The sequence below is a fragment of the Spermophilus citellus genome (assembly GCF_964194105.1).
Source record: "Spermophilus citellus genome assembly, chromosome: 5".
Taxonomy (NCBI): domain Eukaryota; kingdom Metazoa; phylum Chordata; class Mammalia; order Rodentia; family Sciuridae; genus Spermophilus; species Spermophilus citellus.
In genome coordinates this window covers 44,464,630-44,525,577 of record NC_138186.1, presented here as the reverse complement: position 1 = coordinate 44,525,577, position 60,948 = coordinate 44,464,630, and the positions used below count along the sequence as shown (strand labels likewise).

At 48.3% G+C, this 60,948-nt stretch overlaps 4 protein-coding genes and 1 long non-coding RNA gene across 11 annotated transcripts; 2 read left to right on the top strand and 3 right to left on the bottom strand.

The window, feature by feature from the left end:
- Positions 1–433: 433 nt before the first annotated feature.
- Positions 434–1,033, top strand: SFTA2 (surfactant associated 2; the record flags this gene model as incomplete). The annotated part of the gene is made up of 3 exons (XM_081294955.1): positions 434–494; positions 718–806; positions 947–1,033. The coding sequence occupies 3 exons, from the start codon at positions 434–436 to the stop codon at positions 1,031–1,033; spliced, it is 237 nt and encodes a 78-aa protein (XP_081151081.1).
- A 3,870-nt stretch (positions 1,034–4,903) lies between these two features.
- Positions 4,904–17,534, bottom strand: VARS2 (valyl-tRNA synthetase 2, mitochondrial; the record flags this gene model as incomplete). 2 transcript variants are annotated; one of them, XM_081293848.1, is made up of 29 exons in its annotated part: positions 4,904–5,478; positions 5,571–5,699; positions 5,827–6,002; positions 6,160–6,271; positions 7,164–7,370; positions 8,345–8,497; positions 8,628–8,755; positions 8,878–8,956; positions 9,060–9,128; positions 9,277–9,381; positions 9,566–9,691; positions 9,795–9,865; positions 10,066–10,171; positions 10,439–10,514; positions 10,596–10,672; positions 10,990–11,071; positions 11,495–11,598; positions 11,716–11,843; positions 12,061–12,151; positions 12,955–13,043; positions 13,970–14,081; positions 14,483–14,602; positions 14,775–14,856; positions 15,718–15,815; positions 15,912–15,978; positions 16,087–16,208; positions 16,426–16,526; positions 16,647–16,728; positions 16,849–17,049. In XM_081293848.1, the coding sequence occupies 29 exons, from the start codon at positions 17,047–17,049 to the stop codon at positions 5,377–5,379; spliced, it is 3,195 nt and encodes a 1,064-aa protein (XP_081149974.1). In that variant the 3' UTR covers positions 4,904–5,376. The 2 variants fall into 2 exon arrangements, with proteins under 2 accessions (XP_081149974.1, XP_081149975.1); XM_081293849.1 differs by lacking the exons at positions 4,904–5,478; positions 5,571–5,699; positions 5,827–6,002; positions 6,160–6,271 and having other exon boundaries at positions 7,229–7,366; positions 16,849–17,534.
- Positions 17,535–17,955: 421 nt separating this feature from the next.
- Positions 17,956–24,005, bottom strand: GTF2H4 (general transcription factor IIH subunit 4; the record flags this gene model as incomplete). Of its 2 annotated transcripts, XM_081293869.1 has the most annotated exons (14): positions 23,819–24,005; positions 23,077–23,219; positions 22,693–22,797; positions 21,802–21,933; positions 21,447–21,543; positions 21,265–21,353; positions 20,802–20,913; positions 20,577–20,645; positions 20,318–20,401; positions 19,988–20,120; positions 19,660–19,790; positions 18,970–19,017; positions 18,743–18,821; positions 17,956–18,128 (listed from the first exon to the last, which is right to left on the bottom strand). In XM_081293869.1, exons 2-14 carry the CDS (start codon positions 23,214–23,216, stop codon positions 17,956–17,958), a joined length of 1,392 nt encoding a protein of 463 aa, XP_081149995.1. In that variant the 5' UTR covers positions 23,217–23,219; positions 23,819–24,005. The 2 variants fall into 2 exon arrangements, with proteins under 2 accessions (XP_081149995.1, XP_081149996.1); XM_081293870.1 differs by lacking the exon at positions 23,077–23,219 and having other exon boundaries at positions 23,819–24,001.
- Positions 24,006–24,156: 151 nt separating this feature from the next.
- LOC308648848 lies at positions 24,157–55,460 on the top strand. Its single transcript, XR_014021919.1, has 3 exons — positions 24,157–24,421; positions 29,905–30,019; positions 52,337–55,460. It is a non-coding gene; the product is annotated as an uncharacterized lncRNA (long non-coding RNA).
- Positions 31,820–47,432, bottom strand: DDR1 (discoidin domain receptor tyrosine kinase 1). Of its 5 annotated transcripts, none has more exons than XM_081293852.1 (18): positions 47,043–47,430; positions 42,525–42,657; positions 42,326–42,428; positions 41,907–42,135; positions 40,300–40,447; positions 39,941–40,040; positions 39,283–39,469; positions 38,928–39,174; positions 38,293–38,388; positions 38,038–38,189; positions 37,129–37,294; positions 36,414–36,524; positions 35,079–35,323; positions 34,803–34,930; positions 34,368–34,586; positions 33,655–33,889; positions 32,921–33,070; positions 31,820–32,795 (listed from the first exon to the last, which is right to left on the bottom strand). In XM_081293852.1, the coding sequence occupies exons 2-18, from the start codon at positions 42,613–42,615 to the stop codon at positions 32,655–32,657; spliced, it is 2,748 nt and encodes a 915-aa protein (XP_081149978.1). In that variant the 5' UTR covers positions 42,616–42,657; positions 47,043–47,430; the 3' UTR covers positions 31,820–32,654. The 5 variants fall into 5 exon arrangements, 4 of the variants coding, with proteins under 4 accessions (XP_081149978.1, XP_081149979.1, XP_081149980.1 ...); XM_081293853.1 differs by lacking the exon at positions 47,043–47,430 and adding an exon at positions 46,618–46,787; XM_081293854.1 differs by lacking the exon at positions 36,414–36,524 and having other exon boundaries at positions 47,043–47,425.
- Positions 55,461–60,948: the final 5,488 nt, after the last annotated feature.

Sequence of the window (60,948 nt, the reverse complement as noted above, 5' to 3'; positions counted from 1 at the left end):
TCCTGAGCCCTTTGGTGGCAGGAATGATGACAATTAACAGTAGTTAATAATTAATCCCTAATGAGAGGCTGGACCTGGGTGGGATCCAGACACCTGCAGGCAGGACACCTCCCTAGTTCCCTGCTTCCCTCTCCATTTCCCTCTTCCTGCCTCCCAAGCTTGAAGACATGGAGAAGGGGTGGGGCACAAGCTGCACTGCACACAAACAGATTGCACCACTGGATCTCCAAGGGGACCACTCTACTTTCCCCAAGAGCCCAGTGAATGACCCTCTCCAGGGTCCTCAAAATCTTACTGAGAGAACTGGAAAATCCAGTTGCCCAGACCCCCACCCCCTTTCTGCCAAACACAGGTGCTAAGGACTGAGGGTAAGGAGAGGCCACCTGGGACTTCAGATATCTCTTCCTTACAATAGAGTTGTAAGGTGCCTACAATGGGGTTTGCGCTGCCCCTCTTCCTCTTCCTGGCCCTTCTTGGCAGCTCATATGGAGCAGGTGAGTGCTAGAGGGTGAACACCTGGGTCCTCAGGGCAAGGAGAATCAGAAGAAGGTGAGGGGGACTTCTTAGCCTCTGGGAAAAAAAATGGAGGCATCTCAATGCTGAGCTTCTGAAAAAACAGAATGAAACCCTGCCCCAAGAGGGAAAGTGTTTCACAGGAGGGTGCCTGCCTCCTTAAAGATTCACTGCTCTGATTTCTGTGTCCTTTTGGATCCCCAGGGCCAAGTGTGACTTTGCAAATGAAGCTGAAGGCATCTTTTCTGGCAAATGTCTCCCGTGACTCCAGCTTCCCGGAGTTGCTCAAAAAGGTAGAATCTGGGGAGGGGAAAGTATGGGGCTATCTGTTTCTGTGAGTCAGTTTGGGTATCTCTGCAGGGGTCTGGCTGTCTCAAGGGTGAGAGTAAGGAGCCATCCTAAACCTCATCCTCTATCCCTTTCTGTTCCCCAGCTCTGCCTTCTTCTCCACCTCCCATCAGAGACCAACGTCACCCTCCATCATGAAGGAACCCCGCACAACTTCATCTGCAAAGCCTGAAAATAACTGAAGCCTGTGTTGGCTAAGGGAATCAGTCCCCTGGGGTGCAAGGTCATATCCTGACCCTGTCTTCCAACAGATTCTTGTCCTGTTGTGTGCCAATAAAATGCTATATCCAATGTGTTGACTTGACAAATCCATGAACACAGGGCGGCAGAAAGTGGGTGTTGGATGCCCAAGTCTCTGACCCTCCCCACTCCTGAGCAGAGTGTTCCAGGATGAACTCTCAACACCATAAAGGTCTAGAAGGAATCTGAGGAATTAATTAACTACACGAACACACATTTCCAGCAGAAGTCTTCAGAACACCTGGGAATAAAGGAAAGTAACAGTTATCAAATTATTTATTCCAATTGTTTATTCCAGGCCTCATGCTTTCCCATCTTAATGCTTGTGACAGTCTCAAATGTAACCTAATAGGTATCATATCTTATTTTACAAATGAGCAAAAAGAAGCTCAGAAAAGACAAATCACTTGCCCAAAGTTTAATAGTAATGGAGAGTTCAAGCATCAGCCAGATATCTTGGTTTAAGCAAGATTTAAATTTCATCTCCCTTGGCTTAAGCTTTTAGGGCCCAGGAATATCAGACAGGTATGTGGACAGAACACCCCCAGGACATGGTCCCCTGGCCCAGGGATCCACACAAGCCAATCAGGATGAGGACAGGGTGGGAGACAGCTAAGAGAGGATCAGGGGCTTCAGCTCCAAGAGGTTGGCCGGCCTGGCCCAAGTAGTGGGACCCATGTTAGGTGAGCTTATGCCAGATAACCACATGAATCTGTGGTCACACAGGACTCCCTGAGTCCTAAAAGGTTTTTATTTTCTATGAGCCTCCAATTCTTTACCCATAAAATGGGGACAACAAAAGTGCCTGTGCCATAGGACTGTTGTGAGGATTACATGGATAAGCTCCCTGGGGACATAACAGAGCATATCACACAACCATGCCCATGTGGGCATAGTCAGAAAGTACTGTTTTTATGCTAGAAATACCTAGTCACTTCAAGAGTTCAGAGTCCTTTACATTCTGTTTTCTTGATACAGGTATTCATATAAGTCCTCTCAAAATGATTTGGGTTTTGCCTAGAGCAACGTTATACACCAGTAATCTCAGCTACTCAGGAGGCTGAGGCAGGAAGATCTCATGTTGAAGGCCAGTCTCAGCAATTTAGCAAGACCATCTCTCAAAACAAAAAATAAAAAGGGCTGGGGATGTAGCTCACTGGTCGCTCAACTGGGTTTCTTACCACCTCTCAAGACACAAGTTTGAAGCCCAAAACTGACTCCTTATGGGTATTATGATTGCTTCCTCTCTTCCCCAGTACCTGCCTCTGCCCACCATCTCCACCCAGCCACCATCACCACCATATGAAAGGAGAGTCTGGCTTCCCTAGAAGGTGATGGGGAAGACAAGAGTTGAATAGTGAACATACCTGAATATGATGAAGCATAGAAATGGAAGAAGAAACCAAAAACAAGTTCCTCTACTGTCCTTTTCAACTGTCCTGAGACAGTTAGCCCTGAGAAGAGGTAGCCAGGGGGTCCCAAAGGAAACCAGTGTTTCATGACTTGCCCCTAGTCTGAACTAGTGAGCAGGTGACCCCTATGGTCCAGATGTGCACATCCCCAGGCAAGTTTGGGGACTGCATGTCTGAATCCCTCTCTTGGTGAAACAGATAGCAAACTATTCCCCAACCAGGTTCCTAGATCTCAGGGCCTGGAATCACCAGGGCATGGTTTCCAGATTCTTTTCTTCAAGAATTATCTTCCTAGATTGGAAAAAGAGCAGTACAATGAAGAGAATGCTTTGGATTTCACTGGAACTGGGGGTGGCAGAGATGGCTAGCCATCCCCCTAATAGTCATTCTCCTCATTTTGGACATTCACATACATCTTAGTTCGGGCACATAGCTCCTTATGTTACATTTCCCAGCCTCCCTTGCTAATAGGTATGGCCATGTGGTTAGGTTTGTCCAAGAGGATGCAAATAGAAAGGAAGTGTGTAATAAGTTGAAAGAAAAGGGCTTCCACTTCAGAGAGAAAAAAACTCAGGTTTTAAAACTGCCTACAATACAATGTTTTTTCCAACAGAACTTTTTTTTTTTTTTTTTTTTTTTGAGGAGAGCGTACCAGGAATTGAACTTAGGGGCACTCAACCACTGAGCCACATCCCCAGCCCTATTTTGTATTTTATTTAGAGACAGGGTCTCACTTGAGTTGCTTAGTGCCTCACGATTGCTGAGGCTGGCTTTGAACTTGTGATCCTCCTGCATCAGCCTCCTGATCCACTGGGATTACAGGCATGCACCACCACACTCGTCTCCAAAGAACTTTCTGTGGTGATGGAAATGTTTTATAACTATGCTGACCATGTAGTAGCCACTGGCCATCTACGGATATTAAACAACTGAAATGTGACTAGTGTGACTAAGGAACTGAATGTCTCATTTTATTTCATTTCAATTGTATTAAATAGTCAACCATTTTGGACATTACAGCCTTGAAAGATCCTGAGCCTTTCCTATTCCTCACTGCCTCCCTCAGCTGCTGACTTCACCTCCCTGAGCCTCCCTGAGCTGGCTGTGCCCCACACACTGGCCTCCTTGCTACTCTGAGCACCCTGGGTATGTCCACACAAGCTCTGGCTTTTCACATCATCTAGAACATTTTACCTGAGATATTCACTTGGCTAATTCCCACACCTGCCACAAATCTTTGCTCAAACTTCACTTTCATAAGATCAACCCTGCTCCCCTATTTAATATTACAGAGTTGCCTCCTACACAACACATTCAAGTCCCCTTACCCTATTCTACCCTTTCTTCCCCTATTAGCATTATAAATTTCAAAAAAGGCTGTATCATTTACTTATTGACCCATGTTACCTATTTCTGATAGGTACCAGCACATAGTAGGCATCAAGAAAAACTTGTCAAACCTGGGGAAAAGAAATAGGGGACTGCTCACCCCTTCTTTCTCTCTTCCCTCCAGGGAGGGACACAGACATGGTGCTAGGAGCTGGAGCAGATCTTGGACACAGTTAGAAAGCATATCAGAATGGTAGGAAAATAGGATTAAAATGGACATGGACTCCCATTATTGCAAAACTCTCCTCTACTTATGCCCAGAAAGAGAAACATCCATCTTATCTAAATCCCCATTAGGAGGTTTGATTCCAGCATCCAGAAAGGACCTGCAAGTTATAAGGTTAAATAAATTGGGTTAAATCCCCATTGATACCTTGGATAAGTTACTTTCAGTCTGAGCACATTTCTTTATCTCCAGAATGAAGCTAACGCCCACTTCATGAGGTGCTTGGTAGGATTAAATGGTATTATACCTGGAGCACCATGGAGGACCCAGCCCATGATCAACTTGCCACAAATAGCAACTTAGAGCTGCTGAATAGAATGGAATTTGGGTGCAGAAGGGCTAGTACTTCTAATTCCGCTGATATGAGACAAGGGTGTTTGGGGTGGGTAGGGTGGCTAGTTGTATATCTGCACATAACTCAGTCAGGGTTTGAGCACTGTGACTGTGGTGCTCAGGTCTCAGTTGCACAAAAGGTAGAAGGCACATAACTCCCAATGCACTCTACAGCCCTGCAGGCTGAAGGAAGTCCCTGCAGCAGCCAGGACACTGCCAGGGGTTGGGCCATGGTCATTGAGCCTGTGCCCTGCCCCACCACTGGAAAGCTTCCCTCAGCAAGACAGATGCCACCCAGCACCCATACTCCCATGCAGTCAAAAGACCCAAACTAACAGGTAGCCTTCGTCTCCAGTCCAGGCTGTCAGGGAATAATGGACAGGCAAGAAAGTCACCATTAAAGGAAAGAGGAAAAAAGGACCACAGGCAAATGTGTTTGGGATTTTATTTTATTTATTTATTTGTTTGTTTGTTTGTTTCAGTACTAGGGACTGAACCCAGGGGCACTCCATCACTGAGCTACATCTATAGCTCCTATTATTATTTTTTTTTATTTTGTGACAGGATCTTACTAAGATGCCCAGGCTGGCCATGAACTTACAATCCTCCTACCTCAGCCTCCCCAGTAACTGGGATTACAGGTATGTGCCACTGCTATCTGACCCTTGAGATTTTAAAAGTTTATCTGAATTCCTCATTCCCAAATGTCCTGGCTAACCCTGAGCAAGTGTAAGGCTCAGGGGGTAACCCGTGCATCTTGAGGATACCAGTCATGGTGACCAGGCCAGTCTGCTTCCTCATTTACAAAATGAGAAAGGTGGACCACTAGTCTGAGTTCCCATCAGACCCTAACCACTGACAGATCTGCTGTCCCCAGATACATGTCTAGGAAGAAGGACTGACAGGGCTGGTGAGTTAGAGCTCAGAGCTCCTGGGGCTAGGAGACTCATTCATCAGCTGCTGGAGGTGAGAGGCTGCCTGGTCCAGTTTTGACAATTCCAGGCGGAGGGAGGAAAGCTGTAAGAGGAGAAGGTGAGGATACAGTTCATCCTCCCAGCCCAAGCTCCCTCCAGAACTCAGGTTTCCAGGGTGGCCACCCCAAGCCTCACCCTTCGCTGCCTCTGGGTCTCTGCCTCCCCTTCTGATGGGGTCCGGGCCATGAGGCCATCAAACTGCTTTTGCAACTTATGCCTTCGGGCAGCTAGCAGAGGTAACTGGGTCTGGGGGTCCACCAGGCCCTGGGGAAGAACAGGGAAAAAAAGGCTGAGACATCTGCAGCTTGCCCAGGCCTCCACCTTCTCCACCTCTTCCTCAGTTGTTCCCTTCCACCCAGCATTCTCAATCCCTCCAGGCCCCTCTGGTCACCTGAAGCTCCATGTAGACCTGGATGGTGTCACTGAGTGGGGCCTGGGCCCAGCCAGAGGGAGCTGCTGCATCTGGTGGTAGGAGACCAACAGCCCCACAATGGCCCAGGGTGCCCAGGGGCTCCAGGAAGGCCTGGAAGAGACCCTGCTCCCCTGGCTCCGAGCTCTGCAGCAGCACTGGAGAACGAGAGAATGACACGGCTCCAACATCAGCTGCTCCTGCCTCACTTTCCATCCTGTACATCCAGACCCTGGGGTCTGACATCCAGGCTGTTCTCTTCCCCCATCAATCCCTTCTTCCTGCAGACACCCAGGTATTCAGGAGCCACCTCACCTCGAGGCCGGGCTTTGGTGAGCTGGTAGGTGGCTCGGAGAGCCCTCAGCACCTGCACAGCATCCTGTACCTTGGAGAAATGTCGCTCAATTTCGGGCTGGCGCCAGTGTTCCTGGCAAGGGGGGAACCAGCATTGGCAAAGGGGCTCCCAAGAGACTCAGCATCAACATTCCTGGCTGTATCCTCACCCCATCCATGCCCACCCATCTCCTTAGGGCAACCGATCTGTTCTCAACAGCACATAAAATGCTCCACTTCCAGGAATATGGTAGAAAGTGAGGAGCCATCTAAGGTTTGATGACTGTTTAGTTGCCCTGACTGAAGATAGCCAATAACCAAACCTAAATTAAAATTTAAAACACTATTCAAAATTCCAAATAAATACCAAAATAAACAAACTTTAAAATAATTTTTGGGTGAATCTGTAGTGCTTATCATTCTTAAGTTATGAAAGCTACTGAGATAGCCGGACGTGGTTGTGCACGCCTGTAATCCCAGTGGCTCAGGAAGTTGAGGCAGGAGGATCTCAAGTTTAAATCAGCCTCAGCAATAGTGAGGTACTAAGCAACTCAGTGAGATCCTGTCCCAAAATAAAATACAAAACAGGGCTGGGGATGTGGCTCAGTGGTCGAGTGCCCCAGAGTTCGATCCCCATTACCCAAAAAAAAAAAAGCTGCTGAAATTATGTTGATAATCTATTACTACCTCATCTAACCTTTATCACAACCAAGACATATACTATTACTATCACCAGTTTAAAGATAAGGGAAACTGAAGCACAGTCACATAGTATTAGTCTACCAAAGGGCCTGCCCTTGACCATTATGTTAACACTGCTCCTCAAGACCCTAGAGTTTTACCAGCAATCTGGCAGGAACAATCCATCCTCCCAAACACTCACAGAAAGAACACGCCACACAGCAGTAACCCCACAGTGAACCCTATAAGGCTGCTCCCAACTTTGATCAGGAGTCCCATTCCAAGGTACCATGTCTGTGACTCACCAAACTGCAGGCACTGGGGTAAGGGGCCACAGAGACACTGGGGGGAGGGGGACTGCCAACCCTGGGAGGCAGCCTCTGCCAGAGCTCTTCAGCCAGGAAGGGCATCAGTGGGGCAAGGAGGCGGAGACCAACATCTGCGCAGGAGAACAGGACCTGAGGAGGCTCTGAGGGGCGGGGTATGTGTGATAGCACTGGCTTCACAGCTTCCTAGGGAGGAAGTCAAGAGCTCAGAGGATAGGCCACATCAGAGGATAGGACACATCCTTCCCCCACAGTTGCTAGCATACCCGTGGGGAGCTCTGGGAGCCAGCAGAAACAGTTTCTTGGAGAGAGGGACACGCAGGAGCACCTAGCATGTCTGAGACCACTAGCTATCCCTAGACATATACTAGAGAACATGAAGAGGGGAAATCCAGGACAATAATTCTCACCAGTGGGCAAGAATAAGATTTTCAGGGAGATGTGTAGTTTGGGGAAGGGGGAGAATCAGTTTTTAGCTTATTCAACCTCATTGTATTTTTAAATTTTTCTTATTTACTCATTTATTTATGAGGTGCTGGGAATTGAGCTCTGAACCCTGTACAAACTAGACAAACACTCTACCACTGAGCCACATCATCAGTCTTAACCTTATTTTAATAATGTTAAGAAACAGTAAGTTACTACTTGGTCCACAGCCAGCAGCATTCCCTGGGACAAGAAATGAGCATTTTCAAGATCCAGCCTAACCCACTGAAGGAGCAATGCTGGGTGTGGACAGGAATCTGTGGTCAATAAGCCCTCTTGGTGAGGTGGGACACTGAGGCAGGATCCCTGGTCTACAACTCTCTCCTCCCAGGCCACTCACAGCACCCAACCTGCCCATAGTCTAAACAAGGCAATCATGGGGGGAAAAAAAATTCCCCTTGCCTTCCAACACTGATTTGTGAAACTTTTTTCTAGAAGTCTCCCTTCCTCCTATCTTGCCACAGCAAGTACCCGGCTTGACAGTGGCTGTGCTACACAGGTCAGTTCCAAGGAAGATGGGAGCTAGGAACCCCCTGGACCTTCCTTTCCTATCTAAGGAAAAGTAAGAATTTGTTAACTCATTTTTGGCCACTGGCCCCAATTTCAGCAGAAACTAGCAGGAGTGCCACTCACTGGAGTACTACCATTGGCCAAGCCTTGAACTGGCCACTCACCAGGTAGACATCACAGAGGTCATGGAGCCAGAAGTGGTGCAGGGTGTGAGTGACAAGTGAGAGCTCCCTCGTGAGGAAACCCCGCTCACACTCCTGGGCAGCAAGGGCCAGGCGGCTGAGCATCCAGGTGTCCATGGGAGAGGAGGGAGAGATCTGTGGGCAGAGGGAGATCAGGAGCCAGATGGATCGACCTCCCACTCCCCTACTTCCTCTCCTTGGAGGTGCTCCTTCAGCCTTTGGATATGAGACCTTCCCCACTCCAAGCACCACTCCTGTATCTCACATGCTCTGCAGGCTGAGGTACAAAGTTCTCCCCTAGGGCATTGAGGATAAAGCGCAGGGCATTCCAGATCTTGTTGCAGAAATGGCGGCAGCTTAGGACCTCAGAGACAGACAGGTGCAGGTCGCCCCCTGGAGGGAAGAGAACAAAGGAGTTTTTATATGGGCAGCAGCATGGGAAATCCTAGATCCTGCCTGCCTCTCTTGCACAGGTATCTGGCTGCCTTACGCCCAGTCCACCACCCCAGGCTCACCCAGGGCTCCATGGGAGCACAGTGCAAATCTCAGGGCATCTGTCCCACACTCAGGGATCCCATGAGGAAAGTCCTTTTTCTGCAGAGGAAAAAGATGGTGACAGATGTTACAGGGCTAGAAGTATGGGCTGCAGAGGAAACCCTTGAACTAGAGGCTCAGATGGGCAGGCGTGGCATCTTACCTGTGCTGCAGCTGCAATGGCCAGCTCTGCAGGATCCAAGTTCCCATCTCTCAGCTTCTCCTGTAGCACCTGGGGATGCATGAGGAAGCCACTGACCTAGGTCAAAAGCCTGCCCCTATTAAGACTCACACCTGCTGTCCCTCACCCCTCTTGTCCCTTCCAGCTGGCCCCTCTCCTCAGATTCCCCCAACTCCCAAGCCAGGGCATTCATTCTCACCTGTAGCTCCACCCCACAGATGATGTCCCGTGGGTCCAGAACATTCCCCAAGGACTTGCTCATTTTCCTGCCCTGCCTGTCCCGAACCATGGAATGAAGAAGTACCTAGGGGGATAGAAGAGGTCAGCAGAGGAGCTCAGATCTTTCTGGCCTCTATACTTTATGGTTAGGGTAGGCAGTGGATCAGAAAAAAAGGGAACACAGAAAATGTATCAGGAGCTAGAAGGAAGGAGAGGTTTGGGTAAACCTGGGGATCTACAACAAGGGAAGGGCATTGAAAGACTGTTACCTTGCTGAAGGGGAGCTGCCCAGTGAGCTGGGTCCCCAGCATGACCATGCGGCCCACCCAGAACAGCAGGAGATCACTGCCGGTTTCCAAAAGCGACAGTGGGTAGAAACGAGCAAGGTCTGGGGTCTAGGAGGAAGAGATAAATAGTAAGAAGCCCAAGCCCTTGCCCAGGCTCTTCTCAACTCTGTGGGGGCCCAGCTGTCCACCTTCTTCATTATCTCCACCTCACCTCTTGGGGCCAGCCCAGGGCAGAAAAAGGGAAAAGAGCTGAAGAGAACCATGTGTCCAGGACATCAGGGTCTGGGAAACAGAACAGGGTTTGGGGACAATTGGAACCTCAGCATCTAGCACCTCAAACCACTGGTGCCCACCCTTGCAGGCCAACACACCCCAGAGACCAAGGGGCTTACTTGTTACTCCATTTCCAGCTTGCCCAACCCCACCTCTCCAGCTGAAAGACCCAGCCATCCTGCCCCCCACCCTCAGGCTCAAGCACTCACCCCTCTCCAGGGTCAGCTCTGCACCTGGTTTCCCTGTCAGTTCTGCTGCTACCTCTCTGGCCTCAGCCTCTGAACGTGCAACCACCCAACAGTCCTCCCTGTCATCCTGAAAAATTAGGGGGTGGAGGAGAGCGAGGACAAATAACAATAGACAGGCATAAAATGTCTCTTAGTCTTCATGTTCTCTCCAGTGTCTTAGAATGACTGGCCCCTCTGGGCGGTGAGAGGAAGAAACTCCGGTTCAGGGAGCCTTTGCCACATGAGGCTACATGACCAAGACCATAAAACACATCAAGAGGCAGGTGCTGGGACTGGCAGTCCTCTGACTCCTGGCTATGGCTCTTTCCTCCACGCCCAGCTTCCTCCTACCAACCTTCACATGCTCCCTGATGACCAAGTAGGCTGGAATCTGATGACCCCACCACAGCTGCCGGGAAACACACCAGTCTCTGCCAAGAAGAGAGGACATCAGTGATGTTTCAGCATATGAAGAGGATCTCCATCTTCACGAGAGCTTCTCTGACCCTTACCCAATGTGGGCAAACCAATGCTGCCAGCTCTTCTGGTGGAAGGAGGGAAACAGCTCCAGGGCCCCTGACTCCACAGCCTAGAAGGGAAAAGGCCTTTAACCAATGCTCCCCTTCCTGTATGCCCACACCTCCTGGGATGATACAGGTTGCCTCTGAAGTGTTTTTAAAACTCAGAAAGGACCTCAAAAGCTTTCTGAGGAGATTCTGGGCTGGAGTGAGACTACAAGCCAGCCCTCCATGGGCCATCTTGTCTCTGTCCCACACATCACTCCCCTCAATTACCACAGCTATAGATCTTTGGGGCAGGAAGTTCTCTGGCCTCTAGTTTCTTCATCCCAATTATCAGAGAGCTCCCCATTCCCAGGGCCAGTTTTTCCTCATATTGCAGCCTCACCTTGGCAGCTCGGTCCCCCATTTCCCGGCAGCGGACAAACCACTGGCTCTTGAGTAGGTATTCTACCACGTCCCCAGAACGGCTGAAAGGTAAACAGTGATCCCATCATTCTGCAAGCCCTGCTCCTTCTCCCAGGGACTCTGCTCCATGCCAGGCCCTCAGTACTGAGGATACAGCGATGAATAAAACCAACAGAGTACCTGTTTTTTGTTTTTTTACTCCAGTACTGGTTGGGGGGGAGAGGTTCTACCACTGAGCTACATCCCCAGACCTTTCTATTTTTTATTTTGAGATAGGGTCTTACTAAGTTGCTAAGGCTGCTTTTCAACTTGCAATCATCCTGCCTCAGCCTCCTGAGTAGCTCAGTTCATAGGAGTGTGCCACCACATCCAGCTCAAAACCTGTATTCTAACATAGGGTGCAGGGCCCATCCCGTTGACACTCTTAATCTTCATCTACTCCCTTTTGGGCATGGCCCTTAGTAAAGGAGTTAAAGCAGGACTACCTGCAGATTGGCAACACCATGGGGTGTTCCTGGAGACCCCGGAACAGGCCCCGCTCCCTCAACACAGACATAATCTTTTCCCGGGCCACAAATCGGTGAAGACCCTGGGGAGAAAATGGAGACAGCAAACATTAAAGGCCTTAGAGAAACAAGAAAATGGGAAAGGAAGGCAGGGCAGAGAGTGCCCCCAGAGGATGGATTAACACCAAGATTGGTCCCACCTGCAGCCAGTCCCCACAGAGAGAAGTCATGGTCCCATCCTCCGCAATGACACTCAGGGGACTCAAGCCATGTCGGGCCCCCATCTCAGCATCAGCAGGACTATGAGCAGGAGTCACCTTCACTGCCCCTAGGGGAGCAAAACTGCAGTGAGCATTGACCCTGACTTTGGCCTTTGGTTTTCCAGATGCATCATCACCCACACCTCCCCATGCCTCCCATCTTCTGTCTACCTCCTGTTCCTTCCCCTCTACCCATTCAAATTTCACTCCTCTACTTTCTTCCTTCTCCCATTCACTCCCCTCTTCCCCAGGGCACCTCCCTCCCAACCCCTGGCCTCTGCTCACCTGTGCCCATATGTGGCTGAACAGCAGTGTCTGTGATGAGGGGAAGAAGATGTCCTGTCAAGGGATGGCGAAGCTGTCGTCCATGTAGATGCTGAAGGGAAGGGATAAAGACAGGCAATCAGGAACAGGGATAGGCACATGTTACGGGAAGGACAGGTCTGGGCATGAGAAACTTGGGAACAAGAGGGTGGAAACCAAAAGGAAAAGAACTAGAGCAAGGTCAGCCAACTTTTCTTTCAGGAGCCAGATAGTAAATATTTTAGGCTTTGGAGCCAAGAGGCAAATTTAGTCTCTGAGTATCAGTTAAAAAATTTGGAAAAAGGGGAGAAAAAAATTAGTCTCTGAAAAATTACTCCATGCTGCCAGTGTCAGTGCGGCAAAATTAAATGAAACTAAATACAATTAAATAAAATTAAATACAATAGAAGCCATAGATAATACATAAACAAATGAATGTTGCTCATACAAAAATAGGCAGCAAGCTGGGCACAGTAGTGACCTGGGAGGCCAAGACAGGAAGATCACAAGTTCAAGGCCTACCTTGACAATTTAATGAGACCATTACCAACTTAGTGAGACCTTGTCTCAAAATAAAAAATAAAAAGAACTGGGGGTGTAGCTCAATGGTGAAGTGCCCCTGGGTTCAATCCCCAGACAAAAATAGGCAGTAGCTAGATTTGGTCGATGGGCCACTATAGTCAACACTAAGAGCTGAGAAAAAGCACAACATGAGAAGGGAACAGGGTCACAGCCACTGCTGAGCTGGGATGAAAGAAAAAGTCTTACAAACAGAAGTAGGAAGAGGAGAGTAGAAGCCAGCATCTTCAGAGAAAGGAGGGTGAACCATGGGGGCAGGAGGGCTATTGTGCAGGCAGCACATTTTGTATTAATTACTGTATATCTGGAGTCCTCAGGGTGAATGGCCACAGCTACATCTCCAGGCAATGTCTCTGGCCTCGTGGTTCCTACTATGACCTCTGCATCTGAAGACAAAAACATTCAAGCACTTACAGTTGGTCATTACCCTCACTCCTCACTCCCAACACAACTAAAGCCAGGAGAACTGGAATTGGCAAGGGAAGGAAGCAGACAAGGTCAACAGGCCCCTAGAAGTAACAGAGAATTAGAAGGCATGTCTACATGGGCCCAGGTTTCCTGTAAGCACATGACCAGAGGCCTGAGCGGTATTGGTACAAAGGAATCCTCAATAACTAGACAGGAGAAGTGGGGATAGCATTAATAAAAGCAATCAGAATCCTGCTGGGCGCCCAGAGGACCCAAGGTGTCTCAGATCCTAACTGCAAATGCTGTGCCTTCTCCATGGCTAGGGCCAGACCCCCTGCAAAACACTTCCTCAGATTATTCTGCTCATCTCTCTCCCCCTTTTCTGAACTATAACTGATTCTTTGTCTCTTTCCTGAGTAGCAGACTCCTGCAAAATTACACTAAGTTCCCAAAAGGCAAGGCCAAATATGCTTTTCTTTTCTCTTTTTTTTAATTTTTTTTTTTGTAGTTGTAGATGAACAGCGTGCCTTTGTTTTATTTCATTTTTATGTGGTGCTAAGGATTGAACCCAGTGCCTTACATGCAAGTACTCTGCCACTGAACTACAGCTCCAGCCCTCTTTTTTTTTTTTATGCTTTTTAATTTTTTTTTTAGTTGAAGAACACAATATCTTTATTTTATTTATTTATTTTGATGCAGTGCTGATATAACCCAGTACCTCAAATGTGCTAGGCAACTGCTCTACCACTGAGTTATACCTCCAACCCCCACATATGCTTTTCTTAATCCCCATAGTACCTAGGTAAGTGTCCATAATGGTGCAAACTCTACTAGGGCACTACACAGCCCAACATGGGCTGGAGGAAACAGGAAAGTGGGCAACCCTTCAGAGGAGCACACTCACCAGCCTCTCCATCCACAGGGAAGGCGACAAAAACAAGGAGACCAAAAGACACAGGAGTGGGGCAGCCGGGCAGTCGGAGCTCCGTGCGGCCTGGGAGGGACCGACTCTCCACCTGCAGAGGTCAAGGCAGCCTCTCTGTAAAGCTCACACCTAGAATTCCTCTCCCCATTGATATTTATGCCCCAACCTCCCTATAATCCATTTAAATCCCTTTCAGAAGAGCCACCTCCCTTTACCCTCACCCAAATTTTGTTAGAGTAAATATTCACTGAGCACCTAAGCACAAATTCTCTTCTAAACTTTACAACAGTCCCACAAGGCAGGCATTCCATCTCTCTGATTTATAGGTTAAGGAAGTAGAGACTGAAAGAGGCTAAATAGCATGCCAAAAGTCACATAGCTGGTTGTGGCAGATTTGAATCCAAGCAGTCTGGCTCCAGAGTCTGAGCTCTTAACTACTTGCCTACCCTGCTTTGGAGCTCTCACAAACCTGCTTCTCTTCTTCTGCCTCACCTCAATATCCGAGATAGCTGATCTTAAAGCACACGACCAGTTGACAAGTTGACGGTTCCGGTACAACAATCCTGCATTGTAGAGTCGCACAAAAGCTTCGGTCACAGCCACTGAGGAGCCCTAGAATGACCTGAGTGTCCACATCTAGCAGCCCTTTCTCAGAATGTCTCCCTTCAGGGATCTGGTCACTTCTACTTCCATTTCCCAATATATTCAATAAGCCCCCTCCCACACAGATCTCTAACCACACTCCCCTCCAACATCCACAGAGACCCCAGTGTAGGACACTCACAGCATCCATGGTAAAACACTCTCGATCCCAATCCAGGGAGGCACCCAGAGCACGCAGCTGCTCATAAATCTCTCCTCCTTTCCTGCACCCAGAGAAATACCTGTCAGCAGACATTTCCCAAGCACCTTCTAGGTACCAGGCCCAGTGCTCCCTCCACCAACACCAAGTATTAGAGGAAAACAAAAGTGCGTATAACACAAATCATCTAGCCTCTAGAAGCTGATGGAAACAGACCCACAAACCAAGTGGAGGGCTTTCTAGGACATTAAAAGAAGCATAACAGAGGAGGGGAAGCCAATCTGTGGAAAATCCAAGAAAGCTGCACAGAGAAAACAGCAAGTGATAAAAGACCTAGAAGAATGAGAGAAATTTTAAGGGTCTGGAAGTTGGGAATGGGCAAGTAGGAGAGGTGATGAAATCTAAGCAAGAGAAAGTGAGAAAAGTAGACAGAATATATATATATATATATACACACACACACACACACACACACACACACACACAAACATCTATACAAATATATACACAAACACATCTTTTTTTTTTTGATACTGGGGATTGAATCCAAGGACACTTTACCACTGAATCACATCCCCTGCCCTTTTTATGAGAATGGGTCTCACTAAGTTGCTAAAGGGCTGCTAAATTGCTACAGCTGGCCTTAAACTTGCAATGCTCCTGCCTCAGCCACCTGAGTCACTGGGATTACAGGCATGCTCAGCTCAAACATATACATTCTGATGTATATAAAATACATACATATACACATACAAAGCTAAGAGACTTCACCCAATACTAAGGGGTTTCAGAGTTCCCATCTCTGAAAAGTGAGAACTGTGTTGAGATGAACTGAGGTCTACAAGTTAGGAGAGACAGTAGTGGAAAACCAGAGCTCAACCTGCCAACACTGGGTGGCCCCTTCAACCCAGATCATCATACTCACGCCTCCTTCCACTGCCACACCACCCTAAGGAAGTCTTCTCGGCTCAGCTCGTGTCTCCTCACTCCCTGCTCCTTCCACAGTTGTTTCTCCACCACAGCCTGCAGTAGGTGTAAGGCAAATGCATAACAAATCAAGTTGCTTTTGGAGAAGATACCACTTTTGCCTGAGAAAAGGAAAATGACAAAAAGACCCACTTGTGTAGCAATTCCTGCATGATCTGAGCCAGGAACCCACAGCACTTGATCTCCCCGCATCCGGTGCCTGAAACAGAAATACCCTCACTTGAGACCCTGAGTTCACATGGTTATTTTCATTCATTCCTGCACTTTTTATTTCCCCTCCAAGAACTGCAGTCCCCATTCCCCTCACCAGCGCATGAGGGCATCCTGTATGGCCACTGTGAGTGCATGGCCGATGTGCAGGGAACCAGTGACATTGGGAGGTGGGATACACATGGAAAAGGTCTCCCCTGTAGCCTGGGGCAGTTGTGCCTAGAAGAAGTCAAAGGAGAGGACTGGATATTACCTGGGGCAATAGCACCCTCTGGTGCCTCCAATGCAGAAAGAACTTCTAGGAAATAACAAGAAAATGTGAGGCAAAAAAAAGAAAGCTATGAAATATGAGCTCAATTCAGAGGCTATTGTGCCCAACCTCAAAGGCCACTCTGTCCTGGGAACCATTTAGTAACCCTCTCTTCAAGACACTAACCTGGTATTCTGGTTTGAAGAAGCCCTCTCGCACCCACCACGGGTACCAGGCAGCCTCAACATATCGGGGGCTGTAAGCAGGAGGCAGAGGCCCAGAAACATCTGTGGAAGCAGAAGGGCAAAAGAGAGTCCACTAACTATTGAACTTTCTTCCAGGCTGCATTTCAGCAGACCAAATGGGCAACAAAAATATGAGAGATGGCTTTCAGATTCCCTGGTTACCTTTCTTTTCACCAGGTTTTGTAGGGATTTCATACAATAGTATCTCTTTAGGACTCCAGGCTTTAGTGGATTCTGCAGATGACTGGTGGGATGGAACAGAAAAAAAGTTTGTAATTCCCAGTATACCTCAGCCATCTGGATCCCAGTCGTCTCCTCCAGTCCCCTTCCAAGTTTCAAACCCAAGGAGAGACTGACTTCTAACCTTGCTCTTCCCTGCAAGTCCAGCCTCCAGAGCCGCCTGCTTCTCCCGCAGACGCTTCTGTTTGGCTTCACGGTTCCTCCGGGAAAGGGAAGATCCATAGGGCTCTGACTGTGTAGAAAGGGAATGGGGCCTAGGGAGGACCCATGAGGGCCTCAGGCCCCACAGTGGTGGTCGAAAAGAGGCCAGAGGCAAATGAGGCATGAGGAGTGTTTGGGAAGAGGTCAAGATCTGTTTTGGATAGACAGAGAGCACATAAGGATTCGGGGATGCTAGAGAGTCACACCCACCAATCATACCCTTATTTCCTGCCTCCTCCTAGCAGTGCTCTCTCATTCTATCTCCTTCCACACAACTCTGCCTCCTTAAGTGCCTGCTCCTTAAGTGCCTGAGTACGTTGTATCGGGAGATACCGGACCCTGCAGTCATGGAGACTTAGGGCGCTTCTGGAGCAGGGTCGGAGAGTCTCTGCCCCTCGACCTATGCATCTGCGACACGACGCTGACCGCTGACACAAGGAACAGAGAGGTTTCAATAGTTTGAGAGGTGAGGAGCATCCGCGCGCCTAGGAGCGGGTAAGAAGCCCCGCCACAGACACTAGGCTCACCGCCTGCCCTGGAGCCACCCATAGATCCCCAGCCCCCGCGGACCAGTCCTTCCGCTAGGCCCACATTGTGCGCCAGACCCCGTTGCCCCTCCCACCTCCTGGGAGACACCCCATTGCACGCTCACCCCCACGACCCCACCGCTATCCCAGGGCGCCCCGCGGTGACAGGCGCCGGCGTACGGACCCCGGAACGTGGCCGGCAAGCCCCGCGCACTAGGAGGCGGGGCCCCGCGAGGCGCATGCGCGGAAGCTGTCCTCCCGCCACCTGCAAGACTTATGGCAGCCGGAGCCAAGGAACCGGTATAGTGCGGCAGGGGAAGCCCGCGAGGAAGCGATGCGAGCCAGCCGCAGAGCTCATTTCCACTATTTTATTAAACAAGATAAGCCCTAGCGTGTAAATTAAAAAAAACACCTGAGTTGTGAGGCCGCGCCCTCCGTCACACGGCCGTCTTGCCCGCCCAGCCCGGTCCCGCCCGCCCAGGTCCGTGGTGGATTAAGCTCTTTCAGGAGCTGTGCTTCTGCCGCTTCCAGAAGCGCTTCACGTCACTGTGCCCGGCGGGGGTCACCACCATGAGTCGTTTAGCCGAGTTCTCGAACACAAGCACGCCCAGCTCCCGTGCGTGTGCCAGCAGCAGCTCAAAGTCCACTTGCGACAGGAACTGGTTATAAAGGACACCTGGGGTCGGCAGGACAGGAGGACCGGGAAGAGAATGAGACTGGAGACCCTTTATTTAGCCCCAGGAGTCTTAAGGCAACCTCTGTGCTTGCCCCACAGCGATTTTTAAAAACAATTGTCTATCCTTGTCTGCCCAGGGCCTTAACACTAGTGTTCTCCAGCCATATTCAGAAAGTCAATATAAAACAATAAGAAAACCCGTGAAGGTCCATGAAACCCAGGAAAATGACTGAATTAAGCCCCCCACTTTCTCTCTCAGTCTAATCTACACTGCACTGATTTGGATCAATTTTTTTAAAAAATATTTATTTTTTAGTTGTAGATGGACACAATATCTTTATTTTATTTATTTATATGAGGTGCTGTGAATCGAACCCAGGGCTTTGCACATGCCAGGCAAATGCTCTACCACTGAGCCACAACCCCAGCCCCTGGGTCAATTTTTTTTATTGCTACTAATTCACCTGCCACATTCCATCCCCCAAAAAAGTGTCTTGCCAGATTTTCTCTCCCTTTCTGTGCAGTGCACAAAAAAATGAAATGCACAAAAACTCCTCTGCTCATCAAGACTGCCATTCTTTTGGCCAATGACTTAAACTCAAGAAGCCACTCACCCTCAGTGAACCGTAGTCTGTCCCTTTCTAGCTCCCACAGACGAATCTGGTCAGTGATGGTAGGGGGCAACACAGGGGTCTGCAGGAGCAAAGAGTAGGCTGTAGGGATTTTAAAAATACTGCCCCAAACAACCCCAGCCCTCTAATCATCCCCAAGATTTGGACCCTTTTTCTTTTCCATCATCTGCCAGGTGCCAGCCCCCTGGCTTATTGGTACTTGTCCATACCTGTTTGAGCATCACTGGGTGAGCCCTTGTCCTTAGGAAATGGATTATCTAGGAAAAGAGACAAAAATGAGATGAGGGCTCAAGTGAGAGGGCAGAAAAGTCATCAGAGCTCTCACCTGTCTCAGAACACTCTTAACTCTACTTAACTCTACTCAACCCATTCCTGTTCAGCTGTTATCCCAAGTTGCTGCTTCCACTGATCATGTCTGCTATTCCTTCTCTGGCACATTTGCTCTTTCCATAGTCTTATTTATTCTTTCTTTAAAATAGCAGTAGCTACTATATTTTGAGCACTTACTGCTCAACAGACTCCAAGTTAAAAGCTTTACCTCTAGTCTTCCACTGAATCCTCCCAACAACCCTGTGAGCTGAGAAATATCACTTACCATCTGAGGAGACTGAGACTCAAAGGTAAGGCAACTATGATCAGTTTACACAGCTAGAAATAATGGTGCTGAAGCACAAATCCAGAGCTATACCTTCTCCCTCCATGTATTTCTCCCTCAAGGGTCTCCCTATTCCCACAACTAAGGCCTTGATTTCTTCTTACATTCCTTGTGCTCAAACACAGACAACTTGTCACCACAACTGTGACAGACTTGAGGCTAGCCTTCCATGATGGACCACTCTATACCCCAAGGCCCACACACAGCCCATCTTCACACCTCTGTTTCCCCCAAGTGGGGATACCTGCTGGGCTGTGATGCCACTGGCAATGGCCTGCTGCACACTCTCCCGGGTCACCTGTGCCACAACCATGTTGGGGAAGCGATAGAGCATCTCAGAGAAGAGGGCAATGAGGGCAATCTGCAGCTCCGACTCTGACCCAGGGATAGGAAGAGAAGATAAGGAAGCTACCCTCATATTCGGACTCCCTTGAGCCCTTCCCTCAAACATGAGGAGAAATATCAGAAAGCTCTGTAAACCACCAGTAAATGTAAACATAAACTGCATCCCCTCCCATTTCCTTCCCCTCCCACTCCCACCCTTAATCTGCTCTCCCTCTGTCCAGTCTCACCCGTGTAGGCATATAGTCGGTAGTTGGTTTCCACGACAATGAAGCCTGGCTGATGCACAGTGCCCCCAGCCCCAGAGACACCTGATGAGAGATTGATGGCCAGGCGTGTGGGATAGTAACGTCGAGATTTCCTCTGGGAAGGACAAAGGGAAAGACAAAGGTCACCTGTCAGTTGCCCTACATCTTCCTGCTTGGGACATCAGATCCCTCCCAGTGCACGGAGCCTCAACCTTCAACTTCCTCCCCAAGTGACCCAAGTACTCAGTCCTGGCAACTGTTTCCGGCTGGTGCCAAGACCCAACTTCCCTAGAAGTATCTGGATGTTCATACCTTCCTCTGGAAAACAAGTCCAAACTCTCGCAGATGTTGCAGGAAATTCAACAGAGAATCACTCATACCCTCCACAGAGTAATCCTGGGGAAAAGGTAACACCTTTTCAAAACACATCCCTTCCTCCCTCCCTCAGTACCATAGACTCATTCCCTCCCCCCGCTTCTCTGGTCGTTCTATGTTCCTTCTTATTTTCTCACTCTACTGCCCCAACCTGACTTCCCCTTCCCATCTCCTTGTCCTCTAGCCCCTTACTTACCTTGCCCAGAGTAGAGAAGCTGAGCTGAAAGAGGAAGGAGAGAATCTCCACCAGGTCCATACCCCGGCTCTGGGAAGAAAGGGACAGAAACAAATGAGAAATGGGAGGGGGAAAATGAAGGAGAAAGACAGGGAAGAAAGAATAGAGAACAGTCTATGAGTGGTTATCTCTCAGTGGGATGTAAGAAGATCAAAGCATGCTGGCAAGGAGCCCTGGCCTCCTCACCTGGGCTGTCTGCAGATACTGTAACATAAAGTACCAGAGTTGGGCAGGTGTGTCCAGCAAGAGGAATTGGAAGCCAGCAGAGGTAATGCAGGGCGGCTCTCCAGGTTCAGTACTAGACACAGAGAGGGACAATGACAAAGATATGCATAGAAAGACTACCATCTCCACATGTCCTCTTTTTATTTTAAAAAAATATTTATTTTTTGGTTGGACACAATATCAATATCTTTATTTTATTTATTTATTTTTATGTGGTGCTGAGGATGGAACCCAGGGCCTTGGACATGCTAGGCAAGCTCTCTACTGCTAAGCCACAACCCCAACCTTCCATGTGTCCTCCTATGCTTCTTCTAGGTATCTCTGGATGTATTCAATCAATTCCCTCCAATCCTGACTCACCCTGGACACCTATTTTATCAGGGCCCCAAGGAGATGGCACAGCAGCTCCCTCAGGCTTCCTCACCTCTTCATGAGCCCAGCCTGGCTGAGGAGCTGAGCCAAATCCTGGCTGACAGCTGCACTGGGAGAGCCCACCATGAAGTGTAAGACCACCTAGAAATGGAAGACAACAGAGAGACCAAAGTATCCACAAACCACAGGAAGTAGAAACACAGTAGAAATACACTTAGATGCCCATGTCCTCACCTCCCATCGCTCCTCAGCGTACTTGTCAAGTGAGGGAACATCCCGGGCATGCTTGTCCGGTCCCAGTTGACTTGTGTCATCAGACCAGGCCTTCCCCCTATGGCCAGGATATGCCAAGAATAAGGAGGCCTATCTCTTTCCTGCTGCCCTTCAATCTTTCACACCTTCAATCTTTCACACCTTTAACCCATCCTACATCCTACATCCTACAGCCATATCTGGTCCAACTTATTCCTGAATGAGCTCCCAAAGGTCCCAGGACCCTAAGGTTCTGAGGCGGCTCCTCAGAAGTTCTCCTCCAGTATGTAATTAGCAGTTCCCCGGCCTAGTTTAGGAAGAGACAGAAGTAACATACCCACCCAGAAGGGCGATGCGGAGATTCTGGCGAAAGATGGGGTTGAGAATAAAGCCCTGAAGACCACCAGGGAGCAGCTGGGTGTGCCAGATGCGGAGGCCACTCAGCAGCCCTGTACTTTCTTCCTGAGCCCTGGAACAGAAGTAGAGAGGTGAGTAGGGTGTCTGAAGAGCAAAAAGAGAGCCATAAAGGCCTCCATTTCTGCCTTTTCTGAACTGGTGATCCTTGAAACAGTTCTACATAGTCAAATTGTGCCTTCTTTTTTTTTTAATATATATATTTTTAGTTGTTGAGGGACCTTTATTTTATTTATTTGTATGGGTGCTGAGAATCGAATCCAGTACCTCACGCATGCTAGGCAAGCACTCTTACCACTGAGCCACAACCCCAGCCCAAATTGTGCCTTCTTAAGATAAATGTCTTCACTGAAATGCCTAGCAATCTACAAGAATCTCATTATTGACATCCCAATTCTCCAAGAGGGAAAATATAGCACAGTTTCCAAAGTTTATTTAATGACAAGTTTTGCAATACACCCATTAATAAATTAATATTTCCTGGAGGGAGTGGGGGTGTAGCTCAGTGGCAGAGCACATGCTTAGTGTGCATCTCAAGGCCCTGGGTTCAATCCCCAATGCCCAAAAAATATATATATGCATATGTGTGTTTATGTGCATATGTGTATGTATGTATGTGCACATACACATATATATGTATATGTATATGTGTGTGTATATATATACATATATATATATATATATATATATATATATATATATATATATATATATGTATATATAAAACTTCTTGAAAGTGTTCCAAAGAACAGGAGTTTGGGAAATCTAGAGGTTGAGAAATTTGCGTTTAGCTGAGAATGCAGTAGAGACTCACTTGCTGAATTCCTTCTTCACCCACAGGGCTACAGCAGCTTGTGGCAAAGGCTGCTCCAGAAAGAGCATCCGCATCACCCAGTTTTTAGCTAAAGATGGGAGCTCCCTGTAGAGGGTAGAAGTCAAATATTAGTATCAGAAGCTGTCCCATAACTGAATCCCTGCTTTCAACTGCCTCTCAAACATCTCATCTCATCCCCATATCTTTACCAGTCCTGTTGCCTACATAAGCTCCATCTGTTTTGGCCTTCCACATTTGGGAGTAATCTCCAATAGCCCTCTACCATCACTAGGCCACTAAGCTGCTACCCATGATAATTATTCCAGTCTGAAAGCCCTATTACATTTCCCAACCATGATCCCTGACACAAAGAAGTCTCCTCACCTAAAGACAGCCAGACATGTGGCAGGATGCCCATACAATCGGTCCAATACCCCAGGGCTCAAGCCCCCTAAGAATTCCTGTAGATTCCTGCATTGTAGGTGTACTCGATTCAGTCCACCCCTTGCAGGGGTGCTCTCCATCACCTGAGGGATGCAAATGTTAGACATACATCCAACATGATCCATGCCAGTGTCACCCCTAATCTTTCTGTTTCCAGATCCATCAGCCCATAACCCCATCTTTTCTGAGGTTTCCTCTCCCACATCACTTATCTCTTATTTCTCTCAAACTTCACCAACCTCCAACCTCCCTGCCTTTCCTGCTTCCTTATCCCAGTTCTGCCCTAAATTCCAGTCTTCCCTCGGTTGTCCTTCTCTCAAAATTGCCGTGTGCTTGAAAAATCATTTGGTATTCGAATGACTTGTCTCATCTTTGCTAAGCAGAGACAAAGAGATTTGTGTGCACCCAGTACTATCCCCGCTTCTCTTCTACTCCTCCTAGCCAGATCACTCTACAAGCCCCAACTCTGTCAATCCTCCCCATATGGCAATAAACTGCCTCTTCCCTCCATGCTTCCCAAATCTAAATCCACCTCTATCCCCTTCCCTCTCCAAAGTCTACTTCACCCTCTCACTGAGAACCACACCGTCCAATCTCCTAATTTCTCGCCTCTCACTCAACTGTCTTCATAACCCTGGCCCTCTTGGGCCCCTTCACCACTATGTCGATCCCCCTCACGCACCCCGGGTCTTGAACAGTTGCTTAATCAGAGCCAGTGTCTCTCATTAGCTTCCAGAGAAAGAAGAAAGGATGGTGAAAAAAGCGAGAAAAAGATGCGCGAGCGGAAAAACTTCAGACAGGAGCCCAGTGTGAAGTATTCAGAAGAGAAGCGAGAGCAGGGAAGGAATGGAATGGAAGAGTGGAAAGGATGAGAATAGGGGCTGCACTTGCTCGCCGAGAGGCATTCTGGGAATTAGAGTCCTATCCTTGCCCATGCTGGAGCAGGTCTGAGGAGTGTCTGACTACAACTTCCGAAAGGCACCGCGGGAAAACGGGGAAGAGAGTGGCTGTCTTTTAATTGACAGAACCAGGAACACCAGAAGCCTGGGTACTTCGTTCCGCGGCATTCTCGACCCAGGCTGCTAACGGCCGGTCTAACCGGCCGGAGTAGGAGGACCTGAGGGTAAAAGTAGCCTGAGGGCTTCCAGTGGGAGGCGCGCTGAAGTGACCCGGTTGCTTGGACTGCAACAGCTGGGCTCCTTGAGCTTAGTTATACTATAAAATTGGTTACTGCACATGTAGAGCATTGTCACCAGTTAACGATCTAGTGCGCCTTACTTGGCAAGTAAGTACTCAATAAATCTACATTTCTGCCTCCGCCACGCTACCAACCCCTGTGTAGTTCGGGATTGATACAGGTTTTTGTTTTGTTTTTGTTTTCCCTGTACTGGTGATTGAACTCAGGAGTGTTATATAATCAGCTATATATATAGCTGGGTTTTATATTCAGCCGCCCCCTCAACCCTTTTTTGTTTTGTGCGGGGCAGGGGTGCAGGTTTCTTTGTTGAGAGGGTTTCTCTGAATTGTCGAAGCAGGTCTTGAACTTGTGGTCCTCCTGCTTCCAGCTTCCCAAGTAGATGGGATTGCAGGAGTGCGCCACCACACCAGTTTTTTGGGTTTTGTTTTGTTTTGTTTGGGGGGGGGGGGCGGTGTGTGTGTGTGTGTGTGTGTGTGTGTGTGTGTGTGTGTGTGTGTATGTGTGGTTCTGAGGATTGAACCAGAGACGCTTTGCCACTGAGCTGCATCCCCAGCCCTTTTTATTTTTTGAGACGGGGTCTCGCTAAATTGCTGAAGCTGGCCTGGAATTTGCCATCCTCCTTCCTAAACACCCCCCCCCCCTCCAGTCGCTGGTGTTATAGGCGTGTGCCACCGCGCTCAACTCGAATACAATTAATAAAAAAAAAAAAAAGGCAGTTGTTTGCTCTGATTTGATTTATGAGTTCTGCAGGAAAGTCAAAGGAAAGCCTTCAGCCTAAACCAGAACTACGTTATTTCCCCCAAAATTCCTATAAAGCAAATTCTGTTATTCTCACTTAACAGAATAGAAGGCCAGAGCCCAGCAAGGCTAAGAAATTTGCCTACAATCAGACAGCTAGAAAGTAAATCTGGGATTTGAAGTGCATTTGCCAGGGACGGTTTACCAAAATGGTAAGGGCTGTAAGACTTTGATACACTTTGTAGCACATGTGTTTTGTTATTCCCTGTTTCTTTAGCAAACAGTGTTTTAAGTTTCTCAAAGAACAGCACAAAACTGACAGTGCTTCTTTATGGCAAATACTAAGTAAGGTTATAAAACAAATTATACAGTCTGGGGAGAACTGTTTGTTAAAATAGACAAACTGCACAAAGCTCTTACAAAGCAATAAGAAAAATAAGCAGAAACATTAGCAAAAGATAAGCAGCAGAAGAAATACAAATGCCTTTTAAAGAGATTTTAAAATTGTCACTTCAGTTGTAATTAGGGAAAGGAAGTTAAAGTAACAAAAATACCAGAAACTAAAGGAGCAAAATTAAAAAAAAAAAAAAATCAAGGCTTCATATTGGCCAGGCTTAGGAACATACTCAGACACTTGAAAGCTGATAGAGACACACCCACACACTGAGATTGGACCCAGGGACACTCTAACCACTAAGCTACATCCCAGCCCTTTTTATTTTTTATTTTGAGACGGGGTCTCACTAAGTTCCCCAGGCTAGCCTGGAATTTGCCATTCTCCTGCCTCAACCTGCCTAGTAGCTGTGAACATAAGCATAAGCATGTGTCACTGACTGCACACAGCTTAGTCTCACCTTTTTTTAAGGAAAGTTTGTCCATGCAGTAGTCCCCCTGTGTTAGTCAGCTTTCCATTACTTTAACAAATGCCTTAAGTAATCAATTTATAAAAATAAAAGATTTATTTTGGCTCATGGTTTTAGAAGTTTCATTTCACGATCAATTGACCCCATTGCTTTGGGCACACGGTGGTACATTATGGAAGGATTGCAGAGTAGAGCAAAACTGCTCACCAATGATTAGGGAGTGAAAGAGAAGAGGAGAGCTGGGATCCCACTGACCCCTTTAAGGGCAAGCTCCCTGTGATCTGAAGACATCCCATTAGAACCCACATCTTTAAAAGTTTCCACAACCTTCCAATAGCACCATGCAGGACCAAGTTTTCAACATACAGAGGATATTCCAGATTATAGCTTCATTTCCTCCCCCATTTGTAGTTTTGCTTTTTTTAGGTTTCAGGTGCTTACAGTCCATTGTGGTCTGAAAACATTAAATGGAAAATTCCAAAAGTAAGCAATTCATAAATTTTAAATAAATTTTATTATAGTATATTATAATTGTTCCTTTTTATTACTATTTATTGTTAATCTCTCACTGTATCTAATTAATAAATTAAACTTTATCATACTTAGGTATATATAGGAAGAAAGAAAGTATATATAGAGTTTGGTACTATCTGGGGTTTCAGGAATCCACTGGGAGTCTTAAAATATATCTCCCAAGGATAAGGTTAAACCCTTGTTTCTACTAACAATTTTGTTTTGTTTTATTTTTTAGTTGTAGTTGGACACAATACCTTTATTTTATTCATTTTTATGTGGTGCTGAAGATCAAACCCAGGGCCTCACACCTGCCAAGCGAGTGCTCTACCGCTGAGTCACAACCCCAGCCCTCTACCAACAGTTTTTTTTTTTATTTTCTTTTCAGTTTTAGATGGACACAATACCTTTCTTTTCCTTGTTTATTTTTTGGGGGTGATGAGGATCAAACCCAGGGGCTCATGCATGTGAGGCAAGTGCTCTACCACAAGCCACAACCCCAGTCCCTCTACCAACAGTTTTAATGTGACTATCTTTTGACCTAGAAACTCCACCTTTGGGAATGTGTCATATGGAAATTCCCCCACATGGTACTGAGTTAAGCACACAAAGATGTTTACTAAGGTGCTTTTCTTGTATTAAGAGAACAGTGCAAACGGCCCAAATGACCATCCTTGTGGGTTGGTTACATAAAATGTGGGTCATTGCAACAATGTAGAATACCGGGCAGCCCTTAGAGAGGAGGTCCCTGTATGCACACTAGCCTTGAACTATCTACACCAATCACCAGGGAGAGAAGAGCAAATAAAAAGCAGCATACTGGGAAAGCTGGGAATGGAACCACCATTTGACCCAGCTATTGCCCTTCTCGGACTATTCCCTGAAGTCCTTAAAAGAGCGTACTATAGGGATACTGCTACATCGATGTTCATAGCAGCACAATTCACAATAGCTAGACTGTGGAACCAACTTAGATGCCCTTCAATAGATGAATGGGTTAAAAAATGTGGCATTTATACACAATGGAGTATTACTCAGCACTAAAAAATGACAAAATCATGGAATTTGCAGGGAAATGGATGGCATTAGAGCAGATTATGCTAAGTGAAGCTAGCCAATCCCTAAAAAACAAATGCCAAATGTCTTCTTTGATATAAGGAGAGCAACTAAAAACAGAGCAGGGAGGAAGAGCATGAGAAAAAGATGAACATTAAACAGGGACGAGAGGTGGGAGGGAAAGGGAGAGAGAAGGGAAATTGTATGGAAATGGAAGGTGACCCTCACTGTTATACAAAATTATATATAAGAGGATGTGAAGGGAAGGGGGAAAAAATCAAGGGAGAGAAATGAATTACAGTAGATGGGGTAGAGATAGAAGATGGGAGGGGAGGGGAGGGGGGATAGTAGAGGATAGGAAAGGTAGCAGAATACAACAGACACTAGTATGGCAATATGTAAAAACGTGGATGTGTAACCGATGTGATTCTGCAATCTGTATACGGGGTAAAAATGGGAATTCATAACCCACTTGAATCAAATGTATGAAATATGATATGTCAAGAGCTATGTAATGTTTTGAACAACCAATTAAAAAAATAAAAAGCAGCATACTCCATTCAATGGCATCAGTGTAACACCAAGAGAAGCCATATGCTTCATTTTAGAGGGAGCAGGCAGGAGGGACTGGACAGATCATGTCACAGTTCCCTACACTCTAAGGCTGTGTTGTCAAGTATTATAGCCACAAGCCACCTGTGGCCATTTACATTTAAATTAACTAAAATAAAAATTTAAAGCCAGTCTCTCAGTTACACTAACCCTGTTTCAAGTACTCAACAGCCGCAGGAGGCTGGTAGCAGCCCATCGGACCATAGGGATAGACCATTTCTATCCTGACAGTTCTTTGTGAGAGCACTGTCCTAATGGATATGGGCAAGCTGTCTGATGGCAGGAACTAAACTCAGCCTGAGTTTCTAGAATTGGACTTGAGGAAGAAAATCAGCTTGATAATCCAGCTAGGCCTAAGATGGGAATTTAGGAGCTAAAATTGTGCAAAGATCACAATTTCATAGCCCTGTCAAGCACAGGCTTGTCCTGCCTGTACTTGAAAGCTCCTGAGATAAAACATCTCATAACTCCTCCCCTCAAACAGCATCCTAGAGGAAAGAAACTGGAGACAGGCCCACTTCCTACCAACTTTACTATTTACTGTCTATGCTGCCTTTGGCGTAGCCTAACAGAAGTTAATACTTTTAACTAATTCATACATTGTGTTAAATAAGATATGTGTAATAGTATTATACATGGTATATAGTATGTGCTCACTAAAATATTATCATTATCTTCTATAACTTTTTTAATCCTAGTTCTCTTAAGTGCACAGAATCATGTTAGCCCTTCACATATTTAATATAATTCTTTCTTTCAACCAAGATTTATTGAGTCATGTGTTCCAGGAATTTGCCCTTGTGCAGCTTACAGTCAAGCAAAAGAAGCAGGTGTTTTTTTTAAAAAAATACACAAATACATGTAAAATCACACCTATGATAAATGCTACAAAGAAGGGATTCATGTGCTCTGAGAGTGTCATTAGGGAATTTGACCTGGTTGGGTAAGATTGCTAAAGGGCAAGCAGGAGTTAACAAGGCAGACTATATGGGGACATTGTTCCAGGTGGGGGGACAACATGCTACAAAGCCCATGTCGCCAGAATGACTGGCCTTTGGGGGAAACTAAAAACTCAGTGGTACATGGGGAGGGACAGAAGAGTGCTGGGGAGGAGTACCAGGACCAATCTTAGCCAGGAAGATTTTGTTCTTTAAACCTTGATGGAGGGCTGCGGGTGTAGCTCAGTGGTAGAATATTTGTCTAGCATCTGCAAGGCCTTGGATTTGATCCCCAGCACCACAAAATAATAATAATAATAATTTTAAAAATAAGGATGATAGAATAGACATTATGATTGCTGTATGTATATAGGTGACTCTATGACCAGTGTGATTCTGCAATCGGTACAATCAGAAAAATGAGAAATTATACCCCAATTGATTCAAATGTGTGAACTGCCAAGATCATTTAAAAAATTTTTAAAATAAGGATGAATAAGAAACCACTAAAAGGTTTGATAAAGGAGTAAAATCAGAATATACGCTGATGATGATGATGATGATGATGATGATTCTGCTGGGGACCGAACCCAGAGGCACTTAACCACAGTGTCATCTCCCCAACCCTTTTTTTTAAATTTGAAACATGATCTCACTAATTTGCTTAGGGGCTTGCTAAATTGCTGAGGCTGGTCTCAAAGTTGTGATCCTCCTGCATCTGAGATCACAGGCGTGCACCACCACACCCAGCTAGATTATGTGTTTTTAAAGATCACAGTGTTTGCAGGGTCAAAAACAAACCAGAGAGTGCTCTCCAAGAGTGAGATAACCACTTTGGGTACAATTACAGTGGTCCAGGGAAGATGGAGGAAGTATCAGGAGGGCAATCAAGATGGAAATGACAAGTTCCAAGAAGACTGGGATGGCAGAACCAAATGAGCTTTGTACTGGATTGGCCATGGCAGGTAAGGGTAAGGAAGGAGGGTTGTCAAGGATGATACCTTGTGCAGCTGAGTGGATGTGGCTGCCACTCACTGAGTCAGGATACTGTGGAGGAGGAGGTTTGAAGATGTTAAGACTGAAGTTCACATGAACTTCAGGTTGCATTATAGGTCTAGAGCTTGAGAGTCTGGGCTTGGAGATTTGGGCATTATCAGTTTACTACTTGGCCTCTATTGCTTATTATTCTGGGTTCTGGCTTCTAAACTCTTAACCTGCCAGTGCCCATCTTAAATTACAGTGCACAGTGGTCTGACCTGTGTAGGTTTTTGCAGGATTATTAGATTTGTGACCAGAACCCTGAGTCTATTAATTCAGTCTCAGAGTCTATTAATTCAGTCTATTAATTCAGTCTTATTGTTATCCTCATTAACCATTTGGCTCATTTTGTGAATATCAAGGGGCCTTATTTCACATGAACTGCTATCTAGACAGGTCTGCCTCATCCAATATCTGGAACTGATTGCTTATTTTTTAACCAAATTCAGACTCCTCATTAAATGCTTTCTTAGGACTTGTGGCTGATCTCATCCTTCTGGGCCTCAGATCATTTAGGCTTATGGTTCTGGCTTCCAACTAGACAGCTCACACTCGATCATTTGCACACTGGGTCAGCCTAATCCAGGGGTCTCACCTTCCCCAGACCCTCAGGGGAAGGGAGGGTCCTAGAATTTGAGCAAGAAAAAGAAATTAGACTTTTTATTTTTATTAACCTCAACCTCTAACTAAAAATTAGCATTTCCTTCAATTATAAATGCAAGCAAAACCCCCACTAGTATCAGTCATACCTGGGACTTGTCACTAATAGAAGTATATTTTTATATCCTACTACAGTGGTTATAAAATTCCCAAAATAGTTTGTTCATTACTAAGAGAAGCATATTTGTTACTATCATAATTTTTCAACATTTTGGCAAAGTAAGTCAATTGGTAATGCTTCAATCTTATGATCCATATTTTATGAATTTTGAAACAATCCTGGAGCTAGAAGCGGTATTGCATGTCTGTAATCCCAGTGACTCAGGAGCCTGAGGCAGGAGGATTGCAAGTTTGAGTCCAGCCTCCACAATTTAGCAAGTCCCTAAGCAATTTAGCAAGGCCCTGTCTCCAAATGCAAAAAAAAAAAAAAAAAAAAAAAAAAAATTTAAATGGGCTGGGGATGTGGATCAGTGGTTAAGCACTTGTGGATTCGATCCCCAGTACCAAAAAAAAAAAAAACAAAAAACCTATACACATAATCCTGTAGGGTGCAGTGACAAACACCTCTAATTCTAGCTACTCCTGAAGCTGAACTAGGACGATCACAAATTCAAGGCCAGCATAGGCAACTTAATGAGACCCTATCTCAAAATAAAAAGGGCTGGAAATATAACTCAGTGGTAGAGCACTTATCTAGCATGCACAAGCCCTGGGTTCAATCTCCAGTAGAAGGGAGGAAAAACAAACATAATTCTGAGGAAGGGTCAAGAGACACCTCCAGACTGCCAACAGGGTTTCTGGCACAAAATATGGCTCAGAATCCCTGGCCTGATTGAGCTCCCCCAAGACCTCCTGCAGAGCACCCCTCCTGAGTAGACAAGGTTCCTGAGTTCACATATTCATGCAGTCTCATGAGGTCTCACTGGCTAGGGCCTGGATTATGTGGAAACAGACCACTGTGCTGGACAAAGGTAGGTGGTAGGAAATAGACCAGGGAGAAAGAAGAAAGGAAGACAGGAAATAGGTTGGTAAGAGGCAGATTTTAGCCCAAGAAACTCACTCAGAGCTGTGGAAAATTCAACCTTTATTATTACCTGCCTAATGCAGGGGATTAAAGTTGTCTCAAGCTAGATCCATATATTAGTGTAAAAATCTGTGTCTCTCCCCCAAAAAATGTACAAACCCCAAGTGATTATAGAAAAACCATTTTGGCAGCTAATAGAGATGTCCAACCCCAAGGCCAAAGGCCATCACTCCCTCTTTTCCCCTAATCCCAGTTTACTCCACAGAAATGTACAGGTTTAGAGAAGTTCTAGCTACACACAGGTGGCAGGTGGGTAGTAGGGAATCCCCAGGTCCAGTGTATTGGGGATGGAGGAGGAAGCCAAAGCTGAGAACAGTTCCGGGGTAGGCTCAGGGAACAGCTTTCTTCCCTTCTTGTCCTTTCTACCCCCTAAATTCTCAGCCAGTGGGGTCCAGTGTGTGACAGGAAGAGAGAGGCTGGGGACACAGCCAACTCCCCAGGAACCAGTGTTATCCAGTGGGACCCAGGTGTTCAACAGGCCATGTCCAGTGTCTGCCCTGCATTTGTCCCCACCCTTCCCCAAAGGATGGTGAAAGAAGTCAGAGAGGATCCCATCCATAGGGCCAGCTGGGTGGGTGGCAGGAGCTTCTAAGGAGGAGATGGAAGGAGAAACAGGACGTGGACATGAGCATATGTCCACTGAAAATGGAGCTATCAGCTCCCTGGGCAGGCCCAGCCCACCTGTTGTCACACTGCCTCTCTTGGTGCTGGGCAGCTGGAAAAGGGTGAAGTGGGGATACCATAGGCTCCTCTTGTTTTAGTATCACTGGTTTCCCTTGGATTGCTCCCCAGGGAGGTGGGCAGCTGAATGTTGTGATTCACACTGTATTGAGTGCATCTTCTGCCAGGAACCGATGCAGTTGGGAAAAAGGGGGTCGCTGCTCAGGCTCCCTGCTCCAGCACTGAAGCATCAGCTCATACAGGCCCTGTGGGCAGGCAGGTGGCCGGAACAGGTACACCTGTATTGTGGCAACATGGATGAGAGGCAGGGAAGAGGTTCTTCAAGTGTCCAAGATGACATGCTTTGCCCTTCCCAGTCCTCCCCACCCCCACTGCAATCCATCTCTCCTCCCTCTGCTCTGACCTGTCGTCCCTGGTCCCGGAAGAACTCCCCAGCATTCTCGATGACTTGCTCGTCGGTGAGCTGCCCAAAGGGTTGGGCCCTACAGAGCATCAGCACCTCCCACAGAGTCACCCCAAAGGCCCACACGTCACTGGCCGTTGTGAACTTCCCCTGGCACAAGGAAAGGGCGACAAAGGCAGAGAAGGGCACCAGGCAGCTTAGCTGTGCAGAAGCCCAAATCCACCCAGCCTGACTCCTCCCAGCCTCAGGCTCTATTCTCCTCAGCTGGTCCCTTGCCCAACAAGCTGGTCTCTCTCTCTAGAGTTCTGCTTCTTCTCCCATGCTTTGGTTCTCTCTTCCTTCTACTTATCCTTTGTCTCCATCTGCCCCCCTGACCCTGAATCTTCCCCCAGGTCCTTCTGTCTCTAGTAAAAATATGGCTCAGAATTCCTGGCCTGAGTGAGCTTCCCCAAGACCTCCTGCAGAGCATCCCTCCTGAGTAGACAAGGTTCCTGAGTTCCTATATTCTTATCTCTTATCTCTCTGCTACTCTATCCTCTGTATCCACTGCTCTTGGTGCCTGAACCCATCATACTGCTGCTTCTCATTTCTCCAGTCCCTTGAGCCAGAGAGACCCTCATTTTATGGATGAGGAGACTAAAGCCCAGAGAAGCCAAGTGACTAAAGGAGCCACAGAACTGAGAATAGCAGCTGGTTTCCTCCACCACCACCCTACCTCTCTTCAGGTTGCTTACCATGAGGATGCATTCCCAGGCCATCCACCGGATGGGCAGTACTGCCCGGCCCTGCACACGATAATAATCCCCAGCATAGAGGTTTCGGCTCATGCCAAAGTCAGCAATTTTGATGGTGAAATTTTCCCCAACCAGGCAATTCCGTGTGGCCAGGTCTCGATGTACAAAGTTGAGTGTGGCCAAATAACGCATGCCTGAGGCGATCTGGGCTGCCACATGCAAGAGCATCGGGTAGCTGAGCAAGGAAGGCAATTATTGGGAGTCACTGGGAGTCATCCCCAGACTCCTCCCTTCTTCAAACATCCCTGTCCGGGAGAGGAAGGGAGCCTAGCCCCAGGACCACGTCACTTCTGCTCCCAGGGAGGAGAGGGAATACTCATGTGTAGGCCAGTGCAGGCTCCCACTCAACCTCTCTAGCTCATCCAACCCTGAGGAGCTTGTGTTTTGTTAGGCTCTGCCATCTGGACTCAGGGGTGATAAGGCTGAGGGAGGGCAGAAAGGAATTCATAGCAGCGTCTAAGTCCCTTCACCACACTCAGTAATCTCCAGCCTTTCTGGCCAAGTTTCTGGATTACTATGGTCCCAGTTCCTCCTGAAATCTCTATCTGCCTCTCTTCCCCCATGCTCCTCTCTTTCCCTCAAGACTGAAGTTGAAAGAGGAGGAGAACTGCCTGGGAGGTCTCAAGGAAGTCCTTGCCTGGGTACATGGGTACCTGATGGTGGGCCCCTGGGCAGCCTCCCCATCCCTGGAGGCCCCTTCGGCTGCCTTGTCTTCCAGCTGATGGGCACTGAGAAACTGGTTCAGGTCTCCATTCTCCATGTAATCAGTAATCATGCACAGGGGGTCATCCTGCACACACACACCCAGGAGCCGGATGATGTTTGGGTCCTTGAGTCGTGACATGATCTTCACTTCCTTCAAGAAATCATTCCTGGGGAAGCAGGAAGAAGGTGGAGGGAGCACCAAGGGGTGGCCTGCACCTTCCCTCCTGCTCATAAGGAAAAGTTGCCTCCACCCTCAGCACACAAGCAAACCTCCCACCCCAGACACCAGTCCTCTCTTGGTCCATACCATAGTTCTCTCTACATTGCTCCCTACTCTTCTGGGCCTCCCTTCCCTTCTTCCAGATACTATTCCTGATACTCACCTGGCATTCTTGGTAGCATCTGGCCGTAGGATCTTGACAGCTACCAGCAAGGGTTGTCCCTTGTGTACATTGATGGGGAAGTCAAGACTAACCAGATCTTGAGGGTTCTCTACCTCACACAGGTGCACCTAGAGAAAGAAGGTCATTTCCTAGAAGGTCACAAAATCAAATGGAGTAACATTGCACAGATGGTAAGGTTTTTGGCCAAGCAGGCATGACATCAAAGCCCCCAGTCAGGGCAGACACTATTGATGGCCAGGCAGGCATCCTCCTTACCTCCCCAAACTGGCCCTCGCCAAGCTTCTCCTTGAAGCGGAGCCGTGACCGAGGGAAATCCACTCTGGGGGGCCCATCCCCAACCGCCCCTGGGGGCAGTGCAGGCACAGCATAGGTGTTGCCCCCGGTGACGCCCTGCAGGGTAACAATGTCAGCCTCGGCATAATGGGGGACGCTGTTCTGGGGAGGTGGGGGCAGAAGCGGGGCACCTGGCTTCTCAGGCTCCATATAATCCCCATTGCAGGCTGGAGGAGTGAGGAGAAAGAAAACGGGACAAGGCATCAGGATCAACCCCTAAGTGCCACAGTTCACACCCCAGCTTCCCCAAGGCCCTCCATGTCTTCCATTTGGGTGAGAGACTGAATCCACCCTGTATCTCCCCAGTATTCCAACCACCAACCTCAAACCAAAGAAAGCACTGGGGTGAGATAAGAATTTAACTACTCTAGGGGATTTTTCAAGACAATGAAAATGGTTGATCAAAAACTATTATAAAATCTTACTGTCTAGGGATCTCCCAGCATAGCCTAAGAGACCATGAGATGAGTCTTGGATGGAAGAGGAATTCATCTACCCACCATCAAAGAAGGAGGGTTCAGCCATCCAGTCTCCTTCACTCTCCAAACCCTTGTCCCACTCACCACCAACTTCCTCTTGTTCACTTATCTGTTCTCCCACTTCTCATAGCCTGACTTTTCCCTGCCATGGTTACCCAAACTCCCCAACCCAACACACCAAGCTCAAAGACAGGCAGAGACAGGGGCACACAGAGAGGGAAAAGGGCAACGGTTCCTTACATCCCCCAAACAATTGTCTACAGACAGGGAGGGAAGCAGAGCTATCTTCTCTTGGTGCTGGGGAAGGGACCACAATGAGAAGGCAACACGGAGGAGGGGAGGAGAGACAGGAAGGGTGGAGTGTGAGCCTTCACCTCTGGGACTGCGAAGAGAGGACACATGGGGGAAGAGGGCAAGTGCCCAGGGTGAGAGGCCCTCCTTGCAGCTCTAGAGAAAGGGGAGAATAAAGGTGTTACAAGAGAACCTGGGGCGCCACAGCAACCTCCTCTCCAGCTCTGGAGAGCTGTAGAGACAGGGTATGAGAGGAGGAAGGGACAGAGCCAAGACCGATAGGACTACACCTCGGCTAGAGGGGGAGGCCTTCAAAAGGAGCAAGGAGCAATAGTGGTGAGTGAAGGGCACAAGAGCTCTGCCAGGGAGCTCAGGAGAGCAGAAGAGGCCACAGTGGAGAGGAGAGGGAGTGCAAGGTGTGAGGGCTTCTCCCTGCCCCAGTGGAGGTATGGGGAGCCTGGTGGAGCCCAGGGGCAGAGGGGCTTACCCTGGGTGTTGGTGGGTTTGGCCCAGGCGGGTGTGGGGGGGCCCGGGCCTCGAGGGGGACGGGCGTAAGTGGCCAGAAGGAGGCGGTAGGCTGGATTGGAGAGCAGCAGCGCTGTCGGGAGAAGGAGGGGGGAGACACGGGGAAGGGATGAGACTCAAGGCTAGACAGACAGGGAGACCTGGAATAGGGCAAGACCAGGGTGATGGGATTGAATGTACTAAGAGAGGATAAAACAAGGACCTGGAGAGTGGTGGAGAGCTGGTAGATTGGTGATTGATGGACAATAGATGGGGATGATAAACAGACGATTTGATGGATAGACAAATGGATATATAAATATAGATAAATGGATGGGTGGTAGTATGAATGTATAGATAGATGGAAGGAAGGATTAAACATGGTGAGTCTAGGAAAAAGAAGAGAGGGGTCAGGGAGACACAATAGAAAGTAACAGAGAATATAGAGAAATGTATGTATGATACAGAGACAGAATAGAGACCACTGGGGATTATGGATAATAGATGGGAAATCCTTCAGGAAGATTATATGGTCGAGACATGGAGTGATGAAGAAGGTGAACAGAGGCACAGAAATAAGAAAATAAATTGAAACTAGGGAAGACAGGAAAAGAAAAAATAGGAGAGAGAGAAAAGGGGATACAATAAGAAGACAGGCAGAGAGGATGGAGGTAGGACTGGAACAAAGAAGGCCTTACCAGAGCCACCGGGGACACAGGGAGCAGAGTGGGGTGGATTCCCACGAGGCCGGGGCTCCTGGTAAGGGGGTGGTTCTCGGGGACCTGGGCGATTGTTGATGAGGATGGTGTCCCCAGGAACAGAGAGATGAACTGTCAGCTCCTCTTCCAATACCCGTCGCTCAGCCTTGTTAGAGGATTGAGCAATGTTAAGTGTTGCCCCTGCGTAGCACACATTTCCTGGCACCTTGTAAGTGCTGTTCCTATGTTCTCCTCTTTAATATTCACAATAGTCCTACAGTTGTAGCTCCTACATATGCCCAATTTCACAGGTAAAGAAACTAAAGCTCAAGAGCATTTAAGTAACTTCCCATATTTATCAACCTTAATGTGTACCAGCACCTTGGACTTTCCCAAGAAGATAAGGACTTGGGAGAATCCAAGCATCTTCCATTTGCCCCTCTCACTCTACTCTCCATCTTTTCCCACCACTCCTGCCCCAACAGAATGACCAGTGTGGACTGCCACTAGCTGGTTAAGGTTGGTGAGAGAAGAACCCCAACCAGAGACTGAAGGGAGAAAATGATGTCAGGGGATTTACTCTCCCATCCTCTCCCTCGGGTCTGGACTGCCACAGCCTGCATCCCTGCTCTAAAGTCCACCCCTCAGCTCAAGGCACCCTCTCCAGACTCACTCCTCCCAGGGATTCGATACTGCAGCTTCCTCTCGCCCTAGCAGGACCAGAGGAATGGGAAAGTGACCCGCTTCTTGTAATGCCCTGCATCCAACTCACACCTTTGAAAGTGGTCTCTAGTTACACTATTAGACTTTGCCCTGCCAGCCCTGCTGGACCGTGATATACCTGTGCCTGGACAGTGAGGGGCTCTATGGGAGCAACTTCTCCACCCTCATCCCACCAGCACCACCCACCTTGCTGAGGAGCCTGCGCCAGTGCAGCCGCCAGAGCATGAGGGCAATGATAAGCAGCAGCAGCAGGATGATCGCCACCAGGCAGCCTATGAGAATGGCAGTCGGGCTCCCCTCTGCCTTGGCCACAGGCTGCTGGCCCCGGGGCTCCAGCTCTGGCAGAGGCAAAAGGGTCAGCACCCAGAAGGGAGGCCCAGGGAGGAAGGTTGGGCAGGGTCCACATCCCTGGGAGGGGGCCCCACATAAGAGCCTACTCACCCAAGCTACTGAAGTTGGTGGGAGGTGGGCCAGGAGGCCACCAGGGGGCTGGTGCAAAGGTGCCCCCCAGAACCTGAGAGGAGTCATTTACCACATCTGGGGGAAAGGAAGAGAAGAGGCAATTAGAAGGGGAGGAGGAAGGGACCCCCTAGAGGTATGTATGCATGAAACCTAGGGAATTGAATAGAAGCAGGGGTGACAATATAGGCCACCACTGGTCAGTCAGAACACCAATCAATCAGAGAACATGGTGGAACAGAGCCCCTGGCTATGGCAGATGTTAACCCCTTAGTCACTGAATGGTGAGGAAATGGAGGGCTTTCCGCCAAGTGGATGGTGATAGGTATCAGGAGGTTTAGAAAAGAGTGGACTCAACTAATACAGAAGTATTTCAGTACTGTCCAAAGGACTGAATCAGGTTCAGTCATGAGTGAAAGGGTCATAAAGAAAAGACAAACAGATACAGGGAACAAGGGAAAAAGAGATGCCAATTATTTCCACCCCAGTAGAGAAGTTTCATGGGTGTTGGGACAATATGATGCCAAGAATGGATATTCTGGGGGTACTACAGGGTTAAGAATTAAGTCAGCTAGCAATCCTAGGGGCTGGGGATTGGGTATACTCTAGGGACTTACCAGAGATGAAGGAAATTTCACTGAAGAGTAACCAGGGCCCCGCAAAGAGGAAGCGGCACTGCAGAAAGCGACCCACTCGGCCACCTAGGGGCACTGAGATAGCCCGGGCTCTGGGGTCCCCTAGGCTGCCTCCCAGGGCATGGCGCATGGGCTCCCCTTCCCAGGCCATGGCAGGGCCCCGCTTGAAGCGACACTCCACCCCGCCTGGCAGGCGGGCTCCCAGTGTGTGCATGTTGTTACAGTGTACCTGGGAAGAAGGGAGAGGGACACAGGGTCAGAGCCGGAGAGCCCTGAGGGTACCAGAGCAGCACCCACCCTGGCTTCAGAGCCTTCCCAGAGAGGCAGACTCACTTACTTGCATGGCCTGGAAGGCCCTCAACTGCTCAAACTCAAACTCCATCTCCACATAGCCACTGGGGAAGCTATGGTTACTCCATCCCACATAATCATAGCCTGGCCAAACTCGAAGTTCCTGGCTCTGCCTGAAGTCATCCAGCCCTACCACACCATCTGCCAGCTGGCCCAGACCACCATACTGCAGCCTGGAGAAGAGGGGAACACAAAGGGGAGGTTGGAAGGGAAGAGGGTGTCAACTACCCAGGTGCTTTACACACCCACCCCAGTGGCCTGGGCAGCCTTGGCTCCCATCCATTCATTCCATTCCCACACCACCAAACTTCTTGCAGCTCTCTCCTCTAACAACCCACCACACGAGGCCATCACAGATACTTTGCGATGACACACTGCACAAAGGCACCCTCTGAGGTACACTATTCAATCACTATTATGATAATTTCCATAATAAGATGATCTTAGCCAAAGGGTGCCTTCTTCTAATTTTTACTGACTTATGGGCTAATAATCATCTTGCTACCATTTATTCCATCCCACCTAACAGATCTCTCTCCCCAGTTCTTCCATTTTACTGCCCAGATTACTTACCAAAACCCCACACACACTCTGGCCTCCCACCCACCCCAGGCTCCACATCCTGCAGGGCCCATTCCTCTCACCCGCCAACAGTATATCCATCATAGGTGGAGTCGTTGAGGTGCACGGCTTCAGATAAGTACATCGTTTGCCCCACAGGGGCTGTGTAAGACAGAAGTCCATCTGGGGCAGGTGGGAGGAGGGGTATTAGAGGCACAAAGCCTCCATTCCCTATCCCTGCATCAGGCTTGGGAGATTTCAGTCCCTTTTTTGTATCCCTCCACTGGCCCACTATCATGGAGGAGGCAATGTTGACCAGTCCCCTCCACATCCAGAGGGACAGCTTCCCAATAGGAGAAAGGATCCTGGGTGCCTTTCTTTACACTCCCCACCCTCAGTCCCCAGAACTGAAAATGGATTATTTGGGGGCTGACCTACTCACCCCTCCAGAGGCAGCCATAGAGCTCCACTCGCAGACAGACGCTCATAACACGGTCAGCCCGGGGGTAGAAGCGAACCAGGCGGGCCACCATGGGGGGCCCAAGGTCCTTCAGCACCACTCCCCCAGGGTCCTCATTACCTGAGATCACCTGTGGGCCAGGAAATGGGGAGGATGGGTAGGAAGGGCCCCGAATCAAATCTAACTTCCCAGCTATCTGCTGCTCCCTGGACCAGCCACTAAAAAAACCATGAAGGGTGATACTGAGTGCACAGTACTGTGGGGTGCAGCCAGGTATTTGTAAATATGGGTCTGCAGCAGAGATCTCTGACATCATGGTCCTGGTGGTCTGACCTCCAACTCCATTCTCAGCCCCCTCTCCTTGCCTGGCTCCATTTGTCTCCAAGTACTCATGCTATTATTTCCAGATCCTAACCAATCCCTCAGAGCCCTGCACCCCACCTCAGCTTCCCCCTCTTGCTTCATCCCATTCCTTCTGTTCATTCAGCCAAAACTGGCTGAGTGCCAACTCTGTGACACTCATATCGTCAGTGGTAAACATTAGTCCTTCTCTCCACAGAACTGAGATTACAGTAGGAGAAACAGCTATGAGGAACAAAAGACAGTATATGGGGACAGAACAGTGAGGCAGGTGGTCAGCCAAGGCTCTCGAGGTAACATCTCAGAAAATGGAGCAAGGGGGAGTCTGTGGGTATCTGGGGGAGGAGCTTGCCTGGCCCAGAGAACAGCAAGTAAAAATGTCCTGTCATGTGGGAATGAGCCCTGGCTTGTTCCAGGAAGAGCAAGCAAAGCAGTGAGGCCAAGGCAGAGCAAAGCATAGGCACAGCCAGAGAGAGGTCAGGCTAAAGTCCGTGCCCACTCAAGATTAGTTTTTGTTCTGGCAGAGCGGAATACCAGTGGCAGGCCGAGAGCTGGGATGATATGTCTGATTTACATTTTTTTAAGTTCTGCTATACGTAGCATGGAGGTGGAGATTTCACTTCAGGCAGAAAGGGGCAGCAAAGCAGGCAGAACAGTTTGGAGACTGCTGCATTCATCTAGCTGTCAGGGGTGGCATTTGGCCTAGGTCAGTAGAGTGGGGAGAAGTGGTGGGATTCAAGAAATGCCAATGGAGGTAGAGCAGGCAGGCCCTGCTGATGCTTTGGAAGAAGGAGATAAGAGGAAGAGAAATAGGGAATATCATCTTAGCTCATGGTCTGGGCAACTCAGCAATTTTGTGATCTGAGAAAGCTGGGGAAGAACAAGTTGTCTTTTTTTCTTTTCCTTTTCTTTTTTGGTGGTACTAGGGATTGAACCCAGGGCCTTGTGCGTGTTAGGCAAGTGTTCTACCACTGAGCTATATCTCCAGCGAAAGAACAGGTTTAAGGTGGGAGTTCCACCTGGGAAGTAAATGATAAGTATGAGATGCTCAAACACCGACTTGGCAAGGTCCAGGATGTCCTCAGTTTGCAATACTGAGTAATGCTCAGGGGAGAAGCCGGCACTGAAGATGCTATAACTGGAGCATCATCAGTGTTCAGGTGCTATTTAAGTGTCACTGGAGGAGAGAGGAGTCAGCCTCCCTTGGGCACTGCCCCAACCAGCCTCACCTCCTGACCCCAGCGATCCTTCCAGTCCATCCAGCGGTGGCCGTCCCGGGAGTAACGCAGCCGGTAGCTGCGGGAGAACTCTTTGCCCAGGCCCCCAGCATGGCGTCCCTGGGTGCCCACCAGAGCCACGAGGTGTAGCCGCCGTAGATCCACCTGTAGGTACTCCTCCTCCTTGGGAAACACTGGCCCCGCAGGACACCATGCCCCATCCCCATCACTGCTCTCCAGCCTGGGAGGGGGAAGGAGGTCACAGGGAACATATGGCAGTAGGTCTGAATCTGTCTCTAATATTTACAACCTGCTCCCACTGGACTGCTGGGATTTCAATGGTAATGAACCTCTCAAAAGCCTCTTAGCTTGGTCAGATGGTCTGTAAGGGCAAATAAAGATCCCAGAGCAGCCCCAAATGTGCCAGATACCTGCTGTGGCGAGCAGCAGTGGAGTCTGACCAGGAGCTGGAGACAGAGATGTCACTGTCTGGAATGGTGCGGTCTTGCATGCCCAGGGCGTAGCGGCACTTGGCTGGATGAACAGAGCATGTGATGGGTCAAGGCCTTCAACTCCTTACTCCCCACCCCAAGCCCTGCCCGTCAGGGACCCAAGATTCATTCTTCTCACCAGGGTCAAAATGTCCCTTCATGTTAGCATCTCCAGTTGCTACCAAGAGCAGTAGCAGCAGCAGTAGAGATGAGAGGACCTCTGGCCCCATAGCTCCTGATCCCTCAGGCCTAAGGGGGTGGGGGCAGCATCTCTGCAGGGGACAAAATGGATAGGAGGGTAAGTTAATAAGGGGGACTGAGTCACACCAACAGCAAAGACAGGGTGGCTGTCTTGGGGATAAGAGCAGTAAAATGACAAGAATGGTCATTGTTGAATAGCACTGGCTCTATTTTTAGAATGCCTCCCATGTCCCAGACACTGGGCTAAACCTTTAAACAGAATCCATAATTTTATCTTCGGTCACTTTAAAAGGTAGATTCTGTTACTATCCATATTTAACACATGAAGAAAGTAGTCTAGAGATCCATTAAATAATATGCCTAGAGCCCCATCCCCCCTATAGAAAAAGGACAAAATACCCCATTTACAATGGCTTCGAACAAACAACAAATTTTCAAAAACATGTAGACAACATGTAGAAAAATGGTTACAGTTACAATAAACAAAGGACCCTTACAAATCAACAAGAAAAAAGTATATAAATAATACAATAGAGAAGTTGCCAAAAGAATTTGAATAGTCATTTCATAGAAGAGCAAAAAGTCCAGTTGCCAACAAACATTTGTATTTTGTTGTTTTATTTTGTTTTTTTGGTACTAGGGATTGAATTCAGGGGTATTTAACCACTGTGCCACAGCCACAGCACTTTTTACTTTTAATTTTCAGACAAGGCCTCACTAAGTTGCTTAGGGCCTCTTTAAGTTCCTGAGACTTACCCTGAACTTGCAATCCTCCTGCCTCAGCCTCCTGAGTCACTGGAATGACAGGAGTGTGCCACCAAACCCAGCCAAACATTTATCTTTAAACAGTGAAAATCACTATAGAGTCAGGGAAATATAAATCAGATATAGGGTCTGGCTATGTTGCCCAGACTGGTCTCCAACTCCTGGGCTCAAGTAATACTTTTGCCTTAACCTCCAGGAAAAAGGACTATAGTAGCACACCACTGTACCTAGCTTAACAAGATATTCTCTAAGGTTTTAATATTTATAGGTAGTGAGAGTGGTGAAAAGGGAGCCACCATGCTAGACAGTAGGAATTTAACATCATCATCTACTACTAGAAAACAATCTAGTGGTATCGTTATAATTAAAAATTCACTTCCCCTGAAATCCCAAGTTCCCCTCCTGAGGATCTAATAAAAAGGATGGGAGAAGTCTCAGAAGAATGGTTTTACAAAGATGGCATCTTTGTAAGGACCCAAATTTGTAAGCCATGTAAATGCCTACAGGGGACCAGATGAGAAAAATTAATAAGGTTCAGTGGGCTTCTGTGCAGCTATGAAAAGTAACAAAGAAGCAATAAATTTCTGACTTGGTATGATTTCCTTATGCCATGGTTGAAAATGAAAAGCAAGATACAGAAGTATAAAGGGTTATCCTACTTTCTGTAAGCAAAGAATAAACGAACTCCTGTGTTTGTACACATTTGTATGTGTAGAAAGGATACGCAACAGAACGTGAGTTAACATGAATAGGTCAAGAGTTGGGAAAGCAAACAAAAAGGGAAAAAAGATATGCTAATGATACTATTTTACTAAAACAATACTTATACATGTGTGTAAAGTCATGTGATATGTATAAAAGAATATAAAATCATTTTGAGCCAGGTACCATGGCACATGTCTATAATCCCACCTACTTGGAAGGTTGAGGTGGGAGGACCTTGAGTTTGAGGCCAGCATAGGCCAACTTAGCAAGAACACAACCTAACTCAAAGTAAAACAAAACAAAATAAAAATTATTTTAATTTCCAAAAAGCAAAGATACATCTTTTTGATAGTGTATGCCTATAATCTCAGTGGCTCAGAAGACTAAGACAGGAGGATTGCAAGTTCAAGCCAGCCTCAGCAACACAGTGAGGCCCTGGGCAACTTAGCAAGACCTTGTTTCAAAATAAAAAATAAAAAGGGTGGTTAAGCACTCCTGGGTTCAATCCTTGGCACAAAAATAAATAAATAAAAGCAAAGACGCTCTAGGAAAGGTTGAGCAACACCTTGTTAAGGATACAATAAAATTAGACATCAGATAAGCCTGGACCTGCTGACCTTGGGCCCCTCCAACCTTGAAGCCCAGAACCTAAGAGAAGTGCAGGATCCCAGCACCTTCCAATCCCATTGTCCCCTGCAGCCCTCAAAGCCCAGTGTGGACCCTAGACTAGCAGCCTCAGCATCTTCTGGGAACTTTGGGAAAAGCAGACCCTCAGGCCCCAGAGACTTTCTGCATTTTAACACCATCCCCAAGTTATCTGTGCCCACTAAAGTTTCAAAATCTCGACTTTGTTCCCCTGGAACCCAGGCAGCTTACCCTATCTCAAACCATTCCGACTGGCATCTCCTTACACACCCAGGTATCCACTGTCCCCCGCCCAGGCTTCAAGGAAAGCTATCTTAACCTATGGCTTGCCAGAGCTCTGCACATCATTCCAGGCCCTGGAATCTTGAAGGACCCTATTGACACCTCTCACACCCTACCCCACCCCCACCATCAGGTCCAAAGCATCTTGCCCCCAGCTTTCCTTGCTGGGCCTGACATTCCATCCCCTCCAGTTCCCACTTTCTAAAGGTAGCTGCTTCTGAAGGAAGAGCCCAGGGCTGAGGAAAAAGCTGAGTTGCCTTAGCGATGAGGGCGGGTCTAATGACAGGGAAGTCAGGTCACCCCAGGAGGTAAGAGGAGTGGGGGGGATAGTCCCCCATCCCTTTGTCCTCCTCCAGCTGCTCCCACAATGCTCGAGGGTAGGAATGTAAGAGGCAGCTGAGACCCCATAGCCATGAAGCAGCAGCTGAAGGGGATGACTGTGGTGGGTCACTTGGTTATCAAAGGAGAACCTGGAACCAAAAGGCACCATGAGTAGTCCCTTGGGAGTCCAGCACCCCGGTGCAGGGGAGCCATCTGCCAGAATCCCAGGATACTGGCTGGGAATTTCTGGGTGCTGCTCTCCACCCCCACCTCTCTGGGAACAGCGGAGCCCTTGTTCCCCAGAGTAACCTTCATGCCTATCCCAGATGAGTCATCAGAGTCAGACAGAGCAGAGAGGAGCCTGGGGCAGAGATACAAAGACTGGCAGAGGACAGGAGACAGGGGGAGACAGAGCAGAGACACAAAGCAAGAGGTAAATGGAACAGGCTCAGAGACTCAGGGCACAGGGCCAAGCAGAGAAACAAGGAGAAACAGCAAGGTCTGGGGCAATCTGTCCTCCAACACCACAAATCTCTATCCACTGGGTCTGGCTTGACCCCACAGTCAGACACCCAAAGTCCAGACCCAGAAGACCCACACTGCTAAGACCCACAAGCCAGGAGCCAGGATATCCTACCTCAGGGCCTTCATTCTTCTCTCCCAAACCCTGCCTCCCACCCCAATATCTATCTCTCTCTCTCTCTCTCTCTCTCTCTCTCTCTCACACACACACACACACACACACACACACACACAAACTTCTTGGAGTGGGGTGTAAACACTGGGGCTAAATGTAGCCCAGGCATACACACCTGTGGGTAGACAACCCTTCACAGGCTTTCAGAGGCAGGGCAAATACCAATACTCATGCACACATCCATCACATCCACACCTTGGCATTCTTTAAAGTCCAATCCCAGCACTTAGTGAATGGCCACCTTCAGACACCTGTAAGTACAAAATGGCAGATGCCTGCTCCTATAGAAGACAATGTAAGACACACTAAGGTCCTCAGGCACAGGAACCAAACAGAACTAGGCACACCTCTTGATCATATACATGGGTGACAAAGCCAGAAGGAAGTCAGCGGGGTGGGGGCAGGTGGAAACCTGGATGAGAAGAGTAACAGTAAGAACAAGAGCTATTTCTCCATTTCCTCATACATTCTGCTTTCACCTGTCTCAACAGTACCACTAAATTCTGGACACACCTACCATCCCTTTAGCAACAGTAATTCCCAGTGCCAGTCAGACACTGGACCTGTAAGGTGAAGGCTGGGGACGAAGGGGTGGGACTCTGAAAGTGTTACTCACTGGGTAGTGACCTCATCTCATGGCAGAACCAACCAGCCATCCAGCCGATTGTCCCTGGTAGGTTAGGTGTCAAGCCCTCTCCCTGCTGGGCTGTGGTCAGGTTGTCCAACTGGGAGTTGCCCGAGTGGTGGCTTAACAGTTAGTAGATGCCCACAGGACTGGCCGGCTGCAGATCGAGCCGCTTCTCCCGGGACGGGTGAGATGAATCAGTGGCGCCATATACGCGCACCTGTCCTCCCGGGGATCAGTTCCGCCACAACGAGTACAGAAGGGGGTCTTCCCCATGGCTGGGACACTTTCTCGGAGATCAGAGAGTGAACCAGAGCCCTGGGACCGCAGGAAGAGACGGAGTTCCCCCGCCGGCCCTCACCCTCAGGCGCCGCCCTCGCCCCCCGCCGGCGTGGTCCTCCCGCCGCTCCCCCTACCTCTCATCGCTCTTCCCAGCAGAACCGCAGAACCAGGCGTCCGAGCCCGGAGTAGGGCCTCCTTGGCGGCGGGGCGAGGGGAGGGGGAGCGGAGGGAGCCAGGAGCCGGGAGCGGGAGGCGCCGGCGGGGCTCGGGTGTCGGGAGGCGGCTCCCGCGAGCAGCTGTCGGGGGCCTGTTCCGGGGAGAGGAGCCAGAGCTGGGGCGGCTCGGGCCCAGGCGCCGCCTCCCCGCCCTCCTCCTCCCGCCCGCGCTCCCTCCCCTCGGCCTTCGTGCCGCACGCTTGGGCTCGCCGACCTCCCTTCCCCCTCCCGGGCCCAGTCGACCCCCGGCTCCCACGCCCTGCGCAGCTCTCGCGGCCCCCGCGCTCCTCTCCGCCCCGCCACGCCCACCCCACATTCCCCTGCGCGCCCGGCCTTCCCCAGGTAACCCGTCCGCCACCCCCTTCTCGGCGCGCCATCCCCTCGGTCGCCGGTCCTAGCCAGCAGCCCAGTCTCTGGCGCTGCGGACCCAGGCCCGCTCCCTGCCCATCCCCCGCCGCCCTGAGTTCCCCACAAAGAGCACCGCCAGGGGGCCTGCTGCTACCCGCTCAGGGCCCCCTACACGCAGGCCCCAGGAGGGGTTGGCGCCCCTCCCTACTCCCCCTTTTCTGGGCCTGGTTCCTGGAGAGAGGCGAGGGGGAGAGCCCTAGGGCACTGGGGAAGGAGCGGGTTCCCACAGGCCCGGCGCCCAGCCCAGCAACAAGAACCAGAAGGGGGAAGGGAACAGGGCTCACCTGTCCAGCCAGACTCGCTCTTTTCACACCACCAACCTTTGCTTCTCTCTGGCGCTTTCTGGGGCCCCGTCCTCCACAGCCCTACCTAGATTGCCCCAGATCCTGATGGAGGGCCACCCTCTTCCAGCCCCCCTCCTCTCTTTATCCCCTCCTTTCAGTTCCTCTCCCTGGCAGCCCACTCCCCAGTCTTCTCTGGATCTCTGGAGTGTAGATTATCAGACCCTGGTTCCCCTGGACTCCCTACGCAGGCTCAGAAGTCCTCCTTAGGGCAAGCTTTCCTTAGGCCCAGCCAGCTCTGGCCCTGGTGGGGACAGGAGGGTCGGATCACTGGCAAAGAGAAACTAGAAATGGAACCAGGACGAATTTGGTGGTGGGGAGGAGGAAGAAGAAGGATACTGGTAACATCTGGTGCGGGCTGATCTTTGTTTGGGGCAGTACTGGAGATTGAACCCAGGGCCTTGAGCATGCTAGGCAAGCATTCTACCACTGAGTACATTCCCAAGAGGAGGAAGAAGAGAGAGACACACTGAAAACCAGACACAGGCAACAAAGATGAAAAGATGAAAGCAGAACAGATAGACAAGAGAGAACTGCTGGGCAGTGAACAGGTGAGGTGGGGGACAGAAGAGCTTGTCATGGGGGATGTTTCAGCACCACCTGTCAGCCCCACCTCTCTCCACAGCCCCACACCTGCCAACCACCTAGACAATGTCAGATCACAGTAAGGTCTCTGGCTGTATTGCTGATCTCCACCCCATTGCACCTCACAGCTGACATAAACTCACACCCTGTGTACAGTTTCAAACAACAGTTCCATCAAAGAAACATGAAGTCCCAATCAGACAAGTACACAAAAGCATTACCAGGAAGAGGCTGACCCTTTGGAAAGGCCAAGGCATACAGGGGCATAGGTTCACAAACCCAACAACACTCCAGTTGCTAAGGGACCTGCTAACAGCCCCATGGTCACTGGGAAAAGTGCCTCTTGCCCTCCCCCCCAAACCCCCAGAGATTCCCTAGAGCACCTACCCCTGTGCGCCAGCTCTGGGAAATCTGGGGCCGGAGAGGCGTGCCCGGGGTGGAGCCAGGCTGGGGGTGGGGCCAAGGCTTCCCCAGTAACTTCACCTGGGTCTGCACTTAGCCCCTCCTCCCAAGAGCTGTTTTCTGGGGAAGCCCTGGGAAGATTGGCCAGGCCTAGCTACAGCTCCTCACATCCTAATGGGACATTCCACACCCTAGGCCCATGCTGATATGGACAGAAGTGTCCATTGGGGAGAGTAGAGGATGCCAGAGAGTCCTGAAAGCATTGCCCACTCTTCTCATTCTCCCAGATGAAATTCCTAGTCAGTGATGCCCACCTCACCCAGCCCAGGGCTGGAGGAGTTGGAGGGATATAGGGCTGGGGCCCAGTGGAATCAAGTGACAACGGAAAGGGGGCTGGAGCCGGCTGGAATGCGGGGCTTGGAGCCGAGATTCCCAGGGGCCAGAGAGGGAAATCCCAGCCATCCTGGGGCCCACAGAACAGCACCAAAAGCCGAGAGTTTCTGCCGGCCATCCATAGCTCCCAGTGCCCATCCCTCATTTCTTATACTACTCTCAACCACAGAGGCCCCATCTCCTCCAGATCCCCAAAGGACCTTCCATCCCTCCCCCAAGCATGCCCTCTCAGCCTGGGCTGCCCTTCCCTTCAAGCCTATGGCCTCCTGCTGCCCAGGAAGGAGAGGAGGGGTAACAGCTGAAAAAATGTGAGGAGAGGCACGTAGAGAAGAAAGCCCAGCTCTGGGCCTGCAGACCACCCGACCACTGCAGGAAAGCCCAGCAGGACCAGTGAGAGGGAGGATGGACCAGATGGGCCTTACAGAACACACACACAACATACACACACACACACACACACACACACACACACACACAATACTCCCTTCTCTGAGATGCAACTGCCTCTGAGGGAAGCAGGTTGGGTCAGCAGCTGGGGAGAGTGGGAAGAAACTGGTGGGGGGAGGGGGAGGGAATGCGGAAGGCCCTAAGTGTAAGTCATAACTTAATGTCACCAAGTTTAAATGGGAAATCAAAGCCTGGAGTGTGAAGGAGGAAGAAGAGATGACCTAGCTCTGGGAGAAAGATGAGACAGAGTTTAGCTGTGGATAGCCTTGGGGAGGAAGAAAGACTATGGGGACAATAGTGATGGAACTCAGAGAGAGGCAAGAGAGAAACTGAGGCCTAGGCTGGGGAAACTGAAGGTGAGAGAGGGGGAAAGGGGGGTAAGGACAGAGAGCACACACAGCAAAAGGGGGCTCAGGAGGAGACTGAAGTCTGGGGAGAAAAGGAATAGAGGAAGGGAAGAAACACAAACCTCAGAGAAGTGCCCTGGGAGGTAAGTGGACAGTGGAGACATGAATCAAGGAAAAGGGGAGAGGAGAGGTTGGAGTGAAAGTGACACAGGGGGAAGAGGTGGGAAGAAACAAGACTGAGGCCCAGAGCTTGAAACCAAGGCACACACAGGGATGAGAAGTAAGAGGATGAGGAAGGAAGGGCCACTGCGGGACAGACAGGAGGGGAGTGGGGAGATGAGGTCCAAAGATGAATCCAACCTGTTTCTAGACTACTGGACCCAGAGGCCCCTCCCCTCCCTTTGGGGACATCCAGCCCCTCAATCTATTTGCCACATGTGGCCCCCATCCATCCCTTCCTCCCCATCTCTATTCCCCGTCCTTCCCTTCCTCCCACCACACCTCTAGCCAGGCCCACCTGGTAGGTAACTCCCCACAAAGGGGGAGGGGGGCTCAGCTTCAGTGCCTACTTCTGCTTTCCCAGTTCAGCTCTGACTTTCTCCCTCTCACCTCCAGCTCAGGATTCTCCTGGATCCTAGTCTCCCCAGCCTCGGGCCTTTGGGGTCCCAGCTCTGGGGCTGCTGAGGCTGCCTGGCTTTGTCCAAGCGTCCAGGGCCCGGGGCCCAGGAGCAGCTGCCCAGGCCAGCTGCGGCTGGCTTCAATGTGACCATGGCAACCCAACCGCTCCCCTCACAGAGCCTCTCAGCCCCCGCAGAGAGAGGGAGGGGACAACCAGGCTGGGGAGAATGGGAGAGGAGGCTGAGAACTGTGAGACTGAGCCAAATGGAGACCCCAGACAAAGAGACCCCAAACAAAGGAAGGAGAATAGGCGAAAAGCAGCACTGACTAGCAGTGACTTAAGGCAGCTGCATCAGGTCCTGCAGAGAGGGAAGAGTGGAGCGGGACACTAGAGGAGGGAGAAACCAGAATTGACTAGGGTGGTCCATCCATTGGAGACCTCTTTCTGGGTCTCTGACAATGCACTTCCTCTTTGTGGGATTTTGATTTTGCATCCTGAAAAGAAGCTGAATCCCAATATATTTGGCTGCTCTCAAAGTATGGTACAGTGAGAACCATCCCCAATTGCACCATGGCTATAGAAATTATCTTAAGCCAGAAGGCATCCTCAGATTTCAGGAACACCTCCCCATTTCAAACATACAATGACCTATCACCTGTTAAATACAAGCAGCATCTTCAGACACTGCACTCCAATTCTTGGTTTGGAAACTGTGATCCTCAAAGCCAAATGCCTGATTGGACTTGGAGAGAGTGGGGCCAGAGGGAGGGAGTAATGATGCCTCTCACAGCATGTGAGAGGAAGCCAAGCATCTAATGGGGAGGGGAGAAAGCAAGGCTTTGCCAACTGAGAGGATTGAAATCACCACTCCCCATCTGGCTCCCCTTGGCTGCGTCCTATACCACAACCTTCCCTCATCAGTAGGATGGAGACCCAGGAGTCTGTCTGGGTGGTAATGACGTAACATCTGCAAAGTACAGGCCTATCTGATAAAGCAATCATTCAAACTCCACTAACATCAGCTCTCTCTGTGGCTTTCTGATGTGTCACTTGAGGCCTCTGAGTTCCACCTCCCAATTTATTCCACAGTTATTATTAAAGTGTGCATAAGGCAAGACTCTAACAGCAAGAATTATGAGAGAAAAAGGAGGAAGTACAAGAGAAGCGTGATACATTCCACCATGGGGCACTTACAGTCCAGAGGCAGAGCCAGGCATGTCAGGACTATAATGGCTGAAGACAGGATGAGCTGTAGATGGAGCTGGAAGGGACTGTGAAGCCAGAGAGGGCCAGGTCAGGTCTCATGAATGAGGTAGAAGGTGAGACTGAGAACTGGGCCTTAGATCAGATTCAGATATGCAGAGACTAACGAGGGCAGGGAGGTACCAACCTCGGATGTGAACATACAGCTATGACTGGAAGCCGTGTCCATCCTAATGAGTAACATCAGAAAGGCAGTCTTGGACTCTTCTTCATAGTTTGGCATATTCTGAAGGTAAGGAGGAAGGGATTTGGGGTTTCAGCAGGGAAATGACATGATTGATTTGTGTTTTTTAATAAGTGGTTTCTGGGAACAGCATATGGGATGCACTGTTCGGGGCAATGGCTGAGGGGAGGGAGGAGTTAATCCCATCTGTGTCCTACCCACATCCTCCTGGGGTTCGCCTCCAGCCCCCAACCAGGAACATCATGAGGAAATGAACATCTTGAGGATCTTATGAAGGCACTGCACATACAGGGTCTTTTCTCATTTCCTCACCTATCCTGTGATGTCTCCTCAAGGACCTCTGACCTTGGGTGGAATAATGGCTGTTCACAAAAACAAAACCAGGACCAGAGTGGTTGGAACTTGCCCTAGATCTGTGGCAAATTGCCACTTCCCGCCCAGGATTTCCAGATTCTTTTACCTCCCTCTTCCAAAATGGATGGGGATCCAGAACAGCTCCCTGAGCTGCTGAACTGCACACACCCCTGATGGGAGGCCCCACTTTTGATGGACTTAAACCTTTAGTTTTTGTGGGCTTCACAGTCCTTGCAGTTGACAGAAACACCATTGGGGGGCGCTCGCTGCACAGGTGACTAACGTCGACTACTGACGGGCGAAAGTGAAAGTCCTCAAAGGCTGGAAAACCTGGGCCGGGAAGAGCCTGGAGCCACGGATCGGGAGGACGTTTGAGAAAGACTAGCCTCGGGACTAGTTAGAGCGCAATACACTGATATTCAGATATTTTGTCTTGTTTAAATATTATTTTTAGTTGTATACTTTTATTTATTTATTTTTTTAATGTGGTGCTGAAGATCGAACCCAGCGGCGAGTGCTCTACCGCTGAACCACACAACCCTAGCCCCAATATGTTGTCTTTTATAGACAGAATCAGTTCTTCACTTTCTTTTCTGCTGTTCTTTGCTAAAAATCTTGTGGCTTGTTAGGATTATCCAGCCTCATCCTGTGCCAGGCTCTGCTCTCAGCACTTTCCAAATGCATTTTATTTGACCCTCATAGGAGCCCTGTGATGGGGCATTTTGATATATACCCACTCCACATGTATAGAAACTGAGCTTAGAAAATTGAGTACCTTGCCTCCACTTCACACACAGAGAGACACACACACACAGTCACACTCACACACTCAGTAACTGGCAGAGATGGATTCAAACCTGCATCTTTTCCACTCCATAGCTAAGATAGAAGGGAAGTTCTTAGCCATGGTTGTTATGGTTGTTTTGCCTGCTCTAGAGGTCTATAGTAAGTTCTTATCCCTTCTTCCACAATCCTTGAAGTCTTGGGATGCTGTCTTTCATTCTTCTAATGAATTCTTCCAAGAATACTGGTACCCAAGTCATTCTTGTTTGTGTAAAAAAAAAAAAAAAAGAATGTAGAGAGAGAGTCAAAAATGGCAAGTGATTTGTTTAAAGTCACCCTGGAAGTCAAGGTCAGCACTAGGATACTAATTCAAACTAAAGTCTATGGATTCCTTAAGGACCCACAAATATCCTGTGAAAATTATGAAAGCCTGTGTTTTCGTTCCTTTGGTAATTTTTGAAAACTATTAGAAGCATATTTGGATCATATATAACTGGTCCTGGGCCCACACATGAGGGGCTGATTAATGCTTGTGTTTATTCATTTATAGCTTCCATTGTCTTGGTTGTGTTTGTACCAAGTGAAGGGCAGGAGACAAGTACTAACATTTCTTAGCAATTTGAATAGACACAAGAAGGGGAAGAGTTGAGTCATTGACAAGCACACAGTGGAATATTGTGCCAAGTTCAAAAGAACCTGCGTTGGGCAGCACATGTTCATGTTGCCAGCAGCAACTTCATTTCAGAAAAACAACACTATTCATCACATTAAATTAATGTTAATTTTTAAATTGCCTTTCTGCTGTTGTTCTATTAATTGCTACTTTGTTTTGGTTTCATAACTGCTTAAATGCTGAAGCATAAAGAGTTCATAGCTAGCTATGTTCGAACACATTTAAATTACAAAAATAACTTAAGCCCACAAAAACTGATTTCCTTTCCATTCATACATCAAATATCCTATGAAAATTATGAAAGCCTGTGTTTTTGTTTTTGAAAACTATTAGAAGTTTTCATAATTTTTGAAAACTATTAGAAGCATGTTTGGATCATATATAACTGATCCTGGGCCCACATGTGAGGGTGTGACTAATGCTTGTGTTTATTCATTTATAGTTTCCATTGTCTTGGTTGTGTTTGCACCAAGTGAAGGCCAGGAGACAAGTATTAACATTTCTACCCCTCCCAATGCAGCTAACATAAACCTGGGTTTCAGGAGTCTCCAAGGAAAACCTGTAATGATGGATGGAATCCTTGTTAAAGATCCAAAGCCTTCCCCACCCTCAGGACCAATAAGGACGTTAGAACCAGGGGTTTCTAGGCTACTGAGTGGAATTCACAGAGGGAGGAGGTCATAGGACAGACACCTGGGGGTAGGGGACAAGGAAAATTTACAAAATAGTATCAAGAATTGTGGCCAAAACCTCCATCTTTCAGTAATTTACCAAAATGATGAACACAAAGAGAAAGAGAATAAGTACCATTTATATGTTTTCTATGCCTTTTAGAAGACATGGTGTTATTACCTTGGCCACATACACGCAAATCTACAGAAGGGTGATATTGTAGACATTATGGAAATGGGCACTGTTCTGAAAGAAATGCCCCAGAAATGTTACCACGGCAGAATGGGAAGAGTATATAATTTTGCCCAGCATGCTGTTGGCATTGTTGTAAACAAGCAAGTTAAGGGCGAGATTCTTGCCAAGAGAATTAATGTGCATATTGAGCATAGTAAGGACTCCAAGAGCTATGATAGCTTCCTGAAAAGGATGAAGGAAAATGATTTCAAAATTAGAAAGCCACTGGGCACGGTGGTGTACACCTGTAATCCCCAGGCTTGGGAGGCTGAGACAGGAGGATTGTGAATTCAAAGCCAGCCTCAGCAAAAAGCAAGGCACTAAGCAATCAGTGAGACCCTATGCCCTTCTCTAAATAAAAGATAAAATAGGGCTGAGGATGTGGCTCAATGGTCCAGTGCCCGTGAGTTCAATCCCCGGTACCACACACACACACACACACACACACACACACACACACACAATAAATAAATAAATAAAGTAAAATAAAGGAAAGAAAGAAAGAAAGTCAACAAGAAAGCACCAGCCTGCCCACTGGAAGTAGTATTTTGTGAAGACCAGTGGGAAGAAGCCTGAGCCACTGGAATATATTCCTTATGAATTAATGGCAAAATAAATATTTAAAAATTCTTGAAAATTAAAAATAAAATACCCTCTGGACTCTTTTTTTAAAAAATCAAATATTGAAGTGAGATTGTTTAAATTTTTTCCCAAATAAGCATACACAAATTTTTTAAAAGAAATGGCTTTTTTTTTTTTAAGAGAGAATTTTTTAATATTTATTTTTTAGTTTTCGGCGGACACAACATCTTTCTTTGTATATGGTGCTGAGGATCGAACCCGGGCCGCACGCATGCCAGGCGAGTGCACTACCACCTGAGCCACATCCCCAGCCCCAAGAAATGGCTTTAATCTAAGGAATAAAATAGAAAAAGAGCTGGAGACAAAGCTCAATGGCAGAGTGCTTGTCTAGCACACATGAGGCCCTGGGTTCAATCCCCAGCAACACAAAAAAACAAAATTACATTTGAATTGGGCACAGGTGGGGCACACCTATAATCCCAGAGTCTTGGAAGACTGAGGCAGGAGGATCACAAATTCAAAGCCAGTCTTAGCAATTTAGCAAGGCCCTAAGCAACTTATCGAGGCCCTGTCTCAATATAAAGAGGGCTGGGGATGTGGCCCAGTGGTTATTGTCCCTGGGTTCAATCCCTGATACCAAAAGGAAAAAAAAAAAAAAAAAGACTTGGGGGGAATGTTCTCAGAATGCTTGCAGCTGTACGAATTACATCCACAACCATGTCCAGAGGCAAAAAGCCTTTCCCAGAAGTATCCCTACATATTTCCCACATATCACTATCCCAGAGTCCACTCCTCCACCCATAATGGAGGAAGAATAGAAGTGATAAGGTTGGTTTAGATCAATTATAGTCATATACGCCTTTAGGCTACAAAGGGACCTCCTTCCCTGAATATAGAAGAGGACAGAACTGAAACAATAAATAAAATTTGTGAACACTTTGTAATAAGGAAATAGAGGATGGCTGTTTTGTGGGCTCTGAAAACATCTTCTGCAAAGAGCTTTCCTAAAACTGAACTGGCTATCTTTAAGGGACTTATCTACCATGCCAAGAAGGTTGGATTTTATCCAGCTGGCTGCGAGAAGTCTTTTTTTTTTTTTTTTTAATTGTTGTGCATGGTGGTACACACCTGTAATCCCAATGATGCTGGAGGCTGACACAGGTGGATCACAAGTATGAGGTCAGCCTTAGCAATTTAGCAAGGCCCTCAGCAACTTAGCAAGACCCTATCTTAAAATTAAAAAATAAAAAGGGCTGGGGATGTGGCTCAGTGGTACAACGCCCTGGATTCAATGCCCAGTACCAAAAAAAAAAAATTTTTTTTTTTTTTTTGCGGGGATGGGGCTTCCAGGGATTGAATTTAGGGGCACTTGACCACTCAGTGACATCCCAGCCCTGTTTTGCATTTTATTTAGAGACAGGGTCTCACCGAGTTGATTAGGGCCTTGCTAAATTGCTGAGGCTGGCTTCGAACTTTCGATCCTCCTGTCTCAGCCTCCCAAGCCACTAGGATTACAGGCATGCACTTCGTCTGACCCCCTCAAAAAAATTTTTTTAATAAAAAAAGAACTTTAAAAAAAATTAAAGCTAGTCAAGAGGCACATGCTTACGATCCCAACATCTGGGGAGACTGAGTCAGGAGGATCACAAATTCAAGGCCACCCTCAGTAACTTAGCAAGACCCTATCTCAAAATAAGAACAGTGGGGGCTGTGAATATGGTTCAGTGGTAGAGAGATGTTGTCTGGAGTGGGTGAAGCCCTTGGTTTGATGTCCACTACTGCAAAAAACAAAACAAAATAAAACACACAAAAGAAAAAAGGCTGGGGGTCTGTGGATATAGCTCATTTGGTAGAGTGCTTGCCTTGCATGCACAAGGCCCTGGGTTCGATCCCCAGCACCCCAAAGAAAAAAGAAAGAAAGAAAAGAGAGAAAGAGGGTATGGTGGGTAATTTAGCGGTAAAGTGCCCCTGGGTCCAATCCCCAGTATAAAAAAAAAAAATGAAAAGAAAAATAATGGCGCCTAGGCATGGTCAGATAAATGATGATAGGAAGGAAAGTGAGACTAGAGGCGGGGTGCCAAAAAGAAGGTTATTTGTTGTGTGCTTTTAATTCTAAATCATGAACATAGTAGAAAACCAGAACTAGCAGGTAGGTGAATATGCCCTTTGGGTCATAGCACCAGCAAAAGGTCCCACCTGGAGACTCCCCTCCATGAACTTCACAGCTATTCATCATGGATAGAGCTGACTGAAGTACAAGATGAACCGTCATCCCTGACTGGGGTCCAGAACCACCTGGTGGTGGGAGGATGGAGCCTGTCCTGAAAGTTTAGAGGGTAAGGTTGGAGGGGCTGAGCATAGGTTAGTAAAAGGTGGCTCATGTGAGCGCTAAAATCTGCCACTGCACTCTCCCCCAACAGACATTGTGTCCAATCTAAGGCCCCAAAGTGACAGCCTAAGATACCTATTAGCTTGATTTTGTCCCTAAAGTATGCACCTGGGATAGGGGTAGTAGGGCCCAAGGGGCATCTCTTTCTTGCCTCTCACCCAGACTCCACAGAAACCACTGGCAAGGACTTCATAATAACCTGCCCTCGCCTAAGGGTGATAGTGATATGCCGGCAAGATGCTCTGTGCTGCCCAAGCCCCACCACCACCACCCTCCTGTTCATCAATGAAACCATCTACCCCTACCCCACAACCATGTGATCACCAACTGAGAGTCAAAGCTCACATCATGCCTCTATGCATTTAAACTTCCACTTGCAAAGTCACCTGTTCACTTGCCCACAGCCCACATCATGGCCACGTGCAGTCCATGAGCCACTTTCTGGAGGCACTCCTTCAGGTCAGCCATGTGCTCCATGAAAACCCAGCACTGAGGACTGGGCAGTTGGAGGTAGGAGATGGGGGAGGACATTGGTCTTCAGCCATCTATCCTCCCACAATGGCATCAGCCTCTTAAATTATTTTTTTTAATATTTATTTTTTTAGCTTTCAGCGGACACAACATCTTTGTTTGTATGTGGTGCTGAGGATTGAACCTGGGCTGCACACATGCCAGGCGAGCGCTCTACTGCTTGAGCCACATCCCCAGCCCCTCTTAAATTATTAAACTGACTTTATAACATCAATTCCAGAATATTCTACTTGTAAATAGAGTCAAATCATTCAAATTGGGAAGGCATCTCTCACATGATCCCATTCAGTAGCATGGTCTCTTCATATTTTTGAGGTCTGTGTTTTCAGATGGATAGACACATAACAGAGGGAGGAACTAAAGTTCCTGTGTTCCAAGTCACAGAACTGTCGGACTGAGCTGGAGCCTCAGCTGGGTGTCTCTGGGCAATGACTCCCCATCTTCAGCTCCTGGGGTCTGTAACTCTGGGCTATAGAGCAAGGTAGAGATTCAAGGTGGGGACTGAGGGTAAGAGGAGAAGCAGGTGGGGCTCAGCTGGACTGTTTGTTCATAGGATGTCCATGAGATCCTTCCCTTACTGTAGGGTCACAAAGGCCAAAACACATCTCCTGTAGGTGCCATTAGGGAGTTGAGGAGACTTCACACACACACACACACACACACACACACACACACACACACACACACGAAACTCCAAGGAAGGTTGGTTCTCAAGGTTTTCAACATCAAAATCCAAACAGTGCAGTGTCTGGTGAAGAACCAGTCGCTCCCTGCCATACCCCACCCTGCCAGGCCCTTGGGCTTCTCTGGACCCTGAGAGAATATCCCTCCTAGACCTCCCTTAGCACTCCTTCTTCAACATTCTACCTTCCCCTTCCCCTTGGTGAAGCCTCTCTTGAAGAACCTTCCCCCAGAGTTTCCCATTTCCTCAACATCCCTGCACTGAGCTCCCTTCACCTGCTGCTCCCCCAGGATCAGCAAATCCCTGGCCTCTTTTTGTATTTATGAAGTCATCATAGTTATGCCTGGCTGGTCTCCACCACCCATTTTTCTGCTGCTGGGAATTGCTGGGAGTTTGGAAACCATAGTGTAGGGTGGAGAATAAAGAGGTGTCCTGGAGACAAAGTCAAGTGTTTTTGTTTGCTTGTTACTGAGTGTTGAAACAAATTCTCGACACCTTCAGCTCTGCAAGAGTTAATCTGCACTAGGCCCCAGCAGCCCAGCAGCAGGGGGTAGGGACATTTGCCTCCCCACAGTGAGGCTGGCTGTCAGGGTCTATTTGTTTGAGAGTTGACAGGCTTTACACAAAAAACTCACCCATGCACAAGCAGCATCCAGGCATGATGAACTTGACCCAGTAACAAAGTCTTGAACATTAAACCCTAAGTGCTTTTTTAATTTGGGTGTGTGTTGTTTTTGGTCTTGCACAAGACCATAAACTCTGTGAGTGCAGAGACCATGTTTATCTTGTACTCCATGTGGCTAGCATGGAAGAGGAATTCGGGAAGCATTTGTTGAATAAAAAAGTAAGTGTGCCTTGCTTGTCACCATGTCTAGTCTTGTCCTGCCTCTGTGCTTACCGAAGAGAAAGCTGAATGTCCACATGGAAGCTCCACCAGACCCTGAGCACAGAGCCAGTGCTTGGGCAGCCCTTTAATGAAGTAGAAAACTGAAGAAAGGGAAAGGCTTTCCCCACTGGGCAGATATTCCCCTCCCAGCACAGATTTGGAACCTGCACTTGAGTTACATGGGGGTGATGCTCAGCAGGAGCTGGTTGCAGTGTGTCTGGAACACATGGGGGGCTTCCCCTAGATCCCCAGAAATACATAAGCAAAGAAGGGTATTTTGCAGGTGTTGAGAAAAGACCCTGAAATTTCTGTTCTTACCTTAAGGTGGTCCCATCACCATAGGTGAGTGAGACCCAAGAATACCCAGGTTACAATTTTGTAATCCAGTCTTGAATCTGTTCCCCTGACTAATTATTACCACTAGAATGAGAGCACTGATCTGTTGGAGGTGGGGGTGGGGTGATGTTAGTGGAGTCCTGCTGCATGTAGTCTTGGGTTGGAAGTTCAAACAGAAAGAGAATGTTAAACCAGTTTAGAGCTTCAGGGGATGCTAATTCCTCTGCAGTGCCCTGGAAGACAGAGGGCAGGGGAGTAAGATTAGTATCTGGGAATCAAACAGTGGCTCTTACTTAAGATGAGCTCCTCAAGTTTAAATCTCTTCCTAAATAGAAGAGAGGGGGATAATGAAGGAAGAAGCCAGAATCCTCAGGTAGTAAAACACCTGTACATAGGGACTGGGGATATAGCTCAGTGGTAGAGTGTATGTTCAGTATGCATGAGGCCAGGAAGGAAGGGAGGAAGGGAAAGAGAGATGAGACACACACAGAGAGAAGGGACCCATAGACAGGAGTAGGAAGAGGAAAGCTCTCCAGCCTCTTGAGAAAATCAAAGACAAGTATTTCCCTTATCTCAAGTCTAAGGCAAAGGCCTTCAGTGGTACCCCCCAGAGAGTTTAATATGCATTCCCTGCATTTGGAGGACCGGGTGAGCTGGTGGCTGGCTTGTATCTAGAAGTGCAAAAAATAAAAATAAAAACAAGACGCTAGCTAT

What these genes read in the sequence shown, in the direction of transcription:
- DDR1 (XM_081293852.1), bottom strand. Translation starts at nt 42,615, where the DNA reads ATGGGGCCAGAGGTCCTCTCATCTCTACTGCTGCTGCTACTGCTCTTG. An exon ending in AGGATCGCTGGGGTCAGGAG is followed by an intron (nt 40,448 to 41,906) that starts GTGAGGCTGGTT and finishes CCTGGCCCACAG; the next exon opens with GTGATCTCAGGTAATGAGGA. An exon ending in GATGGATATACTGTTGGCGG is followed by an intron (nt 39,470 to 39,940) that starts GTGAGAGGAATG and finishes CCTCTTCTCCAG; the next exon opens with GCTGCAGTATGGTGGTCTGG.